The sequence below is a fragment of the Giraffa tippelskirchi genome, chromosome 2 (genome assembly GCF_054371585.1).
Source record: "Giraffa tippelskirchi isolate mGirTip1 chromosome 2, T2T-mGirTip1v1.2.pri, whole genome shotgun sequence".
In the NCBI taxonomy this organism is placed as follows: Eukaryota; Metazoa; Chordata; class Mammalia; order Artiodactyla; family Giraffidae; genus Giraffa; species Giraffa tippelskirchi.
Window position 1 is genome coordinate 29,516,294 of NC_137276.1, and position 60,948 is coordinate 29,577,241.

General features: G+C 43.1%; 2 protein-coding genes and 1 pseudogene across 6 annotated transcripts; 2 read left to right on the top strand and 1 right to left on the bottom strand.

The window, feature by feature from the left end:
• The first annotated feature begins 6,666 nt into the window (after window positions 1–6,666).
• PKD2L1 (polycystin 2 like 1, transient receptor potential cation channel) lies at window positions 6,667–47,660 on the top strand. The gene is given in 16 exon segments (XM_081573617.1): window positions 6,667–6,901; window positions 7,317–7,430; window positions 38,704–38,831; window positions 39,285–39,538; window positions 40,491–40,715; window positions 40,880–41,108; window positions 41,777–41,947; window positions 42,130–42,311; window positions 42,591–42,711; window positions 43,596–43,694; window positions 43,906–44,027; window positions 45,321–45,447; window positions 46,585–46,706; window positions 46,960–47,056; window positions 47,058–47,087; window positions 47,403–47,660. Coding segments are annotated over 16 exon segments (2,514 nt in total).
• Window positions 13,802–14,604, bottom strand: LOC145525634 (large ribosomal subunit protein uL18 pseudogene; annotated as a pseudogene).
• A 1,737-nt stretch (window positions 47,661–49,397) lies between the features above and the next one.
• On the top strand, window positions 49,398–60,523 carry BLOC1S2 (biogenesis of lysosomal organelles complex 1 subunit 2). Of its 5 annotated transcripts, none has more exons than XM_081548511.1 (5): window positions 49,398–50,302; window positions 50,677–50,793; window positions 57,416–57,535; window positions 58,337–58,441; window positions 60,043–60,523. In XM_081548511.1, exons 1-5 carry the CDS (start codon window positions 50,197–50,199, stop codon window positions 60,072–60,074), a joined length of 480 nt encoding a protein of 159 aa, XP_081404637.1. In that variant the 5' UTR covers window positions 49,398–50,196; the 3' UTR covers window positions 60,075–60,523. The 5 variants fall into 5 exon arrangements, with proteins under 5 accessions (XP_081404637.1, XP_081404640.1, XP_081404623.1 ...); XM_081548514.1 differs by having other exon boundaries at window positions 50,190–50,302; window positions 60,046–60,523; XM_081548497.1 differs by having other exon boundaries at window positions 50,223–50,521.
• Window positions 60,524–60,948: the final 425 nt, after the last annotated feature.

Here is a 60,948-nt window from a genome sequence, read left to right on the forward strand (position 1 = left end):
AGAGATAATGAAAAGCTAACTGTATGAGAGTTAACTGAGATCATATTAATACACAGTAAAGTATCTGGTATTGTGGTTAAGTGGTAACTATACCTTATTGTGCTGTGCTGTGCTCAGTTACTTCAGTCATGTCCAATTCTTTGCGACCCTATGGACTGTAGCCTGCCAGGCTTCTCTGTCCATGAGATTTTCCTGGCAAGAATACTAGAGTGGGTTGCCATTTCCTTCTCCAGGGCATCTTCCAGACCCAGAGATGGAACCCATGTCTCCTGCATTGCAGGCCGATTCTTTATCGCTGAGCCACCAGGGAAGCCCCAACTATACCTCATTTCCACCTCTTAAAATATTATCCATCCTTCAAAACACATTTCAGTGCCATTCCATTCAAAACTCTCTTCCCAGTTCCAAACCCAATCACCTTCCTTCACCTTCCTTCCTCTGTGCGATGCTCTACTTCCCATTATATTACTGATCATTGTAGCTATTTTCATACCTGCCATACATTTCACCCATATTCTTCCCCAGCTGTAATCTCCAAGTAGTAGCAATTAGGCTTAAAGCAGGCAGGTGGTAAGCAAATCTACTGCATGATGACTCCCATGTCAAGAAACAAACACACTGATGTCTCACTGATATGGAGAGCTAGTGTTGTGAAGGCAACCAACCAAGAGGTTCTCTGAGTCTGAAATAAAAATGAACCTCAGATTTTTATGACCATAACTACTGACAATTGGCTTTTTAAAAATAATTATTTTTTCCAAATATGAAAGTACTCATAATCATTGTAGAAAAAATTAGCAAAATAATAAGCATCTATAATCACACCATCCAGAGCTACCATTACTAAATATTTTTATTCTTCAATATTAGTCCTTTTTTTGATGCATCTAAGTATATACAGAGAAAATTTGAATTCTGTACATGTATATGCCAGAAGTTTTAACATAATATATACTGAGCTTTTTCTTACGACATTAAATGTTACTCAAAAATGTTACTAATTTCTGCACAACAATCTATTCTGTGAATGTGTCTTAATTTATTTGATCTTTTTTCTATTGTTGGATATTTGGGCTTCCTCTTTTCCAGCTTTTTAAAAAATTAATAACTGTATCAATCATGCTGCTAGAGATACCAAGGTAGATTTCTCGATTTGAGATAACAGGGCCAGTGAAACAAAAGAAAAGAAAGCTCTTGGTTCTGAATTCCTGTTCAGGCAGTTTTTTTAAAAAAATTTGAAAAACGATTGACCTTTATTGAGGTGTGACTGCCATACAAATAGCTGTATTTATTTAGTGTGTACCACTTGGTGAGTTTGGCAATAAGTGTACAGCTTTAAAACCATCACCTCAGGAAATTTTAATCAATTTGTAGTTTCACCAGCTACTCTAGCTCTTTTATTCATTTGTCTCTTTTTCAGCTTTTGAAGAGATAACCAATTTCAGGAGTGAAAAAGTGGTTGGATTCCGTGTTTTTGGAAAGAAGCTAAGGCATGAGTAATTCAAGCTTAGCTCAGCTCCCATTCCAGTGACCATGAGGGATAAAGATCACTGTAAGTTTTAACATTTCTTGCAGTGTTGTAACTTTCTTCTTGTTCGATCTTTTAACTTGGTCTGTTTCCTTGTGCATACTATCCATAAAACATGTCTGCCTCTCAGAAAATGTGGTGTGGTGTGCTGCAGGGACAAGAAGTGGGAAGAGAGATAGAAACATCATTCCATTCTTCATTGACCTCAGAAAGTTGGATCTCCTGCCACAGAACTGCAAAGCACCTGTTGTGTCTCCCTTGCAGTACTCTTTATGATGATAAACCATCAATTATTTGTATATTTGTTTAATGTTTCTCTTCCTCACCAGAATGTAAATTTCATGAAGCAGGGGGCCCTAATAATCTCCTGTGCAATTTCAGTAAACATCTGTGGAGTGAATTACGATTGGAATGAGGACTCAGGATGGAAAAAGATGTGGCTTCTCTAATGGGGCTCTCAGAGGGAGGGACAAGGAGGTATTGTGGATGTTTGCCCTGAGAGCCTGAGGTGATGCTGAAAGAGTGAACCCCGAGGGACCTGCCCCGGGGCTCCAGTCTCCCCTCTTCACAGGCTGGGGACAGTCAGTCAAAGTGCCGCACATGAAATGTGGTGAGTGGCTCTGAGGAGAAGAACCGCATTCTCTCATGTCCTCTTCCCAGAGCCTCTCTATCCTCCATCTCCTTTCCCTCTCATGCCTTTCTTTCTCTTCTTGTCCTCTTTCTTTCTAGCCTGATGTCTGCTGCTCACGTGGAGCTCTTTCCTTCCCTAATCCACCCCCTCCAACAGGTGGCCTGATTAACACTCCACTAACACACCAGCTAAAGAACCCTGCCTGCCACAGCAGGAGCTCTGCCTAGAAAGGAAACTGCTGATGGATTATGTCAGGACATGTGAGCTCAGACCCATTTTCTAGGGCTTAGTCAAGTGACAACCTCATTATTTTTTGTTTATTTTTTGGCTGAACTGCGTGACATGCAGGGTCTTAACCACTGGTCCCCCAGGGGAGTCCTAACTTTCTTGTTTTTGTGGATAGTGTCATCTGTCTCTTACCACCTAGGTTTGATTGCTTTCCTCCACCTGTCTAAATCTTTGTTGAAGGTATGGACAGATGGACATCAATGTCCAGGGGGATCCTCTAGAAATGGGAGGAAAGCTGAGGGTCTCATTCACAAGGATTCCTTTTAGAGAGATGGAAGATGCAAAATGTATTCCAGAAGGACTCTGAAATCAGGCAGGTAAAAGGAAAGGATGAAAAGGCCAACATGGGTCCTTTTAATGAAGAGGTGGGTCATGTCCAGCCTCTCTGTGAGGTGTCTGGTGAAATAAGACAGAGGCTATTTTCTTGCTGTCTGGGCTGGGACAGCTGCTACAGGACTTCATATACCTGGACCTTCCAACAGAACTGACTTGTTTAATATATTATGGAGAAGCTGGGGCTTGTGGAGGCCCCCTGGTGTAGTACTGTGGTGTTTGTTTGTTACAAGGAAAAGGGCAGGGGAGGAGTCCCTTTGGCTTAGCTTACTCAGGTTGGTTTGCTTGATCTACCATGTTTGTTGTTGAAAACTTGGGCTACTCAAATTTCAATATTTTTACCAGGCAGATGACTGTGGTGGTGTATCAGAGAAGGTTAAGCTCTTATACCAGGCTTCTTTCTTATAGATAAGTGATTTCCAGTGTCTTCCATTGAGAATCATTGCCATAGTGAGCCACTGTTACTTATAAAAGGTTTCTTACTGTTTACGTCTATTGGGGTGAAAAAGGTTGAGTCACAATGTAGAGTACAGAAGGTGGTTTGCAGCTTGCTTCTTGCTGTAGAACCTGGACTGTGAATCACCCTAGAATTCCTTTCTCTAAAGTATGGAAAGTGTCCTATCTCAGAGGAACTTCCAAGGAAAACTTATAAGGAGATGGACCACAAGATTCCATCTTGTAGATTTTGATGTCTCTGAACTCTTTGTCAAGGCCTATCAGATCCCAGAAACCCTGGAGAAGCTGGCTGGGATGGGGAGGCTGTGAAAAGGGGTACACTGGTGGTAGGCATGGGGTAACCCTCTTCCTGGTGACTGCATGAGGAGAACATGTGATCAAAAAATTTGTCTCACTGAAGCCATGGGACCAAGTCACCAAGTGGCTAAGAGGCTTCATGAAAAAGAGGTACTTTTGGTTTGAATGAGTCACAAGGCTTCTCGTGGTTATAAAACTCTTCTAAGAGGTGCTTTCATTTAAAGACTACTTGTATAATACTTTCCAGGTGAAATGCTCTCATTCCATTCTGTTGGTGTCAGCTGAAGTGGAACGGGTGTGGACACAGAGAATTCGTGGACCCCACTTGTCCTTCAGGGGCAATGACAGCAGAGTCCTGGCTGAAGGTGTCTATCTCAACCATGAACTGCTGTGTCTGAGTGGGATGCACTAGGGTGGATGTAATGCTAGGATTATTAAATTCGTTGTGTGTTTTGTAGTGCACAGATTATAAAGACTTCTATTGCAGTTCTAAAATAATCCTTAAGTTTAGCAGGACAGGCCTTATTATCAACACTTTGCAGATAGGTAAACAGAGCCTCAAAGGGACTCTTACTGTTGCCCAGAACCATCTGATTAGTGTGTTTTTCAGCCAAGAGTTAAACCCGGGAGTTTTGGTTTCAAGTTCAAGCCTCTTGGGTTTTGCTGAGCCAATAAGAGGCAGTCTGAGCTACAGGACTCCCCTGAAATCAGTTGCTTTTTTTTAACAGACCATAGTCAAGTGCCAGTAGGAGCTGGAGGGCATGCAGTAGGAACTGGAGGGCATGGAGAACTGCTGGTTGTTAAATCATCAGGAGATCCCACTTTATTACCACATTTGCAACTTCTTGAGTAAGATTTAACATCCTAAAAATGCAAAATGCCTTTGGAGAAAATTTCTCAAGCTCTGTTGCATAACCTGTGCCCACTGTGGGCCTTATAGATTATACTCCATGGGGAGTGCTCAGGACTGAGCAGGGAAAAACAACGCTGGCCAAGTAGGTGACTGAGACGGGTCCCATATCCCTGGCCTTAAGCTCCCTGGGGCCTGGGACCTGTCACGTGATGAACCTCTTCGAGTCCATCCAAACCCCTGCTGATCATAAGCCTCCCTTAGGATATAAAATCACCCCAAAGGAATCAGAAACAATCTCCATTTCCTCTCTCCACTTCTTTGGACTCTAGCTTCCTGTTCATCGCCTCTGTCCCAGAGCTCAGTTTTGCAGGCCAAGGGTCTTTTTGCAATTGTTTGAAAAGCCTGTGGGTGAGAGGTAGAAACTCCTGTTCCTTCACTGTCAGATGGTTTCAGACCAGATGGGCAGTACAGGCCCGAGTCCTGATCTTTTGTCTTCCCAAAGAAAACCATCACCTTGTAATGTGTTTCATTAACCAGTAAAATGCAAAGAGGGGAGCTCTTCCGTCTGGGAGAGCTCACAGAGTTGTGTCAGCTACAGCCCAGATGGAGAGTTCATTCCCTTCATAGTGTCCCGGGCTGGGGTGGGAGAGCCATGCAGCAGGCCCTGGGGGTAGGACAGCTGCTGTCTCAGATGGTGAAGTACACTCATGAGGAGCTAAGCCCAGCCCTGGGTTGTCTGGGATCAGGATCTCTTTATGGGGACACCTAAGACTGCTGACTTCCACCAGGCTGATATTTTACTGAGCACAAAGGTGGGTGGGCTTCAGGCCAGAGCAGAAGTAGAGTAGCCCAGAGAGGGAATCAGGAGCAGGAGAGAGGGCAGTCCCCACTCCTGCCATCAAGGAGGAGGTAAGCATCTGCACCCGTGGGGCCAGCCCTGTTCTGAGCCACAGTGCATGCCTGTAGGCAAGCCAGGGCACTTGCTCAGGGTCTGGAGCTAGGCACAGGCAAGGATCACTGGGGGTCCTTGCCAGGGTTTTGATTCCGAAACCTAAGATTGGGGGAAAATAGCCCATCAGCCTTGCTATTTCTCCTGCTGCATTTTGTGCTCCTGCTCACTGTTCTAGGTCCAGCATTAAGCAGAGGCTAAGATAAGCTTCTCAGCTGAGCTGGGTCCAGATGTACACTCCCCTTAAGGAGTCCCAGGTCACACAGCCCTTGCCCTTTGCTCTTTAGTCCGTCTTCCCAATCAGTGCTTAGCCTCTTCCCTAAACACCTCTGCACCCTGCAGGAAGACCTTTCTGGCAGTATAGTTCAGCTGTAAGCTAGAGTGTGGACTCTCTAAAAGGACAGACCTCAGAAAAAAGGATGCAGGTGATCTGGACCTCTGTAGGCGTTCCCCCTCCTCATCTGCGGTCAGAGATCCTGTCACATAAGTGTCTGAAACAGGGGGACTTCCTGTCATGATCCTTTCCCCCAGCTGTGAGAGTGGAATGAGGGAGGAGAGCCCCCCTCCTTCTTCACCCCACCAGGGCTCAGCTCAAGGTGAGACCACAACAGAGCCTCAGACACCATTGACTGAGCCTGGAGGGAGGCAGCACTTTTCAGTCCCTGTACCCGGACTGCCTGGGTCCCCACCCCGATCCAGAGCAGCAGTCGAGTAGCCCAGAGAGGGAGTCAGGAGCAGGAGAGAGGGCAGCCCCCACTCCGGCCATCAAGGAGGATGTAAGCATCTGGTCCCCACCCCATCCCACTCCTTTCAGGAGCTTTTAGTGGAAATGAGTTCAGACCTGCAGTGAAGTTCTAAGGCCTCTGTCTCCTCCCAGCCCCACCCATTGCTCTTTCATCTTTCATGTATCAGGTGGGAGAGCATCCCTCTGAGGCCCCATCTGCAAACAGCCCCCCTCTCCCCACAGTGTTCATCTCTCTTGCCCCACCTTCCTTCCAAACCCAGTCTCCACACCTCCCTATTCCCCCATCAAATCCCTGCTCCCAGTTCCCTCCCACCCTCTTTCTTCTTGTCCCTTGCACTTGCTGAGGGGAGAGAGAGCCCCTGACAGCACTGACGGTCATTCCCCACCCTCCACCTCCTCTGCTCCCTCCCTCCAGCGGGCACAGACTCCCCCTACAAAAGGCAGGAGGCAGAGGCTGCAGGAGACCAGCTGCTCTCTCATTCCCTTCCCTTTGCCCTCTGCTGGCTAGGCTAACCTGTGTCTTTGTTCTCTCTTTCTTCAGGTGAGAGTGGGTACCTGAGGTGCCAGGTCCCCTGCCTCATCCCCCATGAATGCTGTGGGAAGCCCCGAAGAACAGGAGCTACAAAAGCTGGAGAGCGGAGCCTGGGACAACCCCACCTACAGCGGCCCCCCCTCCCCTCGAGGGACCCTCGAGATCTGCACCATCTCCAGTGCAGTGCTGCCTCAACCCCAACCCAAGCAGCCTGAAGATGGACCCCAGGAGAAGGCACACAGGACCCTGGTGTCCAGCTGCTGCCTTCGCATCTGTTGTGGCATCAGAGGTGCCTGGTGGCGGAAGCATCTCTTGAGATACTGGGGTTGGGAAAAGGGGCCAACTGAGGCTTTGGGAAGGGGATACAGTATGAAGAAGATGTATCTTTGGGGTTCAGATCTGAACAGACAGTTCAAGTGTCTGTGTCAGATCTGAATGCCCCAGAGTACAGAGGCTAGTGTGGTGGTCTCTCAGAGGGAAAGCCTGGCATGGTCATCTCTTGGGGACCCAGAAGCGTATGTGGGAGCTAGTTTGAGGGAAGACATGGATGTGATGATACCCTAGCCTGCCCCACCTGGGGTAAGATGATGGGAAAAGGGGCTGTGGTGGAAATGAGCATCAATTCCAGGGACTGGTGGGTGGGGTAACTGGAAGGAACCCTGCTGTGGGAATTCTGGACATCTTTCCAATGTCCCTCCTTTTAGGACTTTGGGGAACAACTTTGACTGAGAACACAGCTGAGAACCGGGAGCTGTATGTCAAGACCACCCTGCGGGAGCTTTTGGTATACGTCGTGTTCCTGGTGGACATCTGTCTCTGTGAGTAGTTTGTTTCTGTGTACATCTGTGTGATCAGCACCTGTGTGTACAGCAACCGTGTACACACCTCTGTGGGCAGCGTCTGTGGGGACAGCCTCCTCCACCTGTGTGAGCAGACTGTGTCCTAGGATCTTTGTATCAATAATAACATCCTATTTTATACCTTTCCAGCTTCAGGCCTTTTAATTAAAAAGTACATGTCACTGAGTTCAGGAGAAAAAGGCAGACTGTGGGAAAACTTCATATAAGTTGCTTTGTCGAGAGTTACAAGGGGGAATCCACTTCTTTTTTGTTTGTTTCATTTTTAGGAGAATCTACTTTTTAAGTTCAAGTTCTTGATACTAACTTAGCGACCACTGTTCTCTGTTAGTAGGTGGAAGTTTTTAACCTTCTGTAAAGAGTGGATGACACTCTTTTCTGTTCAGAAAAAAATAGTTTGGTGGTTTCACATAGTTAACATAGACTATGTTTGATCCACATTTCTTTGGAGGCAGGAAGAAAAAGATTCAGGCAGGCCTTTAAAACTCATATCCTTAATAAAAGGGTTAAAGATGCAAATGGGGTGGTAATCAGTGCAGCTAAGATTCTCCATGTGAGAGAGCACCATGCCACAGGTATGCAGGGAAGCTTATCTGAAGCTCTATTTATAGATACACGCTGGGAAGGTTTGGTCTGTCCCTTTGAGAGAAGCAAGTGAAAAACTAGATCAGTGAGTCATGGAAGAACAAATAATTGGAGATACTGATAAAGAGGGATCGAACAGATGCTATAAGGCCTATAGGTAAGTGTTTGTACTCAGTTAATTGCTGCTTTAAATTCTTGCACAAGTGAATTTTGGTTAGTTTGATAGAGTTGTGTGGGTACGTGTGTGTTGACTGAAGCTGCAGTTTTAGATCATACAGCTAAGGTGCCTCCATTACTAGGTGACTTTATACTTCACAGAGGGCTTCCCTAGTAGCTCAGCTTAAACAATCCACCTGCAATGCAGGAGACCTGGATTTGATGCCTGGGTTGGGAAGATCCCCTGGAGGAGGGTATGGCAACTCAGTCTAGTATTCTTGCCTAGAGACTCCCCGTGGGCAGAGAAACCTGGTGGGCTACAGTCCACAGGGTGGCAAAGAGTCGGACGTGACTGAGCGACTAAGCACAGCACAGCACATACCTCACAGAAGTCTCTGTTCTTTCTAGGCTGCACAAATATTCTGCAAGTAGAATCTGAAGATCTGATAATATAATTTTGGTTAGAAATTTCATCATGTTTGTGAGCCATCCACATCTATATGAACCCTCTAGGAAAGCTGAGCACTTGTTTTGGTTGTACTCAGTTGGGACTCATTCTGTGGGGAGAGGGGGTAGTTCTGTGTTTACCATAGGCCATCAGCACGGAGTGAAAGGAAGCAGAGCATGTGGGGAACAACAGTCAACCCAGGGTACGTTTTGTGGGACCCATTTTATTCCTCTCAGCAAATGACTGTCAGAAATTCATTTGTTGACATACTGTCTTTTTGTTTCAACCATCTGCCAGGAAGGAGTGTTTCTCTCCGTTTTCAGATCCTATGACAGCAGCTGTAACATGCAGGCAGAGCCTTTCTTTATAAATGACTGGAATGTCTCTATTTCCAGAGCAAGATCGGGAGGTTTCTGGGTCCCCAGAGTTAGAATGAACCATTCTAGCTTCAGGGTGGGAAGCTCCAGTTCTCAGAGCCCAGTAGTCCATCTGCTCACCTTCTCCACTTTCTGAGATCCCAATGCACTGCCAAATACTAGGTGGTCTGTAACTTGCCAAAGTCTGAGTCATAGACTCAATCCAATAATCACAGAATCTTTGAGCGGCCAGGAGCTTTACAGGTCATCTAGTTCAAAGAGATAGAAATCCTTTCTCCTAGATCTTCCCTGTGGTGCTCTGCCAGGTGACTACAACCTGTGGAGCATCTGTGAGAGTTTCACTGTTTCATGGGGCAGCCCTATTTCCTTCCATCCATGGAGCTCCCCCTTCTGTACCAGACCTTGGAATGAGATATGCAGAGATGATTGATCCTTGGGCCTTTCAGGGGCTCAACCTTCTCCTTTTGAGAACTTCCTTCTATTGAGCCATCTGCTTCCCTGTTACTCTCCAAAGTGACAGTTCTTCAGCTGTGTGAATGAATGTGGTGATCTGTTCTCTGGATTAGATACCTGCTAATTTCCCACTAAAGCAGTCATTATAAAATGGTTTCCAGAAGTGGTATTATGCAGAGATTGAAGGCATGGGCTCTGAATTTATACAGACTTGGGTTCAAACACCATGTTCTACCATTTACCAGGTGAGGGACCTTGAGTATGTAGCTGAACTTCTTTGAGTTTTAGTTTTCTCTTCTATACCTACCCAATCCAATAGGATTATTACATGAGATACATGAAGTAAGATCCATGGAGTCATTACCTCCATGCCTAGCATACATATTCCATAATGCTCACCATCCTGATTGCCTGTCTCCAGGTCTGATCTATATGATACCCCTAATGGACAAAATACCCCATAGTCAATCCAACCGGTTCAGAGTTCTGTGATGTGGTTACTCCAGATTTGAGGGATGTATGAGGACAGGCAAAAGAAGTAATGTCGGAACTAAAACCTGAATGAGGAGAATTCCGCTCCCTGAGGGATGAAGATGAGGAAGTTTCTGGGAAAAGGGAATAATGTGTGCCAAGCCCCAGAAATGACAGAGGGCACAGTTTAGTGAGAGTGCATCAGTGTGGCTAGAGCAGGGAATTTGAAGAACAAAGTGGTAAAGGAAGACAAGGCCAGCCATTTAAGCAGAGGGTGTTGTGAAGGGATTTAAAAGGTATAATAAGGAATTGGGATGTTATCCTGAAGACCCTGTGAGGAGCATTTGAAGAGTTATAAGTACAGACTGCCAGCCCCCTCAAGAACTTTCTTTTGAAAGAGGATTTGGAGGCCTTCATATTCTGATGATTCCTACAACATGCAATAAAATACCACTAATACTAGTTTCCTAGGCCCCTTCCTCTCACAGCCCCTTCCTTGCTTCAGGCTGATCTTCAGGTAACACTGAGCCTTGGACAAGGTAGGGCTTCTTTGGTGCTCTCCAGGGTCCTGACCTCACCTTTCTAGCATCTTCACTTTTTCACTCAGCCTCCCTGAGCTCTGGCTTTCTGCAACTAGACTAAATATTCTCAGTGGGGATGAAGTAGCCCCCAAAGGGGTGGAAATGGTTGCCTTCAGGGCAAAACAACCTTGCTTAGCTATTTCTATAGCTTTTGGATCTCCAAAGGACCATAGTACATGAGCTAGTGTAGAAAATGTATGTGATATTAAAATTTAATTAGGATGTAGGGTGATTAGGGAAAAAATATCTAAAGAGGCTCCTGGGTTATGGTACAATACAAAAAATGTTAAGAAACACTAGACTATACCTTCTTTAATTTTGCTAGTTAGTGTGCTGACTAAACTCTCCTGCCTAAGGATGGGGATGCAAGTCCAAGCAATTGAATCTGGCATAAAGCAGAATGGCTATTGTTCTATCAGGATGCTGTCTTCTAAGAACTGCCATGACATCTGGTTGGATATGTACTGTGTCAATTTGCTTTTTTCCCCATCAGTTCCTGAAACTAGGTTCAGCTGCTACAGGACCTATATTTGGCATTAAGCTATGGCATAATGGGGAGAAGGCAATGGCACCCCACTCCAGTACTCTCGCCTGGAAAATCCCATAGACGGAGGAGCCTGGTAGGCTACAGTCCATGGGGTCGCTAAGAGTCAGACACGACTGAGCAACTTCACTTTCACTTTTCACTTTCATGCACTAGAGAAGGAAATGGCAACCCACTCCAGTGTTCTTGCCTGGAGAATCCCAGGGACGGCGGGGCCTGGTGGGCTGCCGTCTATGGGATCACACAGAGTCGGACACGACTGAAGTGACTTAGCAGCAGCAGCAGCATGGCATAATGGAAAGATCAGGATATTGGAATCAGAAAAACTAGATTCAGATGCCAGCTCTTCTCCTTACTAGTTTTGTGATTTTAAGTACTTCCTTGTTGATAGAACAAGGATAATACTACTTATGGAGATAATGTATAAAGAACCTCACACAATCATTGATAGTATTTATTTTTGTGTTATTTAAGGGGATTTCCAAATACTTGAACTTTTAGTCTGCTGGTAAAAAAGTACCTTTCAAGAAAGAAGCAAGTCTGAAAAGACTATATACTTAGGATTCTGACTATGTGACATTCTGGAAAAGGCAAAATTATGGAGATAGTGAAAGGACCCCTCACCTCCACATACACAGAGCCAGGGTGGTACCTGTTATGACTGATGAAGTTATGTTGCCACATCGTCATCATCCGAAGTCCATACTTCACGTTATGGTTCACTCTTGGTGCTGTATATTCTATGGGTTTAGAATGGAATTCTCCAGGATAGAATACTGGAGTGGGTAGCCTTTCCCTTCTCCAGGGGATCTTCCCAACCCAGGGATCGAACCCAGGTTACCTGCATTGCAGATTCTTTACCAGCAGAGTCACAAAGGAAGCCATATACCATAGTATATGACTGATGAGGTTATGTTGCCTCATCGTCATATTTTGTACTTTCACTTGGAATTATATCATAGTTCCTCATGTTTCTAAGTGTTTTTTATATTTTCATTTTAATGACTACAGTCACAAAACAGTTAACTAAAACATTTCTCCTGTTATTTCAGTATTTGCCTGGAATAGGTAAATATATCTATACTTGCTGCTTTTTTTCACCACTTTTGTTGAATTATCTCCTTGGAATTTCCAGGGAGAGAGGTGAGTATGCCAAAGACAGGATGTCTTCTTAGTATTTGCTATGTGTTGTTATTTTGCCTCTGTAAGCAATCATATAAATTTATTATATTGCTAGCATTGTAAGATCACACCAATTTTGTCACAACTTTGTTAACATTGAATATTCTTATTTACAATTCTTATTATTAAACAGGCATAATTTATTTGTCTTTGGTCACTAGTGAGGATGGACAGTTTCCTCATGTTTTAATATATTATGTGTGTTTATTTTTGTATAAATTGCATAAGAAATACATTTTAAGAAGAGCAAGGAAGAAGATTGGGGGTGAAGTTTGGCACATTAGACCCTAGGTGAGGGACCAACCACCAAGGGGCTCGCTGCCAGGATGTGGGTTCCTGGGGCTGGAAAGAATAGTCAGCTAGGTCAGGCATCACCTGCACAGCAATTTGGCCTGGGATGAGCACTAGTAAAATGTGGTGGTTAGCCATACTAACTACATTTCTTCTCCATTATGCTTTGGTTCAGGAACTGGGTGGATCTAGACATCAGGGTATTTGGAGTCTCATCTGGTTAAAATAAATCTGTCTTTTTGATAGAGGCATTATGGGTGAACTATCAATCTGTTCATAATAACCATATCAGCTGTGCAGTCCTTTAAATCTTACAAAGAGCTTTCACACCTGTTATCTCATTTGATCCTGACAGCAATCCTGTAAGGAGTAGATACTATTATTTCCGTTCCACAGCTTAGAAAGCTGTTATAATTGTCATTATGAATAGTCCAGGAATGATCAGTAATTCAGTCTGGTTCCTGATGGGTAGAGTCACTCCTATTCCTGGGCAGAGAAAGTGGTTAAGAATGATCTTCCTCCCCAACCCCTTCCCTCCCACCATCATGTTATTTCTGAAAGGGCTTCCAGCCTTTTGTCTTCTTGGCAGGATGGCTGTAGCCTTTTGTTGATGGAGGAAACATTGAAGGTCTTTGTGCAGAAACAATGGCTGTTTGTTTTAGGAGACAGTATTGTTATCTCAAAGGTGCACCTGGGACTGTCCCTCACTCCCCTCAAATAGAAGCAGCTCTGAGCCAAGACAAGGCTGGGTCTGGTCACCATGGAGCTGGAGAGGAGGACAAAGACTCCTGGCCTTTGGCGACTTATATCTACCCACCAATTAATGTCAATTGGATGTTCTGTACCCACTACTGGTTGTCAGGAAATGCCTGCCTCTGTTCACTCGGCTTTCTTTTAGTGGATTTTAAGGTTCTGTCTGTAGACTGATGGAATCTTACACTAACAGGAGAGCCTGGAGTAAGCTTGGAGATTAGGAAGAATATGTTTTTTTTTAGATTGAGATACAATTGATAATGTACCATTGTATTAGTTTTAGATGTACAACGTGATGATCTGATATACTTATATATTGTTAAAGGATTACCACAGTAAGTTTAGTGAAGTTTATCAGCACATATAATTACAGTTTTTTTTTCTTGTAATGAGAACTTTTAAGATCTACTTTCTTTTTTTTTTGCTTGTTCAATAAGTTTATTATTGTCTTATCTGAAAAATCTTGATAGAAAATTGTGGTTTGGTTTAACTCATTCCTGAGCTCTAAGGAAGCTTGCCTTCTTCTGAGCTACCCAATCTTTCTTCTGGGCAAGTGACATTTTGGGACGGTTCCACCTCTTCTTTTTAACTTCTTTCTTAGGCTTCTTCTCATACACTCAATTCTCTCGTATTGCAGCATGAGCCTTCTTATACACCTCCTCCATCATGTCTGGAGTTACGTTGTTCTTTATGTACTGAGAGAATTGTTTCTTGTAAGCATCTTTAATTTCTTCAATCAGGTAACGCATGTAATCTGCAACGTTCTGCCCCATGATATGCTTTCGGTGTACCTCAGCACTGAATTCTCTGCTTTCTGAATCATAACCAGGGAACCGTTTGGTACTGTGAGGGGATAGACAAGCCTCCATCGACAGCTCCCTTTAGGGCCCCAAAAACTTTATTCCTGGTAGTAGTTCTGGCAAGTCCTGCATCCAAGTAACAGGTGAAGGCCTCAGGTTGACCATCAATGCTTTCCACATTGTATTCATCTCCAGTCACCTCCACTTGGCCTTCATAAATTTTGTCCATACCAAACCTATTAAGAAGCCTGTGGGCCAGCAGCAGGCCAGTACAGTATGCTGCAGCATAATTTGTCAGGCCAACCTTCACACCATATTTTGGGAGTTTGTGAGCATAAGCTGCACAAACTATCATATCTCCTTCTATACGGGCATAAGCAATCTGACAAATGATATCTCTGTTCGTTACACAAACAATCATTCTGTATTTAGGTGTGTTGTAATTATTTTTATCTTGGATTACCAATCGTTTCCGACCATAGTAGTCAGTTTTGCCCTCTTGCCTTCTTCTGAATTTCACTTGGTATCTCTTGAAGTAGGCCTTGTCCTTGACAACTTTACCAAACCCTATCCTGCGGAACAGAACCCCAACTCCGCAGCTTGCCACAGAGCTGAAGAACCAGCATGGCTCCGGGGGTGGAAAAGCTAAGATCTACTTTCTTAGCAGCTTTTCAAATATAGTCACCAGCCCTGTAGCCCAAGACTTACTTCTTATAACTGGAAATTTTTACATTTTGACCACTTTCACCCATTTTGCCCACCTCCTGTATCTGGTAACCACCAATCTGTTCTGTGTATCTATGAGTTCAGGAGGTTGAGATGGTTTTCTTTTTTGGGTTTTGTTTTTTTTTTTGGTTTCTTTGTTTTTTAAGATTCTACCAGTAAGTAAAGTCACACAGTATTTCTCTCTTTACATACACACATACAAGCATCACCTTCTCTTTATCCATTCATCCATCAGTGTTTCCATGTCTTGGTTATTGCAAATAATATTGCAGTAAACATAGGGGTGTACAGATTTTGTTTCCTTTGAATAAATACTTGGAAATAAAATTACTGGGTCATATGATCGTTTTATTTTTAATTTTTTGAGAAACCTTCATAGAAGATGGCTTTCTTGACTGAGAGCCCCTAGAATTAACAAAGAAAGGAACAGAAAGATCTTAGAGGTTAAGGAAATATCTTTGGGTGAGTCCCGTCCCCCATGTGGCTGTAATGATGGCAGAAGACAATTGGTCATATAGAATCATAACATTAGTGAAGGCACAGTAGTGATGGAGATAGTAAGGAACCTGGAATAAGATGACTTCCTTGAAATGATGGTGCAACCAGTTATTAGACATGTGCCTTTGATAAGATGTAGGTCAAGATATTTAAATCCCTGGAGGCTTTGATTTCCTTGTGTTTTAAATGAGGATAATGTCTGCTTTGTGAGACTAGTGGAAAACGAAAAAGGTACTTAATATGGTGCTTGACGTATAGTAGGCTTTCAATAAGTATTAGTTGTCATTCCACGTCATTTCCATAAATTTGGAAAATATGGAAATGAAAAGTTTAACCCACCAGAACCTGAGATCTGTTTGAAAGTACCAGTATAATGCTTAGCAAGGATCAGAAAGACTAGCCCTCCAGATGAGGTTGCCAAAGATTAAGAATGGCCATGAGGGGGCTTCCCTGGTGGTCCAGTGGCTAAGACTCCATGTTCCCAATGCAGGGGCCCAGGATTTGACCCCTGGTTAGGGAACTAGATCTCACATGCCACAACTTGCCACAACTAAGAGTTTGCAGGTCGCATCTAAGACCTGGCATAGTCAAAAAAAAAAAAAATAGGATGACCATGGGATAATAATTTCATGCCTCTCCTAGCATACTTAGTTAACCATGGCCCATACAGACCCAGAGAATTAAGATGTCCTTCTAGTACTAGGGTGTGATGATCTGAGTCAATTAAACCTAAATGATAGAGATTTAGGCCCTACCAGCAGGCTTTGGGGCTTCCCTAGTGGCTCAGGGAGTAAAGAATCCACCTACAATGCAGGAGACGTAGGTTCGATCCCTGGGTTAGAAAAATCCCCTGGAGGAGGACATGGCAACTCATTCCAGTATTCTTGCCTAGAGAGCCTCCATGGACCGAGGAGCCTGGCGGGCTGCAGTCCCTGGGGTAAGAGTCAGACACGACTGAGTAACTAAGCACAACATAGCACAGCAGGCTCTGATCTGTATTTGCTGTAGCAGAATCCCCAGAATTTCCAGGGCCTGGGTCACTATTATAAGACCAGTGGGTCTGGACATATCCTACTGTCCAATGCTGAATGATAACTTGTCATTTAGTTCTCTCCCATTTGGGGCTGTCATTGGTCTCTAGAAACACATCAGTACATTTAAGTGTTAGATCTTAGGATCAGGGAAAGGGTTTTTCAGAACTGTGACTATACTTCAGGCTTCCCAGGTGGCTCAGTGGTAAAGAATCCACCTGCCAATGCAGGAGACACGGGTTCGATCCTTGGATTGGGAAGATCCCCTGGAGAAGAAAATGGCAACCTATTCTTATATTCATGCTTGGAAAATCCCATGGACAGAAGATCCTGGCAGGCTATAGTCCATGGGGTCACAAAAGAGTCATACATGACTTAACAACTAAACAACAACAGCAACATGACCATGCTTCAGTCAAGTGCAGAATGCAGGCACCACTGCTGCTGCTGCTGCTGCTAAGTCACCTCAGTCATGTCTGACTCTGTGCTACCCCATAGACGGCAGCCCACCAGGCTCTGCCGTCCCTGGGATTCTCCAGGCAAGAACACTGGAGTGGGTTGCTGTTTCCTTCTCCAATGCATGAAAGTGAAAAGTGAAAGTGAAGTCGCTCAGTTGTGTCCAACTCTTCGCGACCCCATGGACTGCAGCCTACCAGGCTCCTCCACCCATGGGATTTTCCAGGCAAGAGTACTGGAGTGGGGTGCCATCGCCTTTGGCAGGCGCCACTAGCTGATGAAATCTGGGGCACTGTCAGTATAAGTGGCCAGAGAAAGAATATGTAGTTCATATTCAGGCATGAGTCTGAGTGCTGACTCTGCCTCTTGCCAACTAAATGACCTGAGCTAGTCAAATAACTCTTGCCTGATTCACTTTTCACTTTCATGCATTAGAGAAGGAAATGGCAACCCACTCCAGTGTTCTTGCCTGGAGAATCCCAGGGACAGGGGAGCCTGGTGGGCTGCTGTCTATGGGGTCGTACAGAGTCGGACATGACTGAAACGATGCAGCAGCAGCAGTCAAATAACTGAACCTCATGATTCATAGGAAACTGCTAGTGGATAAGGTGGAATAATCATACCATGTCTGACAGGCTATATGAAGATATTGCAGGGGAAAGCTCTTTGTAAACTATGTAATGTGGTACACAGGTATGGGATTATAATAATATTGATAATGACCTCTTTACACTGTGGGATGATGGCAGGAGAAAGTCTAGGGTTTTAAGTTCAGGCAGATTCTCAAGTCTGGGTGGAGGTGCTAGTCACAGAAATAGGCAAAGGGCAGTGGTTCTCAAAGGTGTGCTCTGAGGACACCTGGATATATCCTGAGACCTTTTCAGGGGTTCCTGAGAACAAAATGTTTGTGAACCACTGACTTAGAGAATGAGTCTGCGTTAGTCAAACCAAATTATTTCACAACATTGAGGAAAAGGACAAATGAGACAAAGAGTACTTATTAGGAAAGAGCTCAAATGAAGGACAAGAGCCTGGGTATTCACACATTGTTTCATTCAAACATATATGAAGTCCTGGCTTCCCTAGTGGCTCAGTTGGTAAAGAATTGAGACCTGGGTTCAATCTCTGGGTGGGGAAGAGGAAATAGCAACCCACTCCAGTATTCTTGCCTGGAGAATTCCATGGACTGAGGCGCTGGGCGGGCTAAAGTCCATGGGATCTCAGAGTCAGACATGACTGAGTGACTAACTTTCACTTTTCACTATGTCAGGCCCTAGGCCAAATGTTAAAAGGTTTGAAATACAGAGATTCATCCTCTGCCCTCAAGGAGGAAAGATGGTAGAAATGTAAAGCAACAGTGACATGGTGTGATGAATACAATGGTGAAGGGTTGCTCTGGACCATGGAAAGATGTGGGGGACGAAATGGTCAGAGCAATCTGGGAACACTCGCAGCTCCCAGAGGCTGGCAAGCATTTGCAACTGAGGAGACCCAGAGTCAATGCCAGAAAGGCCTAAAGTCATTGCTGTTTGCTTGCTTGTTTGTTTTAACACCATTGGCTTTCAGCCTGGAGGAAGCATGGGTTGGAGGAGGTAGCCAGAGCCAGCTGAGGCCTCAAACTATAAATACACAAGAGGTTTGCTGTACTCTGAGTCTGAAAGGACAAGTATAACAGGAAAATGTAAAATAGTATTTTTCCTCATTCCTTACAAAAAATTCCAACCCCCCCCCCCCAAAATTTCTGGGAACATCTTTATTGAAATGTTAACTAATACATAGTCCTTGTTTTAAAAAGTCCAATAAGGCCACTGTTATTAACCACTATTAATGGTTTGGTGTGTATCATTTCAGCCATTTTCTAGGCACATAAGTCGGTAGTGGTGGTTTAGTCTCTAAGTCATGTCCAACTCTTGGGTCCCCGTGGATTGTAGCCCGTCAGGCTCCTCTGTCCATGGGGTTTCCTAGGCAAGAATACTGGAGTGGGTTGCCATTTCCTTCTGCAGGAGGATCTTCCAGACCCAGAGATTGAACCCATATCTCCTGCACTGCAGGCAGATTCTTTACAGCTGAGAGCTTATAGTGAACGATGTTGGATTCCTGATCTCCAAAGAAGATTTAACTTCAGTACCAGGGACCAGGCTTGATCACTCAAGAGCTTTTGTGTAGCAGTTTTATTAAAGTATGAAAAGAGACAGAGAAAGCTTCTGATATAGACATCAGAAGGGGGATGAAGAGTGCCCCCCAGCTAGTGTTAGCAAAGGAGTTATACTTTTTTAATTGGTTATCACAATAAATCAAAAGAATGTCTCAAGGTTCCATGAGGTGGAAAAGAGTCTCACACAACTGAATGACTAAATACACACACTCACAGACCCACTCTCACAATTTGCATTTTAAGGTAACAGGATTAGTCAGAAGGTTTTTAAGGAGAAACTTCTCAACCAGGATACATTGTTGTTCTATAATCCTTAGTACAGAGTTTAAACTGAGTTGTTTGTTGTGTAATCCTCAGGCTTAAAGAAAAAATGTTTTATGTGACTAAGGAATATAGAGAAAAAAAAGTTTGTCCTTTCCTCCTCCTTGAAAATTCCAGACCCCTATCTCCTCCTCTCTTATCAACCTGCCTAGGAACTGACTCTCTCACCCCTGAGCCACAAGGGAATCCCAGGCACATATAGGTAGAAATTTTAGAAAAGAAACTTTGGTTGATTTATACTAGATGGTTGTTCTGGGCAAACAGAGATGAAATGTGCACTGAAGATGATAAGCATAGGAAGCTTTCCCAAGATGTTGATGGCTGATGAAAGTCAGTGTGGGATCTCTTGATGCACTTTGTAGAAACTAACTCACACTTCAGAATATCTGCCAGGAACTGACAGCTTGCAGTGAAGGCAGGAATCAGATACAGTGCTTCTTGCTGGGTACTTCTTTGTTTTTTTAAAAATATTTATTTATGTATTTACTTACTTATTTGGGTGTAGTGGCAGCATGTGGGATCTAGTTCCCTGACCAGGGATGGAACCTGGGCCCCCTGCATTGGGAGCACAGAGTCTTTGCCACTTAACCACCAAGAATGTCCCTGGGTACTTCTATATCTTGGCCCACGTCTCCCAATGTCTCCTTTCTTCTCTCTCATCTCTCCCCAGACTCTAGTCCACTTTGCTTTCTTCCTACTTACCTCTGCCCACAGTATTTGAATCTTCTTTCCTTTTTTAAACAAACTTTAAATATCATATTTATTCCCTGCCTTATTTTACAGAGCAATGTAAGGTAAATGTAGTAACCCACACACTAAACTAGAAAATCCTATACAGATAATATGTGTTTTCAGAGGAAACAGAGTTGGAAGATTAAGACCAGGACAGAGTTAAAATATGATTATGCAGAAATACCTTCCTTCAGAGAGATTAAAGTTGGGCTTCAATTTTGAATTTCATTAGTACAGGTAAACAAGAGAGGAAACTTGTTACACAATTTTCACTATACATAAAGATAAAAATGAACATGTATTAGCAGAAGTAAATTTTACATTGGCACCTGGGTCAATGAATACATTATAGTGAGACCTCCTGTAGCTGGTAAACCAGTTCTTCTGATGGCCTGGGTTTGTTGTATTTTTTTTTTTAACTCTTTTCCCCATGTTTATTTTTTCTGTTTCTTTTTAACTTTTTTAAATTATGAAAATATGATAACACATTCACAGGAGACTTGGAAAATACAGAACAAAGTTACATATTAATTCTGCTATATATTGCAATTATTTTTTAAGTAGATAAATTAAGATTTTAAATTGGAGTTTCAATATCAAACTCTCAAAACTTAATACAATGAATATACAGAGAAGTAGAAGGATATAGTAGACCTGAAAAGCATTCAACATAATTAAGATTTATACAATTTTCACACAACAGTAGGATACAAATTCTATTGAAGTTCCCATAGACTATAAACTAGGAAACACTAGAACATATCCAGGGACTTAAGACCAGGTGCAAATATTTCATGGTCTAAAGGTATTGAAATCATACAGAGTCTGTTCTCTTATCATTGTGGAATTATCCTAGAGGTCAATATCAAAAGATATTTGAAAATAATCCACGCATTTTTAAATGCAATATAACATTTCCAAGAGTGATCTTTGACTTAGCCATTGAAAGCCTCAATAAAATTAGAAGACTGAAAAAGCACAGTGGGTGATTGCAGAGAAGAAAGCATTTAAATGAGAAATTAATATCAAATCAGAAATTAATACCAAAGATACTTTAAAAATCCCATGTATTTGGAAATTAAATGTCCACTTTTAAATGATGGATGTATCTAAGAAGCCATAGCAAGGAAAATTAGAAAATATTTTGTAATACAATAAAAATGAGAATTCAACAGAATTTGTTGCATACAACCAAAGCTACTCAATGCAATTAAATACAATGTGGAGTCTTGAATAAGACATGAAATCAAATAATGGACACTTGCATAAAATTTTGTGAAATTTGAACAAAATCTGTACTTTAGTTAATAATACTCTATCACATGTTAATTTCCTATTTTTTTAAACATAATATTTCTTTATATTCTCAGAGTTGGATTAGAAGTTTCAAGCCTCATTCAAATTTTTTATTTTTTTAAAAATCAGTAAGATAATAAAAGTTTATTTTATTTAAAAGTTTATTTATTTATTCTAGTTTATTTCTAGACTTTTAGCAGTAATATTAGATGCCAAAATATGTGGAACTATATCAAAGTTTTGAGTGAATATAAATTTGAAATCTCTCATTGTATTCATACCAAGTCAAACAGTTGGAATAAAAATGTCATAAAATTTTTATCTAGGCAAGAATCCATAAGTTTTCTAAAATATATTTATTATATTATACATACTATTTATATATATGTATATAAAAGCTTTTCTGCTACTCTTGATAAAGGCTTGAGAAAGAACATAAAAAAGATAGAGAAATTGGACAGCATAAAATAAGTGAAATGGGAGCACTGAATATGAAATAGAAAAAGAGAAACAAACTAGATAAAAGTAAAAGATCATCATATAGTTTAGTTGTTTTTAAAAGTGGCTGCTGATTAGAAACATACCTGGAGTTTTGGAGAAAAAAAGCAATACTTGAGTGTTTGTATTTTTCAAAAAATTCCAAGATAATTCTGATATGCCTCTGGATTTTTAAGTGATTAAAGGTTTTTCTATTAAATGGTAGTTTCAGTGATACAGAATTCTATTATTTTCTGCTGACCAATCATGATACAATTATTGTATTAAGCAGAAATCACAATAATAGAAGAGGTTTATCAGTTTTCACTATCAACAGCCAAACAAAAAAGATCATTACAGTTGCAAACCATAATGGAAACATGATTAACCTAACAATATAAAATAATTACATACAATTTGGGAGGTTAATTAGAGTGTGGTAAGTGGAAGTACATACTTGCACATGTTTTCTTTTTTTTTAATTAATGATTTTAATTGGAGGCTAATTACTTTACAATATTGTAGTGGTTTTTGCCAAACATTGACATGAATCAGCCATGGGCGCACATGTGTTCCCCATCCAGAACCCCCCTTCCGCCTCCCTCCCCATCCCATCCCCCAGAGTTATCCCTACCCCGTCTCACTTTCACATGTTTTCATCCACCTACCCAGCCACTCTGTCTTTTGGTGCATTTAGTCCATTTATATTTAAGGTAATTACTGATATGCATGATCCTATTATCATTTTCTTAATTGTTTTGGGTTTATTTTGTGTATATCTTTTCCCTCTCTCATGTTTCCTGCCTAGAGATGTTCCTTTAGAATTTGTTATAAACCTGGTTTGGTGGTGCTGAATTCTTTTAACTTTTGCTTGTCTGGAAAGCTTTTGCTTTCTCTGTCAAATCTGAATCAGAGTCTTGCTGGGTAGAGTGTTCTTGGTTGTCAGTTCAGTTCAGTTCAGTCGCTCAGTCGTGTCCGACTCTTTGCGACCCCATGAATTGCAGCACGCCAGGCCTCCCTGTCCATCACCAACTCCCAGAGTTTAACCAGACTCATGTCCATCGAGTCAGTGATGCCATCCATCCATCTCATCCTCTGTCGTCCCCTTCTCCTCCTGCCCCTAATCCTTCCCAGCATTAGGGTCTTTTCCAATGAGTCAACTCTTCGCATGAGGTGGCCAAAGTATTGGAGTTTCAGCTTCAACATCAGTCCTTCCAATGAACACCCAGGACTGATCTCCTTTAGGATGGATTGATTGGATCTCCTTGCAGTCCAAGGGACTCTCAAGAGTCTTCTCCAACACCACAGTTCAAAAGCATCAATTCTGCAGCACTCAGCTTTCTTCACTGTCCAAATTTCACATCCATACATGACCACTGGAAAAACCATAGCCTTGACTAGACGACTTTTGACTCTCTGCTTTTAAATATGCTATCTAGGTTGGCCATAACCTTCCTTCCAAGGAGTAAGTGTCTTTTAATTTCATGGCTGCGTTCACCATCTGCAGTGATTTTGGAGCCCCCAAAAATAAAGTCTGACACTGTTTCCACTGTTTCCCCATCTATTTCCCATGAAGTGATGGGACCAGATGCCATGATCTTAGTTTTCTGAACGTTGAGCTTTAAGCCAGCTTTTTCACTCTCCTCTTTCACTTTCATCAAGAGGCTCTTTAGTTCGTCTTCACTTTCTGCCATAAGGGTGGTGTCATCTGCATTTCTGAGGTTATTGATATTTCTCCCGGCAATCTTGATTCCAGCTTGTGTTTCTTCCAGCTCAGCGTTTCTCATGATGTACTCTGCATATAAGTTAAATAAGCAGGGTGACAATATACAGCCTTGACGTACTCCTTTTCCTATTTGGAACCAGTCTGTTGTTCCATGTCCAGTTCTAACTGTTGCTTCCTGATCTGCTGCAGGTTTCTCAAGAGGCAGGTCAGGTGGTCTGGTATTCCCATCTCTTTCAGAATTTTCCAGTTTATTGTGATCCACACTGTCAAAGGCTTTGGCATAGTCAATAAAGCAGAAATAGATGTTTTTCTGGAACTCTCTTGCTTTATCGATGATCCAGCGGATATTGGCAATTTGATCTCTGGTTCCTCTGCCTTTTCTAAAACCAACTTGAACATCTGGAAGTTCACGGTTCATGTATTGCTGAAGCCTGGCTTGGAGAATCTTGAGCATTACTTTACTAGCGTGTGAGATGAGTGCAATTGTGCGGTAGTTTGAGCATTCTTTGGCATTGCCTTTCTTTGGGATTGGGATGAAAACTGACCTTTTCCAGTCCTGTGGCCACTGCTGAGTTTTCCAGATTTGCTGGTATATTGAGTGCAGCACTTCACAGCATCATCTTTCAGCAAACGACAGAATGATCTCTCTTCGTTTCCAAGGCAAACCATTCAATATCTCAGTAATCCAAGTCTATGCCCCAACCAGTAACGCCGAAGAAGCTGAAGTTAAACGGTTCTATGAAGACCTACAAGACCTTTTAGAACTAACACCCCAAAAAAGATGTCCTTTTCATTATAGGGGACTAGAATGCAAAAGTAGGAAGTCAGGAAACACCTGGTATAACAGGCAAATTTGGCCTTGGAGTACAGAATGAAGCAGGGCAAAGGCTAATAGAGTTTTGCCAAGAGAACACACTGGTCATAGCAAACACCCTCTTCCAAAAACACAAGAGAAGACGCTACACATGGACATCACCAGATGGTCAACACCGAAATCAGATTGATTATATTCTTTGCAGCCAAAGATGGAGAATCTCTATACAGTCAGCAAAAACAAGACTGGGAGCAGACTGTGGCTCAGATCATGAACTCCTTATTGCCAAATTCAGGCTTAAATTGAAGAAAGCAGGGAAAAATCACTAGTTCTTGGTTGTAGATATTTTCTTTTCATCAGTTTAAGTATATTGTGCCATTCCCTTCTGGCTTGTAGAGTTTTTGTTGAGAAATCAACTGATAACCTTATGGGAGTTCCCCTGTATATTATTTGTTATTTTTCCTTTGCTGCTTTTAATATTTTATCTTTGTCTTTAATTTTTGTCAGTTTGATTACTATGTATCTCAGTGTATTCCTCTTTGGGTTTATCCTGCCTGGGACTCTCTGCACTTCCTGGACTTGGTTGACTATTTCTTTTCTCATGTTAGGGAAGTTTTCAGCTATTATCTTTTCAAATATTTTCTCAGGTCCCTTCTCTCTCTCTCTTCTCCTTCTGGGACCCCTATGATGCGAATGTTGGTGCATTTAATGTTGTCCCAGGAGTCTCTTAGGCTGTCTTCATTTTTTTTTTTCCTTTCTTTTTTCTATATTCTGTTCTGCGGCAGTGATTTCCACCATTCTTTCCTCCAGGTCACTTACTCATTCTTCTGCCTCAGTTATTGATTCCTTCCAGTGTATTATTCATCTCTGTTCTTTAGTTCTTCTAGGTCTTTGGTAAACATTTCTTGCATGTCTCCATTCTGTTTCTGAGATCCTAGATCATCTTCACTATCATTATTCTGAATTCTTTTTCTGGAAGGTCACCTATCTTCACTTCATTTAATTGTTTTTCTAGAATTTTATCTTGTCTCTTCATCTAGGATGTAATCCTCCGATTTTTCATCTTGATTAGCTTTCTGTAATATGGTTTTTGTTCTAGCTACTGTGGGATTGTGGTTCTTCTTGCTTATCTGTCTGGTGGATGAGGCTGAGGCTTGTATAAACTTCCTGGATGGAGGGACTAGCAGTGAGAAAAACTGGGTCTTGATCTGGTAGGCAGGGCCATGCTCAGTAAAACTTTAATCCAATTTTCTGCTGATGTGTGGGATTTGTTCCCTCCCTGTTAGTTGTTTGACCTGAGGTAACCCAGCCCTGGAATATGCAGGGCTCTGTGGTAGGGTAAGGGCTTCCCTGGTAGCTCAGCTAGTAAAGAATTTGTCTGCAATCCAGGAAAACCAGGTTCAATTCCTAGGTTGGGAAGATCCCCTAGAGAAGGATTAAGCTACCTGCACCAGTATTCTTGGGCTCCCCTGGTAGCTCAGACGGTAAAGAATTCACCTGCAATGTGGGAAACCTGGGTTCCCACATTCCTGGGTTGGGAAGATCCCCTGGAGGAGGGCATGGCAACCCACTGCAGTATTCTTGCCTGGAAAATCCCCATGGACAGAGGAGCCTGGTGGGCTACAGTCCATGGGGTCACAAAGAGTCAGACACAACTGAGCGACTAAGCACAGCACAGCACAACATGGTAGGTAATAGAAACCTCCAAGAGGACTTAAGCCAAGGGGCAGCTTCCAGGACTGCTGCTGCTGGTCCCCTTGTCCCTGCAGTGAGCCACTGCCAACCCATGCCACCACAGGAGACCCTCCAACACTAGCAGGTAGGTCTGGTTCAGTATTCTCTGCTACTTTCCCCTGGGTCTTGATGTGTACAAGATTTTGTTTGTGCCTTCCAAGGCTGGAGTCTCTGTTTCCCCTACTCCTGTGGAAATCCTGTAATCAAATCCCGCTGGCCTTCAAAGTCAGATTCTCTGGGGATTCCCAGTCCTTTTCCTGGATCCCCAGGATGGGAAGCCTGACATGGGGCTCAGAATCTTCAGAACAGTGGGAGAATTTCTTGGGTATTATCGTTCTCCAGTTTGTGGGTTTCCCACCCAGCAGGTATCAGTTAAGTTGCTCGGTCATGCCCGATTCTGTGCAACCCCATGGACTGCAGCACGCCAGGTTTCCCTGTCCATCACCAACTCCCAGAGCTTGCTCAAACTCATGTGCATCGAGTTGGTGATGACATCCAACCATCTCATCCTCTATCATCCCCTTCTCCTCCTGCCTTCAATCTTTCCCAGCATCAGGATCTTTTCTAAGGTGTCAGTTCTTTGCAGCAGGTGACCAAAGTACTGGAGCTTCAGTTTCAGCATCAGTCCTTCCAATGAATATTCAAGGTAGATTTCCTTTACGATTGACTGGTTTGATCTCCTTGCTGTCCAACAGACCCTCAAGAATCTTCTCTAACACCACAGTTCAAAAGCATCAAATCTTGGCTGCTCAGCTTTCTTTATGGTCCAACTCTAACATCCATACATACCTCCTGAAAGAACCATACCTTTGACTATACGGACATTTGTTGACAAAGTAATATCTCTGATTTTTAATATGCAGTCTAAATTGGTCATAGCTTTTCTTCCAAGGAGCAAGTGTCTTTTAAATTCATGGCTACAGTCGCTGTCTGCAGTGATTTTGGAGCCCAAGAAAATAAAATCTGTCACTGTTTCCATTGTTTCCCCATCTATTTGCCATGAAGTGATAGGACCAGATGTCATGATCTTCATTTTTTGAATGTTGAGTTTTAAGCCAGTTTTTTTCACTCTCCTCTTTCACTTTCATCAAGAAGCTCTTTACTTTCCTTTACTTTTAGTTCCTCTTCACTTTCTACCATAAGGGTGGTGTCAGGTACAGGATTTGATTTTATCATAATTGCTCCCCTCCTACCGTCTCACTGTGACTTCTTTGTCTTTGGATATGGAGTATCTTTTTTTGGTGGATTCCAATGTCCTCCTGTTGATGGTTGCAATTTTGGTGTTCTCACAGGAGGAGATAAGCACATGTCCTTATACTCTGCCATCTTGAGCTGGAACCTTCTTTCTTTTTGACTTCTTTCTCTGTTCCACTGTCCATAGCCTTTTCCCTGTCCTCTGTCCCTGATACAGCTTCTTGAGATTTCTTTGAAAGGCTATCTCTGATGGGAACTCCAGGAAAATATTGTTCACTTTTGGTTCTTGAACCTGAGAAATGGAATATTGTCTGCCATATCAGTAAACAAAGGATGTTAGAGCTATCAGCAATTGCAGCCCTCCAACAGGAGCTGGTGAGCCCTGAGAAAACTCAGGAATGAAAGAATACCTGCTATCTAGCAGCCATCAGACTGAAGCCACTCCCTATGGTAAGCTCTGAGGAAACTCAGGATGTCAAAATACAGAATACTGGCCCCACATAGCTGAAGTGCATGTCAAAGGAATGATTTCAGTGAGCCCAGGTTCTTGCATCTTCCCATACACATGAAAGTGCTAAATTCCTTAACTTGGATATTTGGTTTTCTGTCATTTACAATAATCTTTTGATGTTCTGACTACTTGCCCTTTGTTGCAAAACTTCTGTATCATCTGGCCCCCCTCACCTCCTCAGAGCCGTGCTCTTAGGTTTACTTGAGATGTTGCCTGCCAGACTTGAAATCCTAAAAATTTCCACCAAATAAACCATTAACTCTCAACTTTTAGACTGTGAATATTTTTTTAAGTTGACAAACTCCAGGGAAAGTTTGCTTTGTTTTTTAATTTTTAAACATTTTTATTTGAAATATAGTTGATTTACCGTGTTGTGTTAATTTCTGCTGTACAGCAAAGTAATTCAGTTATACATATATGTACATTAAAAAAATTCTTTTCCTTATGATTTATCATAGGTTACTGAATATAGTTCTCTGTGCTATACAGTAGGACCTTGTTGTTTATCCATTCCATAAATAATGGCTGATATCTGCTAACTCCAATCTCTGACTCCATCCTTGCCCAACCCCTTCCCCCTTGGCAACCACCAGTCTGTTGTCTATGTCCATGAGTCTGTTTCTGTTTCATAGATAGGTTCATCTGTGCCATTTTTAGATTCCACATATAAGTACTATCATATGGTATTTGTCCTTTTCTTTCTGAGTTGCTTCACTTAGTAACATACATACCATATCTTCTTTATCCATTCATTTGTTGGTGAATGTTTGGGCTGCTTCCTTGTCTTGGCTATTGTGATTAGTGCTTCTGTGAACATAGTGGTGCATGTATCTTTTTTGATTAGTTTTGTCTGGATATATGCACAGGAGTGGGATTGCTGGATCATATGATAATTCTATTTTTAGTTTTTTAGGAAGCTCCATACTATTTTCCATAGTGGCTGTACCAGCTTACATAGGGAAAGTTTGATAATGTTTCAAGGCATTCACACCCTTCAAAGTGATAATGACATGTCTCTATTTAAATTATTTTAAAGGCAGTTCATATGTTAATTACTTAAATATGTCTTCCCTTTCTGTAGAACCATTTGAGAGCCTCTTGTTGTGTACTGAGTGAGCATGCCCTATAGTAAAGGAGGTGACGTATTTTTGTGATGTGTCTGAAGCTGTCTTCATACATTTTTCCTGAACTGCTTTAATTTTGTAATATTTCATGAGCCAATCAATGATGAGGGTACCCTTAACAGACTCTATAACTCCAGACAGAATCAGTTCTTGGCATTGGATGATCATGTAGTTTAGTCATGGTATTGATTATCCTATAATCTTCACAGAATCATTGATGCATGCAGGTGGAACAGCAAAATTACAGGTGAAGTCCATGACTTCTATGTCATGAAATCACTCCTTACCAATGCTACTACCTTAGTTACATTTCTGTGATATTTTGTAAGGATAGTGCATGAAATGGTGGCATCATAATTGGGGTGGCCCCTATATATGTCATTTATCTGTCTTGCCTCATATTCAACTTGCTTGGGTCCAAATTTTCAAGAATTCTAAACATGGTACCCTTTAACTTAAAGGGCTCTTCTCTTAACGCTTCTTCAGATTTAACATGAAATACCTCCTTGGTATAGCTATAGGCCATAAAGTCTTTAAACCTCAGGTGTATACTCCTCTCTATGGCCTTGGTTTTTTGTTTTTTGTTTTTTTTTCATGATTAGTCTTTGGGAGATCTCAGGCAAAATCATTGAAGGAAACACAGATAAGAGCAAGCACAGTCTTCTTCTGTAACCTTCTAGGAAAATATGTGTAAGAACCACTTCGGACATATCAGCTAGGAAAAAACCCCATACTAAGGCAGGTTTCTTATGTTGTACCCTAGTTAGCATCTTCTCTTGAAACAGGGTGCCCTTCTTCTTAGAGACCAAAGCTCTATATGTCTTATATATTTTTCATGACATTGCTGAAATTCATTTTATGTCTTGAGGGTTCTGGATAACATAAGAACTATGCTGTTTGGGTTCTGAAATGATATAACAGTTTACAACCCATCAGCTAAGTTTATATTAAATCTGTAAGAATCAATTGCTTTTGCTCTCCCTTGCATCTGCACTGAGAAATTGAATAGAACAGAGAAGTTCCAGCAGCTAATCATAAGTGTATTCTTGTGGCCTGTTCCCTAGTCCTATCTCCAATCATCTAGGTATCATTTTTTACAATTGATATAACTTTTATTTTTAAAAAACTTTTATTATTTTATATTGGGGCATAGTAGATTAACAGTGTTGTTAGTTTCATGTGTACAGCAAAGTGACTCAGTTCTATATAAACATGTATCTATTCTATTAAGGGCTTCCCTGGTGGCTCAGCTGGTAAAGAATCTGCCTGCAATGCAGGAGACCTGGGTTCAATCCCTGGGTTGGGAAGATCCCCTTGAGAAGGGAAAGGCTACACACTCTAGTATTCTGGCCTGGAGAATTCCATGGATTGTATAGTCCTTGGTGTCGCAAAGAGTCAGATACAACTGAGTGACTTCGCTTCATTTCACTTCATTCTATTCAAAATTCTTTTCCCATTTAGGTTATTACCGAATATTGAGCAGAGTTTCCTCTGCTATACAATAGGTCCTTATTGGTTATCTATTTTAAATATGACATAGTAATGTGTACATGTCAGTCCCAAATGCTTAATCTATCCCTCCCATAAACCCTTCTACCCTGGTAACCAAAAATTCATTCTCTAAATCTGTGAGTCTGTTTCTGTTTTGTAAATAAGTTCACTTGTATAATTTTTTTAAGATTTCACATATAGCGATAATCATATGATATTTGTCTTTGTCTGATTTACTTCATTTAGCACGATAATCATCTAGGTATCTTATTTCAGTATTTCATCTCCTGAGACAATCTGTTACATTGATTCAGGATGGAAGAATATTTAAAAGTCTTTCTTACCCCTGTCCTAAGATCTCAGAGCTACCAGAAACTTTAGGGAGATCACTGGTTAGTTCTTGGATTCATTTTCCACTTCTCAGAATGATCACCTTTAGCCTGATTGAATTCCTTCAAAAGCAACTCATAACTCTTTGGCCTTGAATTTGATTTCCTAAGAAGAAAGTGACTATATGTTGTCATAGGTTGCTCTAGAACTTTAATCTTTTTAACTCCTGAAAGGCTTGATAATGCTCAGGGACTTAGTTACCAAAGCAGCTGTGAGTGATCTAGTTCTCTCAGCTCTGTCCTCTTAGATACACCGATGTGAAATCCTTCAGTCAACACTCTGAGGACTTAACACTTCCTTCATTTCCAGGTCCCAACTTTCTTCTGCCTACAGTCCATCTTAAGAAACATAAAGTATTTGGAATCCAACTTTGGATAATCCAGTAGCATGAATCAGAATGTGTGAGTAGGATGGCAGGTAAAGAAAAGAATGAAGGGAGGAATTGCCCAAGAAGAAGAACAACAAAATTCCTTAATAGGGAATGTCTTACTAAGAGAAGGAAAAATGTTCTATGTATCCAGTAAATGGTTTTAACAAGAGATCTGTGATTTGACTTGACTTTTCTTAGGACAGGAATTTTGTGGCTAACAGCTTGCTGATTTCAACTCCATCTTTTTCCCTCTATGCCTATCCTAATTTTCTTAGAAAAACTCCTTTTGGAAAGTACCCTTCTGATATGGATATATTCATACGAATTGCTTCTGTTGGGATATTACTTTAGCTGCAATAACAGTGGCTTAAATAAGACAGATGCTTGTTTCTCTCTCATGTAATAATCTGGGGTATAAGAAGCCCTGGACTAATGTGGGGCCCAGGCTCATTCACCATATTGCTTTGCCATCCTCAACATATGGCATCTGTCTCATGCTCTAGCTCCTGCTCTTATGTCCATGCGCTAGGCAGAAGGAAGTAGGAAAGTAGAAAGGGAAAACATTTTCCTTCTTTTTAAGGACATAAGTCAGAGCTGTACATGGAAACATATCACTTCACTTTTATTCCATTGGCCAAAATTTACTCGAATGGCCACTATACCTAGCTGTAAGGGAAGCTGGGCAATGTGTTATTCAGCTTGGCAGTCATGTGCAGCTAGATAAAATTATGTTACTATACAGAAGGAGAGGAGATGTATTGGGGAATAGCTAACAGTCTATGCCAGGTAGGGGGAGAATAAATCTTCTCCATAGTTTGGCAAGAGAACAGCAACAGTTAATGGAACCCAGAGAAATCCCTGACATAAACCATAATGGAGGCTGATGAGATCTGATTTTTTTTCCAGCAGGAGTATTCAAATGTTTATTAAGCTCTTGTGAAACTATTTTTAGAGATTGTTGGGGAGACATTAAAGAAGGGTGAGTTTCAGGGCACTGTATTTTATTTCACAAGAAAATACAATTGTCCTTTAGGGACAACCATAGACCTTGTTCACGTGCTCAGTTGCTCAGTCTTGTCCGACTCTTTGCCACCCCATGTACTTCAGCCCGCCAGGCTCCTCTATCCATAGAATTTTCCAGGCAAGAATACTGGAGTGGGTTGCCATTTCCTACTCTAGGAAATCTCCCCAACCCAGAAATCAAACCCACATCTCCTGCATTGGCAGGCAGATTCTTTACCACTGAGCCACCTAGGAAGCCAACCATAAACCTTATTTCCCTCCAAATTATTTATGTGACCAAAGCCAAAAGGAATCCAGTGTTCTAATAAATAGGTAGAGATATTTCAGGGAGCTTCTCAGCAAGCCAGGTGATAAGAGAGGCTCAGGAAAAGGCCATCAGAGGAGCTATAGGTTAAATATATAGAACTGGTAAAGCCCAAGGAACTTCTAGCTCTTCTGCAATTGGAGGATGGATAGAACAGTGGAAGTTCTATCCACATGGTGACTGCCAGGGCCGGAGCTGGAGTGAAAGAGACCTGCAGTTTTCTAGAGAAGCATCTGCAGTGCTTTTCCTCAGAGCCAGCCAGCTTAGGAAAGAGTAGCTGGCTTTTAAGTGTCAAAAACTTGAAGACACAGATTTTCCAGTGGAGGAGTAGTGTAGACACATAAAGGAATTATACACTTGCTGGTGGAAGCACTTCAGCTCTTCAAGGTACTTTGTCAGTTAGTTGAGAGAAAGGATCTCATTCCTGCCCAAGGAGAATTGTGTTAGAAAAGGATGGCTGCTGCTGCTGCTGCTGCTAAGTCGCTTCAGTTGTGTCCGACTCTGTGTGACCCCATAGACGGCAGCCCACCAGGCCTATGTTCCCTTAAATAGTAATTAGGGACAGGGAAGGAGCTCAGAGTTGGGTGATGATGACCTACATGACAATCACCTGGAAAAGAAAAAGAACAAAGCAACTTCTGATTTATTGCTCTGAGTTGGAAAGGCCTTCCAGCAATTCAAAAAAGAGAACAAGAACATTCGATCTCTACTGTGAACACTGGAATGGAAAAATCAAGTTATTACCCAAGCTCATGATGATGATGATTAATAATTATTACAGTCATACTTATTTAATAATATATATTTGTGACCTACTTATGTCCAAAAGGAATCTGAGCCAGTTTACATTAAGAAGCACAGATACAATAAAATATAACCCTTTAAAACTGTAATAAAGAGACTTGGGGAGAGGAGGAAGGGGAGGAAGATAACTTAAAATGAACAAAGGCACTACAAGTTAGAACAAAGCCTGAGGTTCCTGACAACTAAAGCAAAGAAAACACAAATGGATTGAGTAGTTCTCATTGTAAGAAAGAGCACACCGGTTAGTAAGAAGATGCTAACTCTGGAAGAACTGGCTTTGTTGGATTTTGTATATAAGGGACATGGAATAGCATAATGGATAAAGGCAATATTAAAACTTTGTGCTACTTTTGATTGTTTTTTATAATCTGCCTTTCTTAAAATCTGTATAATATCCTTATTTTATAAAGGCAATTTTTAGGAGTAGGGATATAAGTAAATTTCACGATATTCTAGAAACCTGACTTTAATAAATAAAGTTCAGAAAGTTTTGCGGAATGAATGATGGGTGTGTTCCTAGAATACCCTCATCATCAGTTGGCTTGGTCACCAAGCCCTCTTTCATATAGGGCTGTAATGTATTTTAATTAATGTAGACTTTGGCACAGATATGCTAGTCATCCACTGCCTTCTAGGGATGTTCAGACAGTAGCAGAAGCTTTTTTAGCTCCATTTTCCTCAGAAATAATGCAATCTTTTTGAAAATGTCTTGATTTCCATATAAGTAAGGACTGTTACAATAAAATAAAATCCAGTGAAAACAGGCTTACACCTGAATGGGACTTTTTGTCAAGATGAAGATCCAAAGGAGGGCAAGGTTCAGGGCTGATCAATCCAGTTGCTTCATGACTTAATGACATCATCACTTATTTCTGTTATTCAGTTTGTCAGCTGCACAATCCGTTTCATCCTAAGTCTGGATCATCTGGGGCTTTCTTATTTATATCTAGCAGGAGAGAGGAGATCCCCAAAGGATCCAGAAATCTCTCTTCATGAGTCTTTGATCTGAAATGTATTAGATGCTCATCTCTGAACCAGTAATGGTACCAAGGGAGAGGTATTTGTAGATCAGCTTAGCCCTGAGCCCCCTGTCCAAGTCCTAGAGCCAGGGATGGATTCAGCATCCAGCAACATAGGTGAGATGATCAGGAGAGGTGTGATACCTCAGATAAAATCATGGTATAAACCAAGAGAGGATCTTAGGGAAGCGGTCACAAAGCCCAGTAGAGCATCCAGCACCTGGAAATTTCAACTCATGACTTGAAAACAAAAAGATGGGAAGATTTTTTAAAATGAGTTTCTATTCTATTATTATTATAGCATTAATTGAATCTGTTATACTTTTCATTAAAAGTTCATTTTTCCTTTAAATTTTTACATGTTTAACATTTTAAAAATATTTAAATGTAGTGATAGCAGGGAAAAAATTTTGCATTCTGCTTTTATTAGCATTTCAATGGCTATATCATACTCCATTAAGTGTCTCAGTGATATAATTTACTTAACTATTGCCTTTCTGTAGGACATTTAGGTTGTTTGTAATTTTTTGATATTGTGAATAACTGAGGTAACAATTTTATGCATATGATTTTTTCCCTTCTTTGGGACTCATCTGTGTCAGAATGTGATTCTTGATACAGATTTATATATTTATCCATTTATACCAGAATGAAGAAATTTGAAGTTTCTTTTAAGGTGTTGATATTTTGAGTTTACCAACTGCTTTGCCTCCCAAGTCAAATGTCAAACTCTTCAAATAGTTTTCCTATAAGGACACCTTATAAACCTGCACCATCCTAATCATTTGTGTTGATTTTTGGAAGGAGAGCCAGAGTCCCTTATCAGAAAGATGTTGAGTAGTAGAGTGATATATTAGTATAATATAGAGCTATGGCTGAATTCGTGGTCCTTGGAGTAGGTCAGATTTGAGTTCGAATCCAAATTCTATTCGCTTGCTGTCTGTGATCTTTGGACAAGTTATTTAATAACATTTTGGATTTCTGTTGTCTGCATAAAATATAGGTAGTTCCTACTTTATGAGGGTTTTTTTTCCCAGAATTATGGGAGACGATGTATGCAAAGCCTAGTGAATAATGAGTCAGTAATGGCGATTATTGTTATTATTCAGCAACTGTGAATTTCATCTGAAGCCAAAGTTAAGAGATATGATATAGTGTGTAGGAGAACTTAGTATTTGTCTGAGAGAAAAAGAAAATCAAGTTCTCTGTACTGGATGGCTATCTGGTCTCTGAATCCCTTTCATAGCATTCTCATGCAGTCATTGTCCAGTATCTGAAAATTTCCTGGAATGAGGCCCTCACTACACCAGAAAGGTGGTTTAGCACTGACATTTGACATACTGACATAGATTCGAATTCCTCCCAGTTCCTTGTCTTTCTCTGCCCTAGTGTTATCTTTTGAAACATAAGAAGCTGTTCCACTCCTTCACTGGATCTTAAAGGAAGGAACCGGAAAGGCCAGCCACTGCCCATTGCAGGAAACCCCTCAATGTGATCCTCAGCACAGGGTCCTTTGCTGACACTCTCAGGGGTGAAATGCATGTTTGTGAAGTGGCCCATTTCTTAACAGGAAGCACTCATGGTTTGAAAGTTCTGCCATTTATGGAACTTAAGTTTTCCCTTCTATAACTTCTACCTCTTGGATATAGTGCCATCCTTAAAGCAGAACAAAATTAGTTTACTATGAAGGCAGACACATTTGCATTTGATTCCTGGCTCCCTTAGGTTATTTACCTGGACAAGTGACTCCAGCCCTCTGAGAGTGGAAAATAGGGGAAATAATAGCACCTAATACACCGAGTTGTTGTAGGATTAAATTAAATAGTCATGTCAAGCATTTAACATAGAACATATAATTGGTGTTCTGAGTATCAGTGGGCATTTGACTAGGTGAAACCATTTTTCTCAGAATACATATTCTTTACTGTCTTGGATAATAATCAGAGAAGTTATGCCTCCTCCATACAGGGTTGAGAACCAGTTCAGAGCAATACTAATTCTGAGGGGTAATTTAGAATTGGAGAAGAGAAAATGATATAGCTATGAATACCACCTAGTGGCCTTCTAGAGGTATAACAATTTAATCAGCAACGTCAGGTGGCACAGTGGTAAAGGAATCTGCCTGCCAATGCAGGAGACGCCAGAGATGAGAATTCGATCCCTGGGTCAGAAGATCCCTTGGAGAAGGAAATGGCAACCCACTCCAGTATTCTTGCCGGGAAAATTCCATGGACAAAGGAGCCTGGCGGGCTACCGTCCAGGGGGTCGCAGAGTCAGATATGACTGAGCACGGCACAGCAGCAGTATTTAGGAAAAGTTCAGCTCACTGACCATCAGTTCTAACTTTGGTAGGCTGTCAGCAGACAGAAGAGTTTGATTTCCAACCTGCTTTCTAGATCCAGATGAGTTGAGTCTGAGTCTTCCAGGTACTAGGGAAGGGTAATCACAGATTTTATTTAGAGAGAAGTCAAATCATCTCTTGGAATTAGTAGAGTGGAATGGGGAAATGTGAAATAATAATGCTTTCTTTTTGCCGATTTCTCCCTGGAAATGAATGATGTTGCTTGTGCCTAATCTGAGACCACTCATCGGCCTCTCTTTCCTCCCAAATTGTGAGTGAACTTCAGTCCATCCCAGGGGATTCCCTTTCCAGATGGGGTACTGGAAGAAAATAGGTTCCAAGATTTGAAAATGAAAATTCATAAAGGAAATTACTCACAAGACGCTGACAAATCCTACTTTAATTTTTAAAAAAATTAATTACAGATGTACAGAAAAGTTACAAGATTAATAGAAAGAGTTCTTGTATGTATTTCACCCAAATGTCTCTTATCACTCTCTTCATCCTCCTTCTACACACACACACACACACACAACTATTTGAGAGTAAATTGCAGACATAATGCCCTGTTATTCCTAAAAATACGGAAATGATCAAAGTCAGGAAATTATCAATGATCCAGTACTATTATCTAATAAATACACCTTATTACAGTCTCACCAGTTATTCTACTAATAGCCTCTATAGAAAAAGGAAAAATTATGGCCCAGAATATAATCCTAACTAGATGTACATATTGCATTTCATTTTCATGATTCTTTAGTCTCTCTTAATCTTTAAAAGAGTTCTTTAGTATTTTAGGACAATTTCTTTGTTTTTCATGACCTGTCTAAAAAAATTGACATATTATAAAAATTTTACAGAATTATAGAAATATTAAAGAGTTTCATGCTGATAAACATAAATAATAAATTAGTGAGGAAGTAGGAAAAGCTCTTCCTGAAGAGAATGCCAGCTAATAAACACAGAAGGAATGATAGAATGAGCAAATCACAGCTTGACAACCAGAATAATAATAATTAGGCAAAAGTCATCAATGGATGCTAAAACTTGCAGGTGAAAAATTGATGAGTAAAGGATATTTGCATAGTTTCAAAGTATTTTCCCACAAAATATGTGTTCATTACAAAGAGAAAAATAACACTTGTACATTGAAGAAGGCTGGAAGACACCATCTTAACAAGGGATCAAAGCTAATTATCACCAGTAATATGCAGTTAGACAATTTGTGCCTCCTGATATCATGCACTGAAAAAGACGCAGTCTCACTCTGGTATTCCTCACCAAAAATGCATAACCTGAATTTAAACACAAGGAAACACCAGACAAATCTCATTTGAGGGGCAAATCTATAAAGTAAATAGCTTATACTCTTCAAATTCTGTGCTTTAACCAGAAAACTTGTAACTTCCCTTGACAGCCCTACTTTAGTCTAGATGTGTGTGTCAAGGTGGTCAAGGGAGATCTGGTTCTTTAGGACAAAGGCCAGGTTTTATTTTGATCTTGGAATGCTCTGAGTCCCTCTCTTAGAACAGCTATGCCCAGCAGGTTGCACCAGGGCCAAAGGTGCCATGCCTACCTCCTACTCCCATGGCTGCAGAGTCACCGACTCCAAGGTCCAGGACACCCATCTCTCTTGCAAGGCATTTGGCCACGGCTTTGGCATGCTCTAGAGTTTGGAGGCATTTTTCCAAGGGCATTAATATAGGACAAATAAAGGGAAGCACTATCTGATGCAGAAGGTAGAAATTTTGTGGCTCTGAGGAGTAAGAACTAGGAAGTTAAGCTGGCTTAGGAAGAGAAAAGTGACTATTTAGAATGACAATGTCAAGAGACAGTTACAGTGGAGTTTAGTCTTTCTGAGGTGAGTTGGGAAGAAAGGAGGAGAGCTATAACCATAACTTTCCCCTAATTCCCTGGTTTCCCCAATGCCAACCCTAGAGGGTAGAGCCCATCCAGGTAACATCTTTGACCTTAGGCAGTGGCTATCCTCTCTCCTCCGGATAATGGAGAAGGAAACAGTGTTCAGGACACAGCCTCTTGGGTTGGTTTCTAGTGACCTACGGAATGACAAGCTCCAGTGCCTATTACTACACCAAAGTGATGTCTGAGCTCTTCTTACATACCCCTTCGGACACTGGAATCTCCTTCCAGGCCATCAGCAGCATGGAGGACTTCTGGGATGTGAGTATGAGATCTCCTCTACCCCTCCCCTCTTCTTCACAGTGGCCTAAAGCCTGAGGCCACGGGCCAGGTTTCAGGGCTATCAGATGGTAGATAAGGCCATATCCAGAGACCAGGGTATTCCAGGATCAGGCTGAGCCACGGGGTCAGGCGTGAATTAATGGGTAAGACTAGACAGAGTTCAGGTAGTGATAGGTTAGAGATCGGAGAGTCAAGTCAGTGCTTAAACTAGTATTGAGAGTCAGAGGTAAAGCAGAACTTCAAAATGTATTTTAAGTAAAGAGTAAGGCCACATCAGGCTAAGATTTGGCCAGAGTTCATGGGTAAGCTGAAGAGCCCAACAGAAGCAGGCTGGAGACAAGCTGGAGGGGAGTCAGTGAGTATGGGAAAAGGGAATTCTAAGGGTAACAGTCAGGAGAGTCTGGGTCAGGTTCAACCCAGTTCGTGATCTAGTTTGCCCAGGGCCCACTACTGGACAGCTTGTATTGGACCAAATGGTACAACAACCAGAGCCTGGGCCGCGGCTCCCACTCCTTCATCTACTATGAGAACCTGCTGCTGGGGGTTCCAAGGCTGCGGCAGCTGCGGGTCCGCAATGACTCCTGCGTGGTGCATGAGGACTTCCGCGAGGACATTCTGAGCTGCTACGATGTCTACTCCCCAGACAAGGAAGAGCAACTCCCCTTTGGGCCCCTCAATGGCACAGCGTGAGTGAGTCCCCCAACAAGTGTCGCAGGGCTTGCCCCTCTGAGCCTGATGCCATCCCAGGTTTGGGAACCATTTCCATTCAGACTTAAAGAGCCTTGGGGGTACTTGGTGTGGAGGTGAGAGGCATCTCTCTGAGACCCATCTGTGACTGTTTGGAGACCCTGGTCTGGGTCATTGAGGAACAGAGAAGGTATGTTAGCAGACAGAGCCACAGCCTCCAGAGTTGTCTTCACACACAGGTCCCTGTCACAGCTGCCCTATTCTGGAGGCAGTCCTGCCAGAGGAAGCATCTTTCTTGCCCAGAAGTCCCTCCTGAGTATGGAGAATGGATGAAACATTGATGCTCCACACAGGTCATGGCTGGAAGAGTCTGACCCTTGGAGCTAATAGGGGAAGGCAGCAAGGGGCCAAGGATGGATAAGGAATTAGGGAAGAAAGGGGAAAAGGGTGGATAGGACAGGAAATAAGGGAAAGGAAATAAGGGTTCAGGGAGGAAAGTTTGTGGACAGAACAGAGAATCATGGGGCTAAGTAGCCAGGTGCACAACCACAAGAGAAGAAAGGGTCTTTTCTGGGCTACATGCTTTCCTCATGGGGACTACTCAGGCTGGAGTCAAAAGTGGACTTGGGTTTGTTATCTGTAGACTTGGGTGACATTGTAAAATATCAGGAGATTTACATTTGAATTTCACTTCAGCCACTAACTAGCTGGATTATCTCAGACATTTGAGTCTTAGTTTCATCCTCTGTAAAATGTGGATAATATTTTTCCTTCCTTCTCAAATAGGTACGTTAAACAAGATAATATATGTAAAATGTATATGTGATACGTATAGGTAATATATATGAAACTATAAAGCCCAGACAGTTATAAAATGCTGCCATTGCCTTGGGAGGCCAGCTTCTGGGCCTGGCTCAGACTTCTCCACTCAGATGGCTTCTTTTGTGACAGATGGACCTACCACTCGCAGGATGAGCTGGGGGGCTCCTCTCACTGGGGCCAGCTCACAAGCTACAGTGGAGGTGGCTACTACCTGGACCTTCCAGGATCTCGACAGTCCTGTGCAGAGGCACTCAGGGACCTTCAGGAGGGCCTATGGCTGGACAGGGGCACTCGGGTGGTCTTCATCGACTTCTCAGTCTACAATGCTAACATCAATCTTTTCTGTGTTCTGAGGTGGGTCCCCTTTCCCTGCCTTCCCTCTGTCATCCATGGTTCCTGGTTCACTTCTCCTCTGCTGGAGACCATTCCTCAAATGTGTACCCTATGGTGGGGGAGGGGAGAGGACGGGAGGAACTGTCTCAGCACCGGCCCCACCAGATACCCCCCTCCTCCCACAGACTGGTGGTAGAGTTTCCAGCTACAGGAGGTGCCATCCCATCCTGGCAAATCCGCACAGTTAAGCTGATCCGCTATGTCAGCAACTGGGACTTCTTTATCATTGGCTGTGAGATCACCTTCTGCATCTTCATCTTCTACTACATAGTGGAGGAGATCCTAGAGCTCCGCATCCACGGGCTTCGTCACCTCAGCAGCATCTGGAACATTCTGGACCTGGTGGTCATCTTGGTGAGGGACAGATGTCTTAGACTTGGGACACCTGGAGTGGTGCAGGGAGGTCTACCCTGAGAGGGGCTCCCAGTTCTTCCTTCTGGTGTCCCATGTCCTTGGGACTCCTGGTCAAATCACTGTGTAACAGCTCCCTAAGCCAGAGGATGATGTGCCCTAGGCTCAGCCCTGGAAGAATCCTGTCTCCATGTTTCCTCTCCCTCTGCCCTGTGATCCAGGCCCTGCTTCTTTTTTGTACCTGACATTATGTTCCTCTTCTGTCTCTCCCCTTCACGACCTGTCCCCTTGAAACTCCTGCCTTTTCTCTTGTATTAAAATTTTCTGCCTCTTCATCTTCGTCTCCTTCCTATTAACAGGACACATGCATTTCTGACCAAGGCTGGAAAGAGGTGGGGGAAATAAAATTGCTTGGCTCCATCTCTCCATGGTCCTTTACAACCTATATATTTACCACTGGCCTCACAGCCTTCTCTTGAACTTTAAGATGTTCCCCCAATCATCCTATCCAGTTCCATTTGAACCTAAGATAGTCAACCACTCAGCAGGGAAAGAGGTGCTTTTTCCCCCCACCTGTCTTATCCACCCCAGGTCTCCCCTGGGACTTCATGGTTGAACTTCCCTTGAGATTCTCTTGACTCTCTGACACTCCCCAACCCCTGTTGTGACAGCTCTCCATTATGGCTGTGGGCTTCCACATATTCCGAACCCTCGAGGTGAATCGGCTGATGGGGAAGCTTCTACAGCAGCCAAACATGTATGCTGACTTTGAGTTCCTCGCCTTCTGGCAGACACAGTACAACAACATGAACGCCGTCAACCTCTTCTTTGCTTGGATCAAGGTACCCTGGGGCTCCGCACCCTCAGCAGCACCTCAGGGCATGCATTCTCCCTTCCCTAGGACTTGTCTCGTTTTCCTTGTCTGGTTTTGGCAAATCCTGTGGCCTCCCTAGGCCCCCGGAGTGGACTGTTTCAGGCTTTTCTCTTTCTTCCCTAATGACTTGGTTCAACATGGCCCTTTCAGATATTCAAGTACATCAGCTTCAACAAGACCATGACCCAGCTCTCTTCCACGCTGGCCCGCTGTGCCAAGGACATCCTGGGCTTTGCTGTCATGTTCTTCATTGTGTTTTTCGCCTATGCCCAGCTGGGCTACCTGCTTTTCGGGACCCAAGTGGAAAACTTTAGCACGTTCGTCAAGTGCATGTGTGTGTCCTTTCTCCTTTGCTCCTCCCTGGCCCCTCCCCCTCTGGCTCTAGGGGTGTGTGTATCCCTGGGGAATGTAGATGTGGGTGTCTCTGTGCTTAAAGCATCTGGATGAATCCCCAGAAGCCCTAGTGTGTGTGCTCAGCATCTCTGACCCTGTTCTGTCTGCATCAGATTGGGTCAGGGGTCTGAGTTCACTGAAAAGCAGTAGGGAGGGAAGTGGGATGGCGTCAAGGTTATGGTTGGGCTCAAGGTGAAGCCTAGGCCATGGTGTCTCAGCTTCACTCAGTTCCGGATCATCCTTGGGGACTTTGACTACAATGCTATTGACAACGCCAACCGCATCCTGGGACCTGTTTACTTTGTCACCTACGTCTTCTTCGTCTTCTTTGTGCTCCTGGTGAGGGTCCCACTGAGGGATGGGGATTTGGGAACATGAGGAGTGGAGATGTGAATGGCCTGCAGGGTGGGGTTTTGCCCCCCCCACCTCCACCCACCTCCACCCATGTTCTATACTAATAATTATGGTGGGTTTCTCAAACCAAGGATGGAGAGGTGGGGGGCGAAGAGAACCTCTGTATTTTCTGAAGGTTGGCCAGTGTGTGGTCAGCACAGTTAGGCAGTTTGGAGAGTATAAAGGAATCTTCAGGCTCCCTCCCTAAAATCAAACCCCTGTCCTCCAAGGATGGAAAGAGAGGAAGGCTACTTCATGGGGAGAAGGGCCTGCCCTTGGAAACTTTTCTGCCTATTTTCTAAGACCCCCCCCTTTCCCCTGGGGATCTCTGGCTCTTTCTACTACCATTGTTTTGTATTTGCTCTCTCTCCCTGCCAACCATGAAAGACCTGTGTTTGATTTTTGTTAAAAAAGCCAGCAGGTTTCTTTATTTGATCGGTGGATGGGGATACAGATATGGATTTGGGGATAGATGGTACAGACAGCACAATTTTACTCTCACCTTGGAAAGTTTCTGGCTTCAGTGACAAGCAGACCCTTCCATGAAGGGGGCCTGTGGCATATGTTGGGGTATCTTCGTGGCCAGGTTACTGCAGCAGTGATGGAGGGCATCAGGTTGATGAGGGGGCATGACCCTCACCCCCATAACAGAATTGTGCTGAAAGGCTGGGCTCTAGGAACCCTGAGATGTGGGGATTAGTGGGCTGCAGAGATGGGGCTGGAAGTATTGGCCTTTTTAGAGCACATGTTGGGACATTCATAGGGTCCATGGGCTTGACGCTGTCAGTGGATCTGGAAGTGAGGATGCTGGTCCCTGCTTTCTCCTCCAGAACATGTTCCTGGCCATCATCAATGACACATACTCAGAGGTCAAGGAGGAGTTGGCTGGACAAAAGGATGAGCTACAGCTTTCAGACCTGCTGAGACAGGTGACTACTCAGTCTCCTTGAGCAGCACCTGTGCATCAGGGCCCAGGTCAAGGCTCTGTGTCCTGGTCTGCGCCTGATGGGTTAGGGGCCTGTGGTCTCGTGTGCCTTCAGCTTACCTCTGGGATCCTGTCGCCCTGTGAGTGCAAGTGGGGACAAGAGATGAGGAGGAGGTTGCAGGCAGGAACCAGGTCTGTTTCCTTTCCCTGTCCAGGGCTACAAGAAGACCCTACGGAGGCTGCATCTGAGGAAGGAGCAGGTTTCAGATGTGCAGAAGGTCCTGCAGGCTGGGGAGCAGGAGATTCAGTTCGAGGACTTCACCAACACCTTGAGGGAGTGAGAAAGCAGAGATCCAACCTTCTCTGACATTGGTCTATAAGTCCTTGACCCTCAAGCATACATCCTTTGCCTATAACCCTTTGATCTTGGCCCGTGGGCCTCTGACCTTGTTTTACAGGCCTTTGACCTTGGCTTATAGGTCTCTTATCCTGACCTTCAGAACTGTGCCCTTGGTTTAAAGGACTCTGATCGTGTTCTATGATATTCTGGACCTTGTTGAACAACCCTTAGCACTAGTGTAATACCATGATTCCCTAATCATCGTATACATCCCTCACTCCCACAAAACTCTGAGCTTAATTCTATGCTCCCTCACAAACACAGGATTATTTCCTTAGCCATCCTCTCCCTGCTTCTCAGTTAAACATATTAATAAACATTGAACAGATATACTGTGAGTACCAGCTGTGGGCCAGGCATACAATTAAATGAGATAATCTTGGTCTTCCAGGAATTCACAGACATGTAAGCGAATAAACAGAAATCACAGAACAGTGATTCTGTTCCACAACAGAAATAACTAAAAGAGAGGGAGCATGGAGGTATAAAAGTGCATACAAAGGCAAAGAGGTCTGAAATTGAGCCACATACACAGGAGTAATAAGTAACTGAGCATTGTAAGGCATTAAATGAAAGGTTGGGCAAAGCAGATGAGGCAGAGAAATGGGCTAAGGCCACATTGGGAAAAGCCTTGAACACCACTTCTCTATCCAAACAATAGGGTGCCCAGGAGGGGTTTTAGGCAGGGAAGGGGTATAGTTAGTCTTGTACTCTTTTTTTCTGAGGGGGGGGGCGGTAGGGGAACGGCATGCAATGCAGCTTTTGGGATTTTAGTTCCCTGACCAGGGATCAAACCTGGGCCCTCAGCAGTGAAAGCGCAGAGTCCTAACCACTGGACCGCTAGTCTTATACTTTAGAATGCTTAATTACTCTAGTTGCATTATGAAGGATGGATTTCAGGGGTAGGGAATGAAGGGAAGGCCACAGGGAAGTGGGTAGGGAGCAGGTAGAGGGTGGGTTATTTGGAGGTAAAAAGATTTTACAGTAATTCTTTTAGGAGATCCTGAGGGCCTGAACCTAGTCAGCAGGAGTCAGGGAAGGACGAAATAGATTCAAGGGATTGGTTGAGGGGTATCAAATCACTAGACCTTGACATCCTGGCTTTCTCATGTGGCCCCCTTTGTCCCTAGAGAGCAAGACTCTTGCCAGAGTCTAGCAAAAAAGAGTCCATAATGGAGAGCTCACAGCCATGGCAGATCAGAGGTCATTTCATCCCCCTGCTCTCTTCAGGCTGGAGCACACAGAGGATGAGATGACCAAGCTCACGGCTGCCTTCACCAGGTTTGACCAAGATGGGAATGGCGTCCTCGATGAGAAGGAGCAGAAAGAGATGCGGCAGGACCTGGATGGGGAGAGGGTGAGCCCAGATGGCTGGTGGAGAGGCTACAAGGAAACTGCTTGTTCTCTTCCTGCAGCACACCCAGAACACAAACCAACTTGGAAATCCTCCAATGGATGGGCGGGAAAGTGTTCTCTAGAACAGTGGTTCTCAAACTGCTGTGTGGTAGAACTCCCTGGAGAGCTTTAAAACATCCTCATGCTCTGGCCACACACTCCAGACCAGAATCTCTGGAGGAGTCAGTGGAGGGCAGCTATCATTTGTTTTCATTGTGGTTCTGCCAGAATTGGACACTGGCTGATTTTTTAAATTTAATTTATTTATTTATTCATGGCTGTACTGGATCTTTGTTGCGGGCTTTCTCTAGTTGTGGTGTGCAGGCTTCTCATTGTGATGGCTTCTCTTATTGTACAGCATGGGCTCTAGGACACGTGAGCTTCAGTAGCTGTAGCATGTGGGCTCAGTAGTTGCAGCTCCCAGGCTCTAGAGCACAGGCTCAGTAGTCGTGGTGCATGGGCTTAGTTGGTCCATGGCATAATGGGATCTTCCCCTATCAGGGGCTGGATCCACGTCTCCTGCATTGGCAGGTGGATTCTTTACCACTGAACCACTAGGGAAGCCTCATCAGTCATTTTTAAGGCTCCCCAGGTGACTCCAGTGCTTAGCCAAGGCTGATCATCATTGCTCTAAAACACAGCCTCAGGGAGAAAAGGAACAATTGCTGAGGAATCTCTGACAATTCCTTAAGAGCACTTGTCTTCTCCTTCTCAAACTCTGACCCTTAGCTGCCCCTCCTATGCCTCTTCATCCCTAGCCTGCACAGACCAAAAAGCCAAGGGCAAAAGGACCAGTGCCAGGTCACTGTCCCTCCTCTCCCTCAACAGAGTTGGCTTCTAGTGAGTGCCTCATTCATCAGTGCTTCAAGGAGCTTGTGTTTTGTTTCTTGGGGAGGTGATTCTGTCCCAGAGGTTAGGACAGCTTTGTGTCCAACACCACCACTCTGATTCTGTTGTTTCTAGAGTTTGAGGGGAAAAGGAAATAAGCAAGAACTATAGTCCAAGGCCTGGTCCTGAGAGCCCATTAGAGCAAGTGATGGAGCAGGAGCTGATGACTTCCCAGGGTCATCTTCCCCCTGACCTCTGACTTCCTGATCAGGTGGCTGTCCATGGTGAGATTGAGAACCTCGGCTCGTCCAATGTGAGAAGCCCACCAGGCGAACCAAGTCCAAAGCAGGCTGCCAAAGCAGGTGGCTGGGTTTCGGGAGAAGAATTCTACACGTACGTGCAGCCAGGGGGCCCAGGGCTGACTGTGTTTATGTCGTCCTACCTTGAGCTTCTTTCCACAACCTTCCAACTCCCTAGCCTACCCCAGGGAAAACCCCTGTCCCCCTTTAATTCTCTCCGCACCACTGGGCCTTACGTTCCTTGCTCCCATCCAGGCACCCCCTGTTCTGTACCCCCTTCCCCTGGAATCACCTAGCTTTCCAGACACACATTTCTTCTTCTTTGGTCTCTCTCATATCCTGCACAGGCTCACAAGGAGAGTTTTGCAGCTGGAGACTGTCCTGGAAGGAGTCATGACCCAGGTTGATGCCATGGGCTCAAAGCTGACGATGGTGGAGAGGAAGGGGTGGGTGGCTGGCTCCTCCTCCGGGCGCAGTGAGTGGTCCTTCACCTGGCTCTTCTTGGCTCCCTACAGCTGATCTCTACCATCTTTTCTACTCAGTGGATGGAGGCAAAACATTTTTGAAAGACCAGCATTTCAGGCTCCTGGGGCAACATGTTCCCAGTAGTCAGTGTGTCAGTGGAGGTGGGGGGGTGGGTGGAAAAAAGCACTGAAGTTGGTTGCTCTGGCCTGAGGGTGGCTTTAGCCTCCAGGAGAGGGTCTGGGGTTGGAGAAACAGATTCAGGTAAAAGGAAAGTGGGACACAAACTCCTCCTCCAAGTGACCTGTCCTTTTTTTTCTTCCAACAGGGGGATCAAGGCATTTGGGAGCACCTGCAGGCAGCCCCAGCTGTGACTCCAGCCCCCTGGGGACTCTAGAGTGGGCAGGAGAGTAGTGGGGGAGGGGTCCTAAAGCATCAGACAGCAGGTTCCTCTGTCACTGCCTCCCCAGAAGCTCCCCCAGCACATGCCCTCCATTTCCAGGGCAGTGGGTCCTACCACCGTTGCTGCCAAGCCCCACCCTGTGCCAGGCCTTTTAAGCCAAGGTTTCTGTGTGTAGCCCTGTAGCTCTATGAAATATTTCCTGAGGGGCCTCTCACCCCCGTGTGCTCTGAACTCTGTTGTGATGATTTTTTTTTTTTAAGTCAATAACAAACAATAAAGGAAAGAAGGGTTATAACTTTCCTGAGCATCTGGAAAGCTGTGATTTGTGAAAAAAGTAGAAGCTGAAAGAATAGCAATATCTAGATGTCTTCTTACTTGCCAGTGAACCTTTTCCTCCGTGTGTCTTGAGGACAACTGCCGGCAACCATGGGGTTCACTTCTTCCCCATTGGGTTTCCCTGTGAAAGAGAAGGGGAAGCCAGAGAGGAAGGGACACTTTCTCGGGTGGGGAGAGTACAGTGTTGTAGAGGAGTTGGATTGGTGACCTCCCTCAACCTTCCCCAGCAAAGTCCAGGAAGGCTCAGTGGAAAGCCTGCCTCCAGATGTGCCACTGAACAGGGAGGGGAGTGTAAACCAGAAGAGAGATGAAGCCTGAGGAGAAGCTGGCCAAGAAACCACCTCAGGATTCCAGGATCTTTGGATAAAATGTGGGGGACTCTGATTCTCTCCTTCCACAGGACATTGTGGGTTTGCCTGGTGATTATCAATAAAAAAAAATCCTTAGGAAAATCAGGACTTTGCACTTGCTTTGGGGATTGCAGGAGAAAGAAGAGGGGCTGGAACTGTGACCCATCCTTGTATTAATACTAGGGCTGGAGAAAGCTCATCCCTCCTGGGAAGTGTAGAGCTGGGGCAGTGACAGTGTGAAGAAGCTGGGCTGCCCCAGGAGTCCTGAAGGAAAAACTGCTGACTCATAGGAATGGTTTGAAATGATGGACACTATGATTGTCCTACTGGAGGAAGTGGAGGTGGTAATCTAAGGTGTTCTGGTCCTTAAGAGTTAAGAGAGTAAGGGGTGTGTGTGTGTTTGTGTGTGTGTGTGTGCGCGCGCGCACCCGCACTGTTGGGTGTGGGCAGTGAGAGTGTAGATGGAGAATAACCAGAGGTAAGACAAAAAAGCTCCTACACCAAGATTTCGGGTGTACAAGCCTGCATCTTGACACCTGCTATATATCCCCTCTCTCTTCCCTTGTGATCTTTATTCCTCCCTCATTTTGCACATTCCATTGCTCCCCAGTTTCTTGTTTCATCCATTCCCTTTACCCATCCCTGTTCTTCCACCCTATCAAATACATTCTATTTGTATTTGAAACAGCTGAATGCAATTAAGAACACCAGACTGTATCCTCAGTTCTAAAAAATTATAACTGGACTTCCCAGGTGGTCTAGCAGTTAAGACTCTGTACTCCCAATGTGGACACATGGGTTCCATCCCCTACAGGGTTGGGGAAACCAAGATCCCACATGCCAGGTGGTGTGACTAGAAAAAAAAAATTATGATCTAAGCTTTCTTCAAGAAAGGTTATAGCAACGGAAGAGAAACAGGTGCCAGTCTGCAGTTTGAAAAAAAAGGCCCAATGAGTTTACCTTAATCTAGGACATCGGAAGTGAAGTGAAGTGAAAGTTGCTCAGTCCTGTCCGACTCTCTGCGACCCCATGGACTATACAGTCCATGGAATTCTCCAGGCCTGAACACTGGAGTGGTTAGCCTTTCTCTTCTCCAGGGGATCTTCCCAACCCAGGGATCAAAATCAGGTCTCCCGCATTGCGGGTGGATTCTTAACCAGCTGAGCCACAAGGGAAGTCCAAGAATACTGGAGTGGGTAGCTTATCCCTTCTCCAGTGGAACTTCCTGATCCAGGAATCGAACCGGGGTCTCAGCATTGCAGGTGGATTCTTTACCAACTGAGCCATCAGGGAAGCAGAAGAGAGAGTATTTTGGCTCGGGTATAATGGCCTGAGGAGAAGGTAATGGCACCCCACTCCAGTACTCTTGCCTGGAAAATCCCATGGACGGAGGAGCCTGGTAGGCTGCAGTCCATGGGGTTGCGAAGAGTCGGACACGACTGAGCGACTTCACTTTCACTTTTCATTTTTATGCGTTGGAGAAGGCAATGGCAACCCACTCCAGTGTTCTTGCCTGGAGAATCCCAGGGACGGGGGAGCCTGGTGGGCTGCCGTCTATGGGGTCGCACAGAGTCGGACACGACTAAAGCGATTTAGCAGCAGCAGCAGAAGCAGCATAACGGCCTGAAGGTTTCCCAGAGCCTGGATGAGACTATCTTCAAAAGCATGGATTTCCTGAGCAGTCTTTCAGCGACTAATACCGGCCAGAGTGAGGATTCTCTGGGGAGGGGCTAGCTTGTCTCTTTACCACTTTATGGTCAGCAGGCTACACTGGGCTCGACCCATCCCAGAGGTCGTGGGTCTTACTAGGCTAGCGATAGTTCCAGGGAGTGGCCGTAGCATTGAGTACATCCTTGGTTCCAGATGTCGGACTCTTGGCAGCGCATTGACTCACGAAGACTATTTTAGCTTTTAATTTGCCTTAGTGCTTACGCTTGGTTATTATTCATTACTTGAGACATAATTTAGCCCACAGGCCCGGAATCATGGGGGATTGAACCCAGAGCGGGGAGGGCGGGGCACGCCCAGTGCGCATGCGCAGCACCTCACAACCGGAAGCAGTGCGGGGGCCGGGCATGGCGGCGGCGGCAGCGGCGGCCGAGGGTGTCCCCGCGACCCACCGCGAGGAGCCAGTTCGAGGTATGCGGAGTGGACGGGGATGAAGTGTCCGGTGGGAGGCCTCAGTCTCCGGGTACGGGCCCGAGATGCCGGGGCTCACCTGGCAGGAGGGGGCAGATCGGAGGGGCGCGCCAGCGTGTGCCCGTGTTTGTCCTGTCAGGGCAACTGAGAATGAGTGGCCGCGAGGTCAAGTGTGGGCTGAGGCCGGTGCAAGGGAGCAGAGGCATGAGGCAGAGGCAGGTGAGGCAGGAACGAAGTGAGGGACTCGGAATTGTGGCACATGAGAATGGAGCCGATTTGACGGAATGAGGTCAGGTGGAGTGTGGGAAGAAGCCGCTGTGTCTGGATTAGGACCGGGGCAGGGCGGGGCACTTACTCCTTCTCCTTTGATTCAGATGATGTCGCCGTGGAGACTGCTGAGGAAGCAAAGGAGCCTGCTGAGGCTGACATAAATGAGCTCTGCCGGGACATGTTCTCCAAAATGGCAACTTACCTGACTGGGGAACTGACGGGTGAGGCGCGGTCCGGATGGATGCGGGTAGTGCCGGGCACCACCCGCTGGAGTGGTTTGGCGTTTGGCACCGGCAAACCGGTGAGGTGCTTTAGCAGTGTCAGTCTGCGGCTCCCTCCCTAACCCGATAAACGTCAAAACATGCCTGTTGGAAGTTTGAGGAGGTCAAGAAAGTGTAGGAAAGAAGTCTCTCCCTTCCCTGGAGAAATTCAGGAACTACTTTCAGAAACACAGGATAAACAGCAAGGTCCTACTATGTAGCAGAGAGAACTATATTTAATATCCTATGATAAACCATAATGGAAAAGAATGTAAGGAAAAAAGAATATGTGTGTGTATGTATGTATATGTATATATATATATATGGCTGAGTCACTTTACTGTACAGCAGTAATTAACACAGCATTGTAAATCAACTGTACTTCAAAAAAAAAATTCGGGGCAGAAACACGTAAGAATACTTAATACAACCCTGCAGGTCTCCATAGTGTAGACTGAGCCTGAGAAAACGAAAAAGAATTCATCAAGAAGTGCTTCCTTGGGGGAAGTGTATTTTGAAAGGGGTTGTAAAGAATGTAAGAATTGATCGGCTGAAAAATGGTAAATGACTAGTGAGGTGGTATAAGCAAGCTGTTTGTTTGGCTGAAGAGATGTACTTACTAGGTTAAAGGGAAGTGGGGAGTGACCAGCAAAATTTGGGCTCTATTAGGTTGGTCTGAGGATTTGAGGACCCACTCTTTGAGACATGATTAATTTTTTGGTCCGGTGTGTATTTCCAAGTGAACACATGTCCCATGTGTGGAGGAAGGTCCAAAAAATGAAGTCTGGGTCAAGTGTAGCTTTTCATAAGGCTCTGTTATATTGTTTCACTTCCCCAGGAAGTTGCTGTGAGCTAAATTTGTGAACCAGAATCTATGAGAAAATGCTTGATGTAGAATAGGAGGGGTTGTGAGTCTCCAACAGCCTATTTATTTGTTTGTTTATTTCTGAGCAAGAGAAACCAAGCAACAAAATCTAGATTTTTTTTTTTTGGCTTTTCTTTAAAAATTCCAAAGACTTGCAGTGCTCCCATTCTTGCAAAGCTCTAATTGACTAGAGTTGGGCATCGTCTCCTTTAAATGGACCAGCATGGTGCAGTTTGTCCCCACTACTCCCTGTTTTCTCCTTTTTACTGAGACCTGGTGTCTGTTGCCATTTATTACTTTTCTTATGTTGTTGTTTTTTTAGTAGTGGTACAGAAAGGGTTTTCTGTACCAATGTCTATCAAAATTGGTTAAGTAAATGATAGACTAAGACTAAGAAGATCATACTGTTCCAAGAAATGAGAGTGTATTTCTTTGTAGAAGTGAATAATCTTGTGTTTAATATGCAAACGCCTGGCTTGCTTCACGCATTTACATAATATTGCTGGCTCCTGGGTATTTGAGTGTGTCACCATCATTTGAAAGAGACAAATTCTATAGCAGTGAGAGTGTGGATATGGAGGAGAGATGGAATAACAATATTTCAGATGAAAGATATGGTCTGTGACAGAGTGATGGTAAAAGGAGTGGAGAGAGGAGCATGGACCCAAGATCATTACGGAAGTGGAATTTATAAGACTTGTTGAATTGGATATTGAGGGATGGGAGCAGCTAAAGACATGTCTGAGGTTTTAAGCCAGTGGAGCCATCAGCCAAAATAGGCAAGTTGAAAAGAGGAACCATGTTTAGTGTGAAAATAATATTTTCAGCTTGGGCTTTGCTGATTTTAGGTATTACTGGGATACTCGGGTGACATTCAAGTGACTTGAATATGTGAGTCCAGAGCTCAGAGAGTGATCAGAGCAGGAGAAACAGATTTGGGAGTCACCTGCCTAGTAGTGTGAGTTTAGGATGTGTAAGAAGAGATTGCCAAGGAAGACCTTAGAGGTAGATAAGAAGACCTGGACTAAAATCTCAGGGAATGCCTGTATTGGGCAATTAGTTTTTATTAACAGTACTTAAAGTACCTAGATTTACAAATGATTTATTATAAAATTAATTTAAAGTGGATTGTAATTTCCCTATGATTGTCATTCTTATCTATAGAGATACTTTTTTGAGTTTGAAACTCAAAAACTCTGGGAGTGCCATAGGAATGTGCCACCTATGTAAACATCAGCCATGAGTCACAGCTGAGGAAGAGCTGAGACCTGATAGCTAAGGGGGTTGGATGAGAAGAGATCTGGCATAGACACTCAAAAAGAGCAGTTAGATTAGAAAATGCTATAGCAGCCAAGGAAAGGAGCAGTTCATGGAGAGAGGGAGATCAGTAATGTCAGATACTATGGAGAGGCCCAGGAGGATAATAACTGAGAAAAGGCCAAGGATTTGGTAATTAGGAGAGCACTGACAACCTTGGAGCATGTGATTTCTCTGGGTGTTGGGGACAGAGACCAGACAGGAACGGTTTACACCAGAGAGTGGTGAGGAGGAGGAAGCAGTGAATGTAAAAGTTACTCTTTCAAAAGCGTTAACAGTGAGGCTCCTTTGCTTTACTGAGAGAACGATGTAGGTGTAGAATAGAGGGAGTGCTTTTGGGCTGGAGGAAACTGGAATATAGATAGAGAGGAAGGTGCCAGGATGGAGAGAGAATTTGGAAAGACAAGGGAAAGGAGATGGTTGAAGAGAGGCTCTGAAGAGGTAGAACAATTGGGATCAGGCACACAGGAGGAGAAGGAGCTGTCTTGGCAAGAATAGGAACACTTCTGCCTCTTGAGAATATATTAAGGTACAGAGAAGTTTAGAAGTGAGGCAGAAAGATTGAGGCAGTTTATGTAAGTGGGCTTGACTTTTGGGAAAGTTGGAGTAAAGGCCATTTGCTTTGAGTAGGGATGGGGAAGGGAACCAAGGATGTGAGAAGCAGGCAAATAGTTTGGAAAAGTCAGTGCATAAAATGAAATACAGAATCACAAGTAATAAATGAGTTACTAAGAAGCGTTGAGGTCCTAGTTGACTTTATATATATTTTGATACATATATATATGTGTGTATGTGTGTATCTTTTCCCCATCTCATCTACATTTATTTGCAAAGCTGTTTTTTCCCCTTATTTTATTTTCAATTGACAGTAATTGCTTTACTATGTTGTGTTAGCTTCTGCCATACAACAGTGTGAATCAGCTTTAAGTATACATATATTCCCTCCCTCTTGAACCTTCCCCTCTCCCTTCATCCCCAGGTTGTCACACAGCACTGGGTTAAGTTCCCTGTGTTACAGCAACTTTCCACTGCACTGCTGCTGCTAAGTTGCTTCAGTCGTGTCTGACTCTGTGCGACCCCATAGACGGCAGCCCACCAGGCTCCGCCGTCCCTGGGATTCTCCAGGCAAGAATATTGGAGTGGGTTGCCATTTCCTTCTCCAGTGCATGAAAGGGAAAAGTAAAAGTGAAGTTGCTCATCCGACTCTTAGCGACCCCATGGACTGCAGCCTACCAGGCTCCTCCGTCCATGGGATTTTCCAGGCAAGAGTACTGGAGTGGGGTGCCATTGCCTTCTCCGAACTTTCCACTAGCTATCTGTTTTACATATGGTAGTGTATATGTTTCAATGCTACTCTCTCAATTTGTCCCACCCTCTCCTCCCCCCATGTGTCCATAAGTCTGTTCTCTATGTCTCTATTCCTGGCCTACAAATAGGTTCATCAGTACGATTTTTCTAGATTCCATATGTATGTGTTAATAAACAATATTTGTTTTTTTTGACTTAACTTCACTCTATATAACAGGCTATAGGTTCATCTGTCTCAATAGAACTGACTCAAGTTCGTCCCGTTTTATGGCTGAGTAATATTCCATCACATATATGTACCACAATTTCTTTATCCCTTCATCTGTCGATGGACATCTAAGTTGCTTCTATTTCTTCACTACTGTAAATAGTGTTGTAATGTACATTAGGGTACATGTGTCTTTTTGAATTATGGTTTTCCCAGGGTATATGCCCAGTAGTGGGATTGCTGGGTCATATGGTAGTTTTATTCTTTGTTTTTTAAGGAATGTCAATACTGTTCTCCATAGTGGCAATATCAAGTTACATTCCCACCAACAGTGCAAGAGGGTTCCCTTTTCTCCACACCCTCTGCAGCATTTATTGTTTGTAGAGTTTTTAAAAAAATATTTATTTATTTAGCTTTGGCTGTGCTGAGTCTTCATTGCTGCATGGGCTTTTCCCTAGTTGTGGCGAGTGGGTGCTACTCTCTTGTTGCAGTGCACAGGCTTCTCATTGTAGTGGCTTCTCTTTGTTGTGGAGCATGGGCTCTAGGGCACTCAGGCTTTAGTAGTTGCAGCATATAGGCTCAGAGTTGGGGCTCACGGGCTTAGTTGCTCTGCAGCATGTAGGATCTTCCTGGATCAGGAGTTGAACCCCTATCTCTTGCATTGGCAGATGGATTCTTGACCACTGAGCCACCAAGGGAGCCCCATTTGTAGATTTTTTTGATGATGGCCAGTTTGACCAGTGTTGAGGTGATAACCTCGTTGTAGTTTTGATTTGCATTTTTCTAATAATGAGCAATGTTGAGCATTTTTTCACATGTTTATTAGCCATCTATATGTATCTGTATTTATGGTGCAATCTGCTAGTGGAGGTGATGGAATTCCAGTTGAACTATTTCAACTCCTGAAAGATGATGCTGTTAAAGTGCTGCACTCAATATGCCAGCAAATCTGGAAAACTCAACAGTGGCCACAGGACTGGAAAAGGTCAGTTTTCATTCCAATTCCAAAGAAAGGCAATGCCAAAGAATGCTCAAACTACCGCACAATTGCACTCATCTCACACGCTAGTAAAGTAATACTCAAAATTCTCCAAGCCAGGCTTCAGCAATACATGAACCGTGAACTTCCAGATGTTCAAGCTGGTTTTAGAAAAGGCAGAGGAACCAGAGATCAAATTGCCAATATCTGCTGGATCATCGAAAAAGCAAGAGAGTTCCAGAAAAACATCTATTTTTGCTTTATTGACTATGCCAAAGCGTTTGACTGTGTGGATCACAATAAACTGTGGACAATTCTGAAAGAGATGGGAATAGCAGACCATCTGACCTGTCTCTTGAGAAACCTGTATGCAGGTCAGGAAGCAACAGTTAGAACTGGACATGGAACAACAGACTGGTTCCAAATAGGAAAAGGAGTACGTCAAGGCTGTATATTGTCACCCTGCTTATTTAACTTACATGCAGAGTACATCGTGAGAAACGTTGGGCTGGAAGAAGCACAAGCTGGAATCAAGATTGCTGGGAGAAACATCAATAACCTCAGATATGCAGATGACACCACCCTTGTAGCAAAAAATGAAGAAGAACTAAAGAGCCTCTTGATGAAAGTGAAAGAGGAGAGTGAAAAGTTGGCTTAAAGCTCAACGTTCAGAAAACTAAGATCATAGCATCTGGTCCCATCACTTCGTGGGAAGTAGATGGGGAAACTGTGGAAACAGGGTCAGACTTTATTTTTTTGGGCTCCAAAATCACTGCTGATGGTGATTGCAGCCATGAAATTAAAAGATGCTTACTCCTTGGAAGGAAGGTTATGACCAACCTAGATAGCATATTTAAAAGCAGAGACATTACTTTGTCAACAAAGGTCCGTCTAGTCAAGGCTATGGTTTTTCCAGTGGTCATGTATGGATGTGAGAGTTGGACTGTGAAGAAAGCTGAGCACCGCAGAATTGATGCTTTTGAACTGTGTTGTTGGAGAAGACTCTTGAGAGTCCCTTGGACTGCAAGAATATCCAACCAGTCCATCCTAAAGGAGATCAGTCCTGGATGTTCATTGGAAGGACTGATGTTGAAGCTGAAACTCCAATACTTTGGCCACCTCATGCAAAGAGTTGACTCATTGGAAAAGACCCTAATGCTGGGAAGGATTGGGGGCAGGAGAAGAAGGGGATGACAGAGGATGAGATGGTTGGATGGCATCACCGACTCGATTGACATGGGTTTGGGTAAACTCTGGGAGTTGGTTATGGACAGGGAGGCCTGGCGTGCTGCGATTCATGGGGTCGCAAAGAGTCGGACACAACTGAGCGACTGAACTGAACTGAACTGCCCAGTTACATGATGTCATATTGTAGGGAGACCAAGACTGCTTCACTTCCCTTTTTCTGTTACATGAGTTTATCTTTTCCCTTTCTAACTACGATCCTGAAGCTTCTGGATTTTATTTGGTTTAAATAGTTTGCCAATTGTTGCCTGAATTCCTGCTTAGGCATTTAGAATACATATGTGTGTGCATAAGTTGCTTCACTCGTATCCTACTCTTTGCAACCTTATGGACTGTAGCCCTCCAGGCTTCTCTGTCCATGGGGTTCTCTAGGCAAGATTACTGGAGTGAATTGCCACGCCCTCCTTCAGGCCATCTTCCCAACCCAGGGATCAAACCCATGGCTCCTGCAGCTCCTGCACTGTAGGCAGATTCTTTACTGCTGAGCCACCAGGGAAGCTCTAGAGTACATAGGCTGAGTATATATGTCATAGATCAGAAGTGGCCTGCTTCTTTGACGTTCCCTAGATCCTGCCTTGAACTGCCATTTGGTAGTTAATTCCACATTCTAGTGACCTACACAAATCTTAAAGGTATCACATCTTCTGTGTTTGTTTTAAAGCCACCAGTGAAGACTATAAGCTCCTGGAAAATATGAATAAACTAACCAGCCTGAAGTATCTTGAAATGAAAGATATTGCTATAAACATTAGTAGAAACTTAAAGGACTTAAACCAGAAGTGTAAGTAACAATTTTACAATTAAACATGTTTGTTTGTATTTAATGTTCTTTTGTGCTTGGGGCAGTGGAGAAGGGAAGGGAGCATGGTCTCTGTCCTAAGGTAGCTCATTTTCTAAAAGTGAATTACAAAGTTAAAGTGAATTTTTTCCACTCCAAGGATTAGTGTTCTTTGGTGGTATGGTTATTTCTGCTTCTGAATCTTGATTTATTTATTTTATTATTTATTTATTTATTGGTATTATTTATTTATTATTTATGGTATTATTTATTTATTTATTATGGTTTTATTTATTATAATCTTGAGCCATTTATTTCCAGAAAAATGGGGCAGAGGAAAAGTGGCCAGATTCTAGTGAATTAACTTAACAATGAAATCCATAAAGGACTACTTTATAAACAGAAAACCATAACATATATAATCATGAAATGCTACTTTAGTTGGTAGAATATATTTTCCTGTTGACTTATATTTGTGTTCCCTGTCTATAGGACCCTCCTTCTTGGTCTGGGAGTACCCAAGAAACTGAATCAGTAATGGAAAGATTGCTTGAGGAGCAAGGAATTTAAAAGAGAGGAAAACTAGTAGATGAGAGAGACTTAACTTTGTTTAGGTCACCAGTCATGCCTGATCAGCTAGCTACTGTCTTCTAAGGCATGTGCCCTGCCAGTGATCAGCATCATGTTACTCTACCTACTCTGTCTTAGGCAAAGCTGAAGAGACACTAGCATGCTTCCTTTCCATCTTTTTCTGCATTCCTTGTTGATGCTGTGTAAACCTGTGGTCTATCTTTGTTTTTAAAGATGCTGGACTGCAGCCTTATCTGGATCAGATCAATGTAATTGAGGAGCAAGTAGCAGCTCTCGAGCAGGCAGCCTACAAGTTGGATGCATATTCAAAAAAACTGGGTAACCATATTTATTTGTTTTGATTTGATAAGAGCACCCTGCTGCCAGTATGATATAATAGGATATAATATTATCATATATATATAATATGATAGTTAACATTTATGGTATGCCTACAGTGATCTATTTTAATGTTCACAAAACCTCTGGAAAGTAACTTTTTATGACTAGTAGTAATAAAATAACATTTCCTGAGTGCTTAATAATATATCAGGCACTGTTCTTAATATTTTGTGCCTATTATGTTTTTTATCCTTTAATCTCTGAGGTAAGTACATGATTTTTAGCCCCACTCTATTGAAGAGGAAGCTGTGGTTGAAGGAGTTATAACTGGCTTAAGGGCAGCAGAGTTGCACAGTGAAAGTGCTTAAGGACACAAAGTTAGTATATAGAAGAGCTGTATTGCAAACTATGTCTGATTGATTTCAAAGCTCAAGCTTTTAACTGTGGGTCAGCAGGCTGAAGCATCTTTAATAATGTAGATACACATCTCAGAAAGAAAGTAGGCAGTCCAATCAAGGCTTTCTTAAGGGGTTACTTTTCCTTTAAGGAAGAAACTGGTACTAGTGTTGATGCCTCACTACCTGACTCTGGCTCTTATATCCATGATTAACAAGTAACACAGTTGTAAAAAAAAAAAAAACAGTTGTTTTTACCCTAGATATAATTTACACGTTATTTTTTAATCATTGACAGTTGTTGACTACTTCAAGTGATTGGTTTGTAGCAGACTGAGATTTGACATGGGTGGTAGTTAACGTTGTCCCAATTAAATTTACTAAATGGTGACTGTGAACTTTAGAAAGTATTGTGCCAGATGCTTTCAGGGTTTTAAAGAGGGAATCTATAACATTAAGGGGTTTACTTGATGGTCTTTTAAATTCCTGTATCTTTCATAATTGTTTTCCTAGTGTGTATGAGGGACAGGGATAAGAAAATAAAAGGAGAAACATACTTGAGATTTCAGTCTGGCTCTCAGAGGGTGCCTGGGACAGAGCCTGGAGGGGCAAGTGCTTCCTATGCTTTTCTAAGGCTTCTGGTGGCTCAAGTGCTAATAGGTTTGCTTAACCTTGGTAGAGTGTCTGAGCAGGTGCTGTTGACAGGGTTAGAATGTAGGGAACTCATGTTAGATTCTTGGTTATGTGTGTGGATATTTGACTCCTTATCTTAAGTTGTGCACACTGATTATATTTGGACAGATGTCCAAATATCTGTCCGTAGCTAATATGATAGTTAGCATTTATGGTGTACTTGTAATTTGGATACAATTTGGACAGCTACAAGGACTGAAGTTAATAGATTTTTTTTAATGTAATAGACATTTTTTAATTTGCCTGCAAATGCTAACTAAAGAGTATCTTTGTAAGAGCCGATTTTGTTTTTTTTATGTTTTAATTTTTGGCCACATTGCACGGGCATGTGGGATCTTAGTTCCCTGACCAGGGATCAAACCTGCGCCCTCTGCATTGAGAGGTGAAATCTTAATCACTGGACCACGGGGGAAGTCTTTTTAATTTTTTTCTTTCTTTCTCCCTCTCTCTTTTTTTTGTAAGAGCCAATTTTAACAGATATAACTCTTCCTCTCCCTCTCCCCACTCCAGAAGCCAAGTACAAGAAGCTGGAGAAGCGATGAAAAACTACTGTGGGGACAAAGTCTTTTTTAATGTGGGAAGAATGTTTTTTAAGACCTGAATCTTGAGGTTGATGAATTGTCAAAACTCCTCAAAAGGCAACTATGCTGGTCATCCCAGAAACATCGCAACATTGGAGTAAACTGGAGAACTGTGGCTATCCCAGGAGGAACTTCTTTTGAGGCAGAATCCTCAGAAACTCAACACTTACAACTCCTTACCTTTTACTTGAATGCTTCATCATCCATTCAGGACAGAGTTTCTCAAAGTTCAGATAAACTTGGGCCTGCCAGTAGAATCAAATGAGAGGACCTCTTTTCCCTGGTAGCAGTTGATTACTACATTATTTTCTTAAATGGTTGGTTTTTGAGTTACTGTGTAAAAGGTTTTTTTTCTATCAAGGATGTAATGTATTGCTAACAAGATTCTAAATTAAAAAAGGAAAACAAAACAGTCTTGTTCTTGTCAGTTTGTTACCTTGTGAATGTCAGTAATTTACTTTTCCATACATTGCAAATAACAGAAAATCTTAAAACCGTTTCAGGCCAAGTCTCCTAGACTGAACAGAAACAGTGAAAGGAGTGTCATTGCGATAGCTTGGTGTACGTGATGGGCCCCTCCCGTCTCCTCTTTATGAGTCAGATGGCTAGAGATGGATGACATCTTGGCATGTGTGCTCTCTTTTGGAAATATAACAGGAAATGTATGTGTGTGTATATTAGGTGGGGAGGTGGGGCTGCCACCCAGGCTGCTACTCAATAAGTAATGCATTTTATAAAATATCTTCCTACTTGTGTCTGCAGGGTCAGGGGAGCTTCCGGGAACTTGACTGTATTCCTTTTAGACTAAACACATCAGAGGATACTAACCAGTCTA

Excerpts from the sequence above, each read along its gene's own strand:
- BLOC1S2 (XM_081548497.1), top strand. The coding sequence starts at position 50,368 with ATGCCGGGGCTCACCTGGCAGGAGGGGGCAGATCGGAGGGGCGCGCCA. Across the intron at positions 50,522-50,676 it reads GAGGCATGAGGCAGAGGCAG|ATGATGTCGCCGTGGAGACT; the intron begins GTGAGGCAGGAA and ends CCTTTGATTCAG. Across the intron at positions 58,442-60,042 it reads TGCATATTCAAAAAAACTGG|AAGCCAAGTACAAGAAGCTG; the intron begins GTAACCATATTT and ends TCCCCACTCCAG.